General features: G+C 54.1%; 3 protein-coding genes across 6 annotated transcripts; 2 read left to right on the forward strand and 1 right to left on the reverse strand.

Annotated features, from left to right (window-relative positions):
• Positions 1-1851: 1851 nt before the first annotated feature.
• Positions 1852-33000, forward strand: EPHA10 (EPH receptor A10). Its single transcript, XM_037032473.1, has 17 exons — positions 1852-2171; positions 4520-4584; positions 5350-6028; positions 9608-9763; positions 10290-10640; positions 17715-17848; positions 19380-19551; positions 22049-22157; positions 26027-26088; positions 26237-26362; positions 27474-27659; positions 28110-28171; positions 28408-28611; positions 28886-29035; positions 29498-29691; positions 30309-30464; positions 30560-33000. Exons 1-17 carry the CDS (start codon positions 2066-2068, stop codon positions 30672-30674), a joined length of 3027 nt encoding a protein of 1008 aa, XP_036888368.1. The 5' UTR covers positions 1852-2065; the 3' UTR covers positions 30675-33000.
• Positions 33001-34340: 1340 nt separating this feature from the next.
• Positions 34341-50634, reverse strand: CDCA8 (cell division cycle associated 8). Of its 3 annotated transcripts, XR_005064566.1 has the most exons (13): positions 50436-50634; positions 50157-50269; positions 49893-50021; positions 47492-47532; positions 46605-46677; positions 44868-44947; positions 43456-43520; positions 42899-42994; positions 41634-41760; positions 40788-40874; positions 39282-39716; positions 35495-35500; positions 34341-34349 (listed from the first exon to the last, which is right to left on the reverse strand). XR_005064566.1 is itself a non-coding variant. In XM_037032474.1 (11 exons), the coding sequence occupies exons 2-11, from the start codon at positions 50251-50253 to the stop codon at positions 39672-39674; spliced, it is 840 nt and encodes a 279-aa protein (XP_036888369.1). In that variant the 5' UTR covers positions 50254-50269; positions 50436-50634; the 3' UTR covers positions 38446-39671. The 3 variants fall into 3 exon arrangements, 2 of the variants coding, with proteins under 2 accessions (XP_036888369.1, XP_036888372.1); XM_037032474.1 differs by lacking the exons at positions 34341-34349; positions 35495-35500 and having other exon boundaries at positions 38446-39716; XM_037032477.1 differs by lacking the exons at positions 34341-34349; positions 35495-35500; positions 50436-50634 and having other exon boundaries at positions 38446-39716; positions 50157-50425.
• A 42-nt stretch (positions 50635-50676) lies between these two features.
• On the forward strand, positions 50677-58854 carry AIRIM (AFG2 interacting ribosome maturation factor). Of its 2 annotated transcripts, none has more exons than XM_037032479.1 (5): positions 50677-51017; positions 51208-51482; positions 53711-53890; positions 56364-56486; positions 56661-58854. In XM_037032479.1, the coding sequence occupies exons 2-4, from the start codon at positions 51208-51210 to the stop codon at positions 56464-56466; spliced, it is 558 nt and encodes a 185-aa protein (XP_036888374.1). In that variant the 5' UTR covers positions 50677-51017; the 3' UTR covers positions 56467-56486; positions 56661-58854. The 2 variants fall into 2 exon arrangements, with proteins under 2 accessions (XP_036888374.1, XP_036888373.1); XM_037032478.1 differs by having other exon boundaries at positions 50678-51017; positions 56368-56486.
• Positions 58855-68177: the final 9323 nt, after the last annotated feature.

Here is a 68177-nt window from a genome sequence, read left to right on the forward strand (position 1 = left end):
GGGACGGTCCTTGTGAAGCTTGTAGAGTCCGTACTTTGTTTTAGCACCAAGGGCCAGAGCCTCTGCCCTGAAGTCCCTGCAGCACAGGTGACGTGCTGTAGCTGGTGTCTTAGAGATTGCCAAAGGGATGGGACCTTTTGAAGACAGGGGTGAGGGGTGACAGAGTGAAGACTCCTCTTGAAATGAAAGGAGTCCTGGGTCTATGAGCAGCTTCTAAAAATACCATCTCCCAACGCTGGAGGTGTGGGGGAGAAAAGTGAGCGTGAGCAGAATGAAGACGGGAAGGAGGTGGGGGTGGAAGAGTCCTTCAGGTAGATCTGATTTCAGGGGCCCTGTCAGCACCCAGGCGCTGGCCGGACGCCACACGTCCTTCGGTGTCCTCGGCGGGCTTCAGTGTCCGGTGGAGTCGGAGCCCCAGCCCTTCTGACGATCTCTGCCGACCGGCAAAGGAATCCAGTTCCTCCCAACCGCTTTTATTGCTACTGCCTAGCAAGTATGTCTGTGAGCAAGCAAGTGTGCTTGTAAACGTACCTCGTACACACACACACACACACACACACACACACACACACAGAAATGACACATGAAAGTAGCTTGCAAACGGCTGGCGCTCTGCATTGCCAGAAAATTTCATCACACTCCGGGCTCAGCAAAGTGCCTGTGGCAGAGACAAGGCCCTCGACCCGAGCGTCCTTGGCGCAGGGCGTGGGCCCCACCGGTTCTTGCCTGGAGGTGTGAGGGATACACACATACAAACTGCACAGACGCTCGGGTCACACAGGTCACGTAGACCCAGGACTCGCGCTCATTCTCCAGAACTGCGCCAGCTACAGAAGGGAGAGACAGGGGTTGGGTTCCCCCAGGAAAGAGGAGCCACAGGGTGGGTGGAGCCGTCTCCTTTCAAGTGCAGCCCGGATGGTGGCGCTCAACAGCCGCCTTCCTCGTCCTGGAGGCCCCAACCCTTCCCACACCCACGCCTTAAACCCTCAGCTTGCACAGAAATGACCTTCACTAGATAGAGGTCGTGTTCCACGTCTCCTTGAGGCTTCTTCGGCGCTGGTTGAACTCGGCGAGGATTGCTCCACCTCCCTCACAGACGCCTAGTAGTCCGGGCCGCAGCACCCCTCCCTGGGGTGGACAGAGAGGGGTTAGCAAAAGGGGAACTCTAGGCTCTGAGCAGACTGCGGGGCCGGAGGGGTAGGGGGCACAGTTGGTTGTGGGCAGTGCTACCTGAGTCCTGGCAGCAAGAGCAAGAACCTATGAAATCGATCATTTATGCAAAATCTACCACTGCCCCATCCCGGCATCTGCACGGTGTCTCAGCTTCGGAAGCATTCCTGGTAGGGCGGGACTCTTTCCCCGCTTTGCTGTCCTTTCTCAAGCAGCTCCCGGGGTGGGTTTGGACCCTGCCTCCAGCCGGTGTGTGTGTGTGTGTGTGTGTGTGTACGTGTGTGCGTGTGCGCGCGTGTGAGCAGAGAGCAGGGAGAGAAGGGGGCGGATCCAGCCCTGAGATAGCGGGAGCCGCAGACGCTGAAGAAGCCAAGGGCTGGGAGATAGAGGAGCTCCTGGATTTTGGGGGACAGGACATCAGAACCCCTGCAAGTCCTGGGAACAAGAGACCTTCCAGGCTAGTGCAGAGGCTGCAAGTGTCGCTGACTCCCTGAGTTTCGCCCCCTTCTTAAGCCACGCCCACGTTCTCTACTTCTCAGCAAAGAGGGGCTGAGGTTGAGCGCTCAGGGCCACGGACACCAGCTCACCCCCTCCCAGGAGTCCGGCCAGCGCTCAGCACTGCCCCACCCCCCAGGGTTTGGCGGCCGGAGGACCCCTTCTTTTCCCCCTCCAATTCGCTGTTCCGCCCCTGGCCTATGAAACTCCACCCCTCCACCCTCTGCCGGCGGGCATTGGGGGAGCTCCAGCGGCCGTGCCTCATGATTGGTCCCCATGGCTGACGGTCACCGGTGAGATCCCTCCCCGCGCTGGTGCTGGGGTCTGGGGGCGCTGCTCAGCGGGGCCGGGGCTGGCGCGGCTTGAGCCGCCGCCGCACTGACACCTCGGTCTGCGGACCATGGAGACCGGCGCTGGCCCACATCCGCTGCGCCTGCTCGTTTGCCTGATGCCACTTTCTCTTGCGTTGCTTTTGGGACCAGGGAGGCCCGGGACTGCCGAGGAAGGTGAGGAGACTGGCAGCTGTTCTTGGAGCCTGGGATGCCAAGAGATAGGGGGCTGAAGAGCCGGATCGCTGGTGGAGTCGTATGGAGAAACTGGAGTCTGTATTAGGGTGTGAAGCATGCGAGCAGCCAGAGCAAAAGAACTGGAGAGACAGAAAAAGGCGGCTAAGCAATGAAGAGGAGAGGGGCGTTGGGGAGCTCGGGGGCTGGAGTCCGGGGAGGCTGGGAAAGAAAGAGACAAGCAACCGCGGGAGCCAGAGGCGGCGGTCCAGGGGCCGGTGAGACGGAAGGCTGAGCCATTGGAAGTGGGAAGTGTGGGGGCGGGGAGCAGAGGAGCAGGGAGATGCGGAGGTGAGATCGGAGTGGGGCGGGGTGGGGGGGGGAACGGGATGGAGCCCGAACCCCGGGGGCTAGGGGACCGTTGTGTGGCCAGCTGGAGGCGGAAAGCTGGTGGTGGGCGGGGGAGCTGGATCCGGGAGCTGCCCGACGTGCTGATCCAGGAGCTGTCCACACCGCAGTGCTGAATTCAGAGGGTGGACTACTCAGAGCGGTCCAAGTTGTCGGGTTTGCGGCTGCCCGCGGAATCAGAGCCCGGGTCTTGCCTCTGATTCTGAATTTGGGGGAGCTGTACATTCAGTGGAATCCAGAGGCGTCATATCCAGGTGCAGAATTCTGAGGAGTCGGAATTTGAGGCTTCAGCTCTGAGGTTTGTAGGGGCGCTGGATTTCTGATGCTTTCCAATATGCAATTTCCTATGTAATGTCAGTTACGCTGAAATCCGGATGCTGCTGGCGGCCCTGTCCACCGTCGCTGATGATTTTGGGGGTCAACCCTCTTAAAGGCCCTCACTTTGGAGCCCTATCCACTTGCTTAAGCTCCAGAGGAGTAATCTGCCAAGATGTGGCGATGGCTGGGCCTCCTGCCTCTGAGCTGCTGTTGCGCTGCCCAGACCCATGCCTCTCCAGGACTAACACTGAGAGCAGAATTCAGACTGCTGGACCACCGCCTTCTGTGGGGAAAATGACTCCAAGCCTCACCGGTGCAGCAGAAGTCATGGTTCTTATATATGAAAGGACTGCTGACATTCTTCCAAAGGCAGTGGAGGCGACAGCCCCTGGGAAAGGGGCTGGATGAGGAAATGAGAGGTTTTTCTTTCCCCTGCTGCTAAGAGGATATCTTCACTTTTCCACAGAGGCACTAGAAATTGAGTAAAAAGGTTCAAGACTCCTCTCTCCTTGACGACCCCAGGCCCCAGAAGAGGCCCTGAGTCTGCATGGATTCTGGGCTGTACACAGGAATTCTCTGAAACACTCACTTTCTCCCTCATCTTTTTTTAAAATATTTTATTTATCTTTAGAAGGGAAGGGAAGGAGAGAGGAAGGAAACATCAATGTATGGTTGCTTCTCATGCATCCCCTGCAGGGAACTGGCTCCTGCCGGAAACTGGCCTGCAACCCAAGCATGTGCCCTGACTGGGAATCGAACCGCGATCTTCTGGTTCGCAGGCCCACGCTCAATCCACTGAGCTACACCAGCCAGGGCTCATTTTCTCCCTCATCTTGATGCTCAGGTATAATTTAAGAAACCTGGGAGTGCTGGAGGGTCACAGACAATGCCCCCCCCCAATTTTACAACCACCTTTACAGTACTTGCCATAGACAGTGGCAGGCTGAATAACGATGCCTCCCAGGTGCACATCCTAACCCCCACACCCATGAATGCCATCCTAAAAGGCAAAAGACTTTCCAGGTGTGATTACAGATCTTGGGATGGAGAGATTGCCCTGGATTGTTTGGATGGGCCTGGTGTCACTGCAAAGGTCTTTGCAAATGGGATGCAGGAGGAGTCAGAGCCAGAGGAGACAGCGGTGTGCTGGTAGAAGCAGAGACTGGATGTGCTTTGAAAACGGAGGAGGGGCCAGAGGACAAAGATCGCAGGGGACCACGAGAAGCTGAGGAAGTCGAGGAAATGGAGCCTCCCCTCGGAATATCCATAAGAAACCCATCCTGCTGACATCCTGACTTTAGACCCATGAAACTGACTTCCAAGTTCTGACTTCTAGAACTACAAGAGAATACATTTCTGCTGTTTTAAGGCACCAAATTGTGGTAATTTGTTACAACAGCCACAGAAAACTAATGCAGGCTGTTTCCCCAATCGTGTAGCTACCTGTCCCTGGACTTGAGCTGCTCACATGCCCTCCTGGGGAATGTATGGAGTGAGAAAAACTTGTCTGTGTCCTTTGTCACATTCACCATCCCTTCTGATAGCAAATTTTCAGTGAGCTCACCTGAGGGCCCACCATCCTGACCTTCTGGGTTTCTGACATCTCTGTTCTCCCCTCTCCCTAGTCATCCTCCTGGATTCCACAGCCTCCCAGGCTGAGCTGGGCTGGACTGCTTCGCCGAGCAATGGGGTAAGTGTAACCCTCCCCTTCCCTGCCCTGAGGATCCTGTGGTGGTCCCGGACTCGGGCCCTTTAGCTCCCCCTGGTTCCATCAGCCGAAAATGCTCCTGGGAACATACGATCTGCGGCAGCCCTGGCTTCGAGCCAGACTTGCCTATTAGGAAATGTTGAGTGTTGAGTCAGACAGTCCAAATAAGTAAGTAAATACAAAAGTGTAAGTGAGGAGAGAACTGGCCGTGTCTAGGACCAGGCTGTGGCCCCTGGTTGGAGCCAATGCTGGGCGGCGCCTTGCACGCTGGAGATCCTCTAGCAGTTTTGCCGACTGACGGACTGATGGACCAAGCAGGGCTCGGGATCCTAAAAAGGATTGGAAACAAGGTTGGAGTGGGGCCATGTGGCCCTGTGACAGTAGCTTGGCATCATGGAAAGGGCACTGGGTGGAGAGCAAGAGACTCCAGGCCCCACTTCCACCTCTGTCGCCAACTCCATGTGTATATCTAGTCAAGTCCCTCTCGTTCTGGAGCCTCAGTTTCCCCATCTATAAAATGAAAAAATGGACTCGAGTGTCTCTAACGTTTCTCTTGGCTTTGCATCTCATAATTTCAGGCGTCTAGCGAGTGGAGGGGGCCACTGGGGCCACTGGGGCCACTGGGGTTGGGCGGGAGAGTTGAATGCGGAATGATGGGGCCGGGGCTTTCAGTTTGCGTCACCACCAGGACCCTACCTACCGGGGGCGCCTTGGTCCTGAGCTGCCCGCATCTTTGCTCCTCCTCAGTGGGAGGAGATCAGCGGCGTGGACGAGCGCGACCGCCCCATCCGCACGTACCAGGTGTGCAACGTGCTGGAGCCCAACCAGGACAACTGGCTGCAGACCGGCTGGATCGGCCGCGGCCGCGGGCAGCGCATCTTCGTGGAGCTGCAGTTCACACTGCGCGACTGCAGCAGCATTCCTGGCGCCACGGGCACCTGCAAGGAGACGTTCAACGTCTACTACCTGGAAACCGAGGCGGACCTGGGCCGCGGGCATGCCCGCCCAGGCAGCAGCCGGCCCCGCAAGATCGACACGATCGCAGCGGACGAAAGCTTCACTCAGGGCGACCTGGGCGAGCGCAAGATGAAGCTGAACACGGAGGTGCGCGAGATCGGCCCGCTCAGCCGGCGGGGCTTCCACCTGGCCTTCCAGGACGTGGGCGCATGCGTGGCGCTGGTCTCCGTGCGCGTCTACTACAAGCAGTGCCGCGCCACGGTGCGGGGCCTGGCGGCCTTCCCAGCCACCGCGGCCGAGAGCGCCTTCTCCACGCTGGTGGAAGTGACCGGTACGTGCGTGGCGCACTCCGAGGGGGAGCCCGGCAACCCTCCGCGCATGCACTGCGGCGCGGACGGCGAGTGGCTGGTGCCCGTGGGCCGCTGCAGCTGCAGTGCGGGATTCCAGGAACGCGGCGACGTCTGTGAAGGTATCGGCGAACTAGGGGGCGTGTCTTGGGAGTGGAGCGCGCAGGTGGCAGCTGGGAGAGGGAGAGAGCCCGGGACGGGAGAGGCAGGACGGGGGAGCGGAGGAGCCGTGGGCTGTGGAGCTTCAGTGGGTCCAGCTGGGTCCAGCTGGGACCAGTGAGTGAAGTTACTAGGAGGTGAACGGACTCCATGTAAGGGGGGGTTAGGGGCCCATATATCAGGCACTGGATAAGTACCTCACACAGGCCTTCTCATTTGTTCAGGACAATAAAATACGTCATTATTATTTCCATTTCGCAACTGAGGAAACAGAGGCTCAGAGAGGTTAATACCTTGCTTGCAACGTTAGGAAATGGGAAACCAGGATTTGAATCCACATTCTCTCAACTCTTAAGCTCTTTCTATTGCACTGTGGCGCCTCCCCTGTGCGTATGGAGGACGCTGCAGCAGCCCCACCCTACCAGCTGTTGGCCAGTGCGAGGATTTTCAACCTGTGTTGAAAGAATTGCTGCAGGAGACACCCTGGTGCGCCACAGGGATGTTTTAAAACATGAAACACCTGACTATTTAGTCAGGAGCACTGACCTCTTTTCTCCTAGATTATCAAATTAAAAAAAAAATGAAAACAGCCAACACAATAATAGCCGTCTCGTGTGAATAAATCAAAATTATACCTATTTTTCTTAGATCAGCAATAAATATATTTTTGGTGTGCCGCAGAGTTTTAGTGATCGGTCTGTGTGTGCCATGAGAGGGCAAAGGTTGAAAATCACTGGGCCAATGGGATTGGTCACTTCGTAGGGAATGGGCTGCCCAGCCCCGACAGTGTGCACAGCAGAGGTAGGCAGGTGGATGGGAGAGGCAGGGAGAGGAGAAGAGGGAGAGGGAGAGGGAGACTGGCTTAGAAACTGCCCTGGATGGCTACTGGTATCCCACCACCTCTCTGAACTAGAGAGTTGCCGTACTCCCTGGGGGAGACCCTGTGTCCGGGGTTCTGTGGTGGCACCAGGAACAGACTCCTCTTTCTCTTCCATATTTGTGGAACACTCAGGGTGAGGAGGGGTTGTGGATGTGTGCACTGAATGGAGAAAGATAAAGTGGTATTTTTGGTTTCGTTTTTTAAAAAAAGCTGGACCACTTTCTGGATGCCAGGACACCCATGTAGCATGGTAGGGGTGAGACAAGTCAGTGTGGCTGGGGCAGAGGACATCTGGGGGCTGGAGGGGGATAGGGGCAGGTCACGAGGGGTCTTGAATGTTGGGACAAAGAGCTTAGACTTCACACTTTAGACCACTGGGGAGTGTTTGAAGCAGGGATCTAACATGTTTGGATTTGTATATTCAAACGCTCACTCAAGCAGCAACCAAGAAGAAAAGACTAGAGAAAGAAGAATTAGAGGCCAGAAGATGAGGAAGGGAAATAATACCATAGTCCAGGAGGAAGAGCACAAGGCCGGAACTAAGGTAGCAGCAGAGGTCACTGGGAGTGACCCTCCCCCAGCCACTAGAGGAATTATTGAAAGACGTGGGGAGAAAGCTTGGGTGCATGACCTGTGTCTTCAAATCCTACAAAACGTCCTCGGAGCAGAGGAACACTAGCAGATGTCCCGTAAGGCTCCTCGGGGCACACTGAGACCTGTGATGGGGTGGCACCAGGGGTGATCACAGACGGGGAGGCTGACTGGGGCGCAACATAAGGCAGCACCTTCTAACCACCAGCGTCATTCAGCAGAGGCAGCCTCAGAAGGGGGTGGCTACGGCAAGGGGACTTGTGGAGGACTCTGCCAGTCGAACCAACGGCCTCTGAAATTCTGACTCTGACCTTGAGGAAGAGAGGGAGGGGCTGGCAGTCAGGAGCCCCTTCCTGAGTCCGCCCCTCAACACAAACCTCTTCTAAACACAGCCTCTCCAAGTGGAGATAACCAATGCTGTCTGCGAGGGGACCACCGCCTCTGGGACACGTGTCCACATACATACGAAGAAGGGGGGCCTCCAGCGTTCTTTCCCTACAGCCGTGAGACCTGCAAACAGATCACCTCTCTTATTTTACCACGGAGGTGGGCAGGCTTTGGTTGCTATTTTTATTTGACCGAGGGTTTCTTGAGGCCAGGAAGGCAAAGGAAGTAGCAGAACTAACACTGGAACCCACGACCTCTGAATCCCAGCTGGGGTCACTGCTGCTCACTGGACCACAGACTGCAAAGTTCGTGGGTCCCATACTTTGCTCTGAAGTGGAGACTTCCAAAGACTCCTGGGCTGCCAAAGCCCTGCCCCAGCGCTGGGTTGCCGGAGATTCCAGGCAAGAGGGGCCCTCCCAAGACCAAGCCTTCCAGGTGCCGGAGACCTTCAGCTCTTCCCCTCCTCTCCCAGGCATGCCGGGAGTTCTCCCCAAGGACCAGTCTGTGTCCCTGCCTTCTTGGGGCTGGAGAGCAGCCAGCCTTCCACAACCAGCTAAATTACAGGAGGGGCAGAGAAGTGCTGGTGGAGCAAAGGGACAATGTAAGAACCACCCAGGCCCTGAGAGGAGGGGCCAGGAGCCACTGCTTCCCTCCCTGGCCCAGCTGGTGAGAATTTTCTTACAGTTTCCACTTGGGGGTGCAGCAGTTTCCACTTCGGGCTTGTGATGGAGGAACAGTAATTAGTAGCATTATTGTGTATGCACTCAGCTGAGCAGTTTACTTGCTTTGTCTCAGTTAATCCTCCAACAACCTTTGGGAGGTACTCCACACAAGGCTCAGAGAGGTCCATCGACCTGTCGAAGGCCACACAGCATGTAAGTGGTAAGCCAGTTAGCAGCAAACCCAGGTTGCTTAGTCATAAAAGCCTGCGCTCTAACAACCAGTGCTCTGGTGGAGGTGAGTGGAGAAGCAAAGCAACTTCCAAAGTGTCAAGACCAGAAGTAGGGAAACGTCACTGTCCCTCCCTCTCTTCCACTCCCCTCCCCTCCACCTGGCTGGCTCCACTTTCAAACTGGAACCAAGTGTGTGGTTCGAGGATGTACGTGGCATTGATCCTGAAGAGTGGTGGGAAGATGGGCTTTGACAATGTGTGTGTCAGAGGGTCTGTCTCTGTGTTTCTGGGAGCGCGTGGGTGTCTGTCTGTCTCTTGGCAACTGCAGACACACCTCTCTTATGTCTTCACGCCCAAACTGGAAAGTTGGGCCCATTTTCCTCCCTTGGGCACTGGGGCTTCGGAACCACCAGCCTGCCGGGGGTGGAATCCCGGGTTTACGAGGCGTGGGACATTGAATGCGTTACTTAACCACTCTGAGTCCTAGTGCCCTCATTTTCAAAATGGGGATAAAGCACGTACCTCACGGGTCGTTGTGAGGACTAAAAGAATTGCCAGAAGTAAAACAGTCCAGTGTGCTAACCACGTTGAGCTCTTACTAAGGAAAGGTCAAGTAGTGTGGGGTCGTTTAGTCGGGGACTGCCACCCCACGGGGCAGTCCTGGAGTAGCTCAGCCCCCCTTCCACCGCACTCAGAGGCGGTAAGCCGCACCCTAAGGAGGGCAGGCAGGACAGTGGCGGAGAAAGGGGCAGTGGAGGAGCTCCCTCCTTCTCACGTGGCCCCTCCCGGCAGCCTGTCCCCCAGGGTTTTACAAGGTGTCCTCGCGGCGGCCCCTCTGCTCGCCGTGTCCGGAGCACAGCCGGGCGCTGGAAAACGCCTCCACGTCCTGCGCCTGCCTGGATAGCTACGCGCGCTCGCCCACTGACCCGCCCTGGGCCTCCTGCACGCGTGAGTCCCCCTCCGGAACGCTGTGGGGAGGCGGGGGAGCGGGGGGCAGGGGGAGGCGGGTAATAAAGTCGGACCAAGTGTTGGTGGGGGCAGGGGGCTCCGCACTGGGGAGGGTAAAGAAAGGCTTGTCGGCCGCGGACAGGAATGGAGGGAGGAGAGCCTGGGTGGGGATGGGGACCGCAGTTTGGGTTGGAGGAATGAGAAAAGCGGAGAATTCCGACAGCGGGAGGAGGTTGGGCTTCTAGACAGGTCACTGGGTGGACGGCCCCCATCCGCAGACTTCCCCTCGCCTCTCTCTCCAGCTGGGGTGGGGGGGGCGGACTCACACCCCTCGTGCTTCGCTCTGGGTCCCCATCCTCCCACGGTCTGCCCAATAACCTCCGCCCGCCCCCTCGCCGGCCGCCCCCCCCCAACTCCCACACCCTTCCTCTCCCTGGCCGATGTCTCCCCACCCCTACTTGGCCGCTGCCCCCTGCCACTAGCCCCGAGCTGCCCCTGACACCGCCCCCCTCCCCGTGCCCCGCAGGGCCGCCGTCCGCACCGCGGGACCTGCAGTATAGCCTGAGCCGCTCGCCGCTGGCGCTGAGGCTGCGCTGGTTGCCGCCGGCGGACTCGGGCGGCCGCTCGGATGTCACGTACTCGCTGCTGTGCCTGCGCTGTGGCCGCGAGGGCCCGGCGGGCGCGTGCGAGCCGTGCGAGCCTCGCGTGGCCTTCGTGCCGCGCCAGGCCGGGCTCCGCGAGCGCGCCGCCACGCTGCTGCACCTGCGGCCCGGGGCTCGCTACACCGTGCGCGTGGCGGCGCTCAACGGCGTCTCGGGCCCGGCGGCCGCCGTGGGAGCCACCTATGCGCAGGTCACGGTCTCCACTGGGCCAGGGGGTAAGGCCGCCCCACAGGGCAGGGACCTCTTTGCGCCCCCGCCCCTTCCACACCCCAGGCCTCCCCTGGCCGCTCTGTCTCTCCCGGATCATCCTCACAGCCCGCAGCCACCGAGAAGAAACCACAATCGATGCCACCGCCAACAAACGCCAGTGTCTCTCCAGGAGACGAAATGACCCCCCAAATCCCCGACCTCGGTTATTCCACTGAGGGTCGGACCCCTTCAGGAAGGCCAGTGGGAGGGAGTGAGGATGTGAGGATGATGTGGGCGTTTAAGTCGGTGGAGGCCTGGCCCGGTGGCTCAGTGGGTCAGAGCGCGGTCTGGGTATACCACGGCAGCCAGTGGGTCCTGGCAGTCAGGGCGCCTGACACGAGCAACCAATGGATGCATACATAAGTGGACAACACATCGAGGTTTTCTCTCCCTCTCAAATCAACATATAAAATAAAATTTTAAAAGTGGGTGGGAGTCAGTGGGAGCTTCCCTGACTCCTCACTACACAGATGGTCTTCACCCTACACCCAGCTCTGCAGTTGTCTCGCCTCTACCTTCCCAGGTGAAAAAGAGGCGATCCTCAGTCTTTTGTTTAATCACCAACAGTAGGAAGCAGACTCGTCGTCCTCTCCTGTCCTGGAGGGGTCCTCCCTCTGCCAGCCTCCCCAAGGCTTTTGTGTACGACTCAGCGTCTTTCCTGGCCCTGGGAAAAAGCGAGGAAGCACGTGGTTCAGACTGTAGGGAGGTAGAATCCACTGGTCAGAACGGAACAGTCACGTTTGCGTCCCCTGCTGGGAACTGGCCTGCAACCCAGGCACATGCCCTGACTGGGAATCAAACCACAATCCTATGGTTCACAGGCCCCACGCTCAATCCACTGAGCTCCATTAGCCAGGGCTCATAATAAAACTTTTGATCTGCACACTTTTTTTTTCATTCCTGGAAAAAAAATACTTTAGTTACTGCTTTGACAAGAACTTCTGGTAGCTCCAGTATCATTCTTAAGAATCTCTCTAAGCCTTAGGTTGTACATCCATTTTCTGATTCTTAAATCTTGTCGCTTCCTTTATCATTTTTAGCCCTTAATCCCTTTCCTCTGCCTTTTGCAAGAGATTGCCCAATTTGTCTGGTTTGCTGGAACATCGATTCTGGTTTTTTACAATCTCCGTTGTGATTCCACATTTGCTATTGCATGTACATTAAAGAATTCAGTATGGGAAAGAAGCACCCCTAATTCCATTACCGGAGATAAACAACTGCTACTGTCTTGGCGTCTATCCATCCACATCGTTGTTGCCTCTATCTCTATGCTGAGAACCATCTGCTAAAAAGTCCCTTTTGTATAATTCTGTATGCAGTACAATGTTTTATCTGGCATTTCCTATTAACCGCCCGGTTGTTTTCAGTAGAGACAAATTTAGAAACAAGGAAGTACTCTTTATTTTTACTTGTTGATAAAAATACTAAGCTTCCACGGGTTGAGTGCTGCTCTGTGTTTGGCATCGTGCACTGACTCACTGAAAAGGGATGATAATCCTTTTTCAAACAGGGAAACTGAGGTCTGAGAGGCCAAGTGAGGTGTTCACGTCAGTCAGCTAGTAAGTAGAAGCCTGTCTTTGAATTCTGGTCTGTCTACCGCCAAAGCCCCTTGGCCATATAATGCTTCCACTTTTAAGTGAATTTTTTAAAACATCAGGAATGGATGTTAATTTTATAAAATGCCTCTTAAGCGTCTTTTAAGATGACCACATGTTTTCATCTCCTTTGACCCATTGGTGTGATGAATTCTATTAATGGAGTTTTCAATGTGAACGCTCTTTACATTTTTAGATGATACCCTACTGGATATGATTGCATTATTCTTTTAATATTTTGCGGAATTGGTTTGCATTTTAATCTTTTTCTCCATCTACATACTTAAGAGAGATTTTTATAGTGTTTTTTATTGTGTTCTTTGTCACGTTCTAGTAATACGGTAACTCTGGCTTTGGAAAGGCTATCAGGAGTAATCTCTTCTTTTTTCTCCTCTGGAACAATTTAAAAGCACAATTATACATTCTTTGAAGGCATGCAAAACTACCTGAATAACTCTCTGGGAACTGCACCGTTTTGGGCGGTGGTGGCGGGGAGTTTGATGTAATTCTCAGTCTTTAAAGTACCCCAGTATGTAACGTACTCACCCAGCACCATACATAGTTACTACAGTATGATTGCCTGTGTTCCCTGTGCTGTACGTTGCATCCCTGTTACTATTTTGGTACTACCAGTCTGTACTTCTGAAGCCCTTCTCCTTCTCCGCCAGCCCCTGACCCCTCTTCCCTCTGGCAACTGCCAATTTGTTCGCTGTGTCTGTGAGTCTGTTTCTGGTTCTGTGGTTCTTCAGATTCCACAGGAGTGAAATCATGTGGTCTTTTTCTTTCTGTTTGACTTATTTCACTTAGTATAATACCATTTAGGTCCCTCCATGCTGTTGCAAATGGTAAGATTTCATTCTTTTTATGGCTTAGTAATATTCCGCTGTATGTATGTACCACGCCATTTTTATCCACTTGTCTGTTGATGGGCACTGGGTTGCTTCCATATCTTGGCTATTGTAAATAATACTGCAGTGAACATAGGGGTGCGTACATCTTTCCAAATTAGTGTTTTGGATTTCTTTGTATATATTCCCAGAAGTGGAATTGCTAGGTTGTAAGGCAGTTCTGTTTTTCGCTTTTTGAGGAGCCTCCATACTGTTTTCCATAGTGGCTGCACCAGTCTGCATTCCCACTAACAGCGCACTCCAACATTTGTTGTTTGTTGATTTATTGATGACAACCATTCTCACAGGTGTGAGGTGATATGTCATTGTGGTTTAAATTTGCATTGCTCTGATGATTAGTGATGTTTAGCTTCTTTGCATATGTCTCTAAGCCCTCTGGGTGTTGTCTTCGGAGAAATATCTGTTCAGGTTCTCTGCCCATTTTTTAATTAGATTGTTTTTTTGATGTCGAGGAGTGTGACTTCTTTATAAATTTTGCTGTGGCTATTAAGGGTCTTTGTGGTGCCATATAAATTTTTACCTTCTTCTAGTTTTGTGAAAAATACCATTTTCGATATTTTGATAGGGACTGCGTTGAATCTGTAGGTTGCTTTTGGTAGTATGGACATTTTAATGCCAATTCTTTCTATTCATGAGCATGGCATATACGTCCATTCATTCCTATCTTCTTGAATTTATTTCTTTGATGTTTTATAATTTTTTGAGTGTAGGTCTTTTACCCCCCTTGGTGAAATTTACTCCTAGATATTTTATTTTTGTGATGCAATTATAAATGGGGTTGTTCTCTTTATTTCTCTTTCTGATCATTCATTATCGGTGCATAAAAATGCAACTGATTCCTGAATGTTTATTTTGTACCCTGCTAGTTTGCTGAGCTCATTGAACAGTTCTGGCAGTTTTTTGGTGAAAAAAAAAGTGTAGTATTTTTGTTATGTCGTGTCCCCCTCTCCTCTTCCCTTCCTTTTTTCTTTTTAAAAAAATTTATTGGGGCGACAGTGGTTAATCAAATTCTATAGGTTTCAGAATTTTATAGGTGATAGGTAGGCACATCCTTACCATCCAGAGCACAAAATGAATTGTTTCTTCCTTGTAGGCATCTTCTTCAGAGCAAGAAAGCTTTTCCAGAATCCTCCTCCTCTTAGCTGATTTCTCCTTTCGTCAGTCAGAGCTGGATTGCAAGTCCATCCCTAATGCAATCGTTGGCAAAGGGAATGGGTGCACACCGATGTCTTAGCACAATCGGAGTTAACCTGAGTCATCGGGGAGAGACACTAGACCCTGAATCAAAAACTGCACTCAGCCATCAGGGGGGCGTGGCCGTCCCACAGGTGTCCAGTGGCGCCTGCTGCACTCCTGGCCCCACGTGGGTGCTGGTGACTCTCATCACACATCTGCAGTGGGACAGCAGGTGCTCCGGCTGTTCTCAGCGCCACCCGCAGGATTTAGGAGGCTTCCATTTAATCTCTGAGGGGCTGACTTGGAACCTCTCTTACCTCTGTCTCCCAGCCATCTGATGCTTTCAATAAGTGTGGTTTGGAAAAATGACACTCCTAGCCTCTTATCTGTGCCGTCCATCTGTATCTGTAAGGGATTGTGCCCCCTCCTAGGATACTTCATCACCTTGCCCCGCGTTGTGCCGGATCTTTTCTGGGAGCTGCCGCGGTGCAGCGGATATAGGCTGAGAGGCCCTCCACGGGGATAAGAAAGAGCACTTTTCCTCAAAAGCAGCCACGCAGCCGAGTGACGGCTGTGCATTGTCCAGTTGACAAAGCCCTCGCTATTTTTTAAGGGTCAGACCGCGGGAGGAAGGATCCAGGACCTTTCAAATTATTTTTAGGCTGGGAGGCAATGTCACTCTGTGGGCAGCTTAGCCTGGGGTTGACCACAGTTGCACTTTTTGATCGAGTCCCACTGGCTTTATCGCGGGGAGAAACACGCCTCTCCACTCCTCCTCTGCCCTCCTCCGCTCCGGCAATCAGCTGTCAAGACTACTTTATGGTGAAGTTCTGGGTGTTCGGCTCTTTCTGTATCTCCGTTTTAACTGAAATTCAAGAAAAGCCGGAGGTGGAGCTGCTAGATGGATACCATTCAAAACTGGAAGCCATGTGAACACACTTCTCAAAGCGCGAGCTACATGTACCCCGTCCCCACTCCCTGCGCCCCTCACCACCTGGCATCAACTCCCCTTTAATCCCCTGAAGTCACTAGGAAGCTCGTATTGTTAAAGCCAGAGGGCACTTTGAATCAGCATCCTACCCCCCCACCGCCCCCACCGTCTCTTCTCAGCATGAGACACCGCTGAACGCTGGCCCCCTTGTTGGCAGCCCGTATCCAGTGCTCGTCCTGTGTCCGCGTTGTGCTTGCGCTCTTATACTCATTACTTTGTAAAATCCTCACAGCAAGCCTGTGAGGGGTCACCATTGTTTCCATTCTGCGGAAGAGGAAACTGAGGCTCTCGCTCATGGACCCAGAGCTAATAACTGAAAGAGGTGGGAGAGAAGCTTCTTTTTCTTTTTTAATTTATTTATCTTTCGAGGGGAAGGGAAGGAGAGAGGGAGAGAAATATCAGTATGTGGTTGCCTCTCATGCGTCCCCCGCTGGGAACTGGCCTGCAACCCAGACATGTGCCCTGACCGGGAATCGAACTGTGGTTGTTTGGTTTGCAAGCCCCGCGCTCAATCCACTGAGCTACACCAGCCAGGGTGAGAAGCTTCTTAAATGTTCTCCTCTGGGGCTTCTGTGACCTTGGTGGCTCTTGGTTTTCCTCCAACCTCTCTGGCTTCTTCTTTTCAATGCCCTCTTCATTTGCCTGCCTCTTTCTTTTTTTTTTAAACTTTCAATATTTTATTTTTTAACATGTTTTTGTTGTTGTTGTTCAAGAACAGTTTTCTGCCTTTTCTCCCCACCCCTCCCCACCACCCCAGCCCTCCCCATGCTTGCCTCTTAAGTATTGTTGTTTCTTGGGCTTATTTCCTAAAAAGTTTTCCTCCTCTTTGGGCAGTTCCATCCAGTCACTTTCTGGTGGCTCTTAGGTCTGTACCTTCCCCCCAGACACCTTTTGTGAGTTCTGGAATCACCCAGATGCCTCTCCAGCCTCCTCTCTCGGAACCCCTGGGCTCAGCACACTGAAGTAAAGTCCCATCTTTCCGCAGTAACCTGATGTGGTCCCTGTCTTCTTAGTTCAGGCATGAGTACCTGTTTGTTTGCTTTTTTTAATGTTCTCCATTGACATTAAGTTTATTCCTGAGTATTTTATTCTTTTTAATGTTATTGTAAGTAAAGTTTTTTTCTTACTTTCCTTTTCAGACTGTTTGTGGTTAGTATATAGACATGCAGTAGATTTTTGTGTGTTGGTTTTGTGTCCTGCACTTTTGCTGTATTTGTTTATTAGTTCTAACATGGTTGGGGTTTTTGTTTTTGATTTTTTTTGTGTGGAGTCTTTAGAGTTTTCTCTATATAAGATCATGTCACCTATAGACAGAAGTCATTTTACTTCTTCCTTTCCAATCTGGATTTCTTTTATTTCTTTTTCTTGCCTAATTGCTCTTGCCATGATTGCCAATACTATGTTGAAACAAAGTGTCAGGAGTAGACATCCTTGTCTTTTTTTTTTTTTTTTATCTTTAGAGGGGAAGAGAAGGAGAGAAATATCAATGTATGGTTGCCTCTTGTGAGTCCCCTGCTGGGAACTGGCCTGCAACCCAGGCATGTGCCCTGACTGGGAATCGAATTGCGATCATGTGGTTCGCAGGCCCACGCTCATAGACATCCTTGTCTTGTTCCTGATCTTAGAGGGAAAGCTTTCAGCCTTTCACTATTGAGTAAGATAAGATGTCTGCTGTGGTCTTTTCAGATGTGGCTTTTATTGTGTTAAGGTAGTTTCCTTTTTTTCTCCCTTAGATTTAGAGAGAAAGGGAAGGAGAGAGGGAGAGAAATATCAATGTATGGTTGCCTCTTGTGCATTCCCTGCTGGGAACTGGCCTGCAACCCAGGCATGTGCCCTGACTGGGAATCGAACTGTGATCCTTTGGTTCTCAGGCCTGCACTCAATCCACTGAGCTACACCAGCCAGGGCAGATAGTTTCCTTTTATTGCTAGTGTGTTGAGTATATTACCTCTTGACCAGATCATTAGAATAGTTAAGTAGCTGGTCTTCCTGCCTCTTATACTCTCTAATGTCTCTAAACCACAGAAAATGTAGAAAGAGCTGGGCAGGGATTAGAACTAGCCACCTTGAGGGGAGCTAGAGTGTAGGGGATGGGCAAGCAGCAAGAGCCCTGGTGCTTTCCCCCCAGGAGCCACTGAAGTGGAGAGCGGTTTTGGGGGTGAAGGGGGTCTTCTCTGCTCTCACAGACTCTACCCCTCAGGCCCCGCCCCTTAGGAGCCTATTGCCCCACCCACAGTTGGTTAGGCCCTGCCACTCAGCCATCTCTAGCCCCGTCCCCAATCCCCACTTGCTGACCCTTCCGCCCTGCACCCCCCCAGCTGGCCTCGCCCTATAGGCCTGGTCAAAAATCCAACATTACTTCCTTTCAAGGGCCCTGGGAGGAGGATGAAATTCGCAGGGACCGGGTGGAACCCCAGAGTGTGTCCCTGTCCTGGCGGGAGCCCATCCTTGCTGGAGCCCCTGGGGCCAATGGCACAGAGTACGAGATCCGCTACTACGAGAAGGTGAGTCAGAGTCTGGGAGGAACCCGGCGCTGCGTACCCCACCCCCCCCCCCCCNCCCCGCCCCCCCCCCCCGCCCGGCGCTGCGTGCCCCGTTGCTGTCCCCCTTTCCCGCCTGCTTCCTCTTCTCCTCTTCTCCACCGTCTCCTCCCAGCAAGAGCCCTTCTCACTTTCTTTCTAAGCATGCCCACTGGCCTCCCAAGTGGCCTCTTAGCTCCTTCGTGTCCCTGCACTTCCTCTTGCCCTCAAGGGGTCTGCTCATCACCAGCCAGGATCTTCACTTTCACCACTTTTGCCCAGTGTTTACAGCTGACAAAGAGCTTTCTCCAGGGGCCAATCCAGATTTTGTAGACATACAATTGGCAACTCTTTTAAGAAAAAAAATGGAGAAATATTACCTGATCTCAAATTTTACAGAAATGTGTGACTTTCAGAGCACATTGCGCAGTCAGGCACACACTGGGGCTCGGCGGTGTGTGGGTAAGTGTTTGACAGCCGGCCCTCTGGAACCGTGAATGTGCGAGTTGTTGTTACAGTTTCACTGATACAGAGGATATGTAACATCATTTAAAAACAATAGTAAACACGTACAGTGCTCCTGCTGGTCCACGCAGGTCTGCTTAAGTAAATACCAGCTCCACTCCCTCCGTGATCAGCAGTCCGGGCTCTGAACGCCATCAGGATTAGTTACCAGCCAGTCCGCAGCCCCAGGACGTCATCCTCTGAGAGCCTGCTGCACTGTGAGCAGGAGGAGCCTGTGTGAGAGGAGGCCTCCACCCTCACACTGTCCTTGTGGAACTTGGTGTCCCCTGCAACCAGTGTCCTGCTGCTACCTGAATGAGGCTGTAGTGCACAGAGGCCTGTTTTTCTTCTGTGAGGGTCAAGGGTGGGAGAGGAAGAGGAGGCTGACTGACGGGCCAGATGGGAATTTCTCCCACCTCTTCCTGAGGAGGCTCCCACAGGCGGGGAGCTTCCTGCTGCAGCAGTGGGGAGCAAAACCGGAGTTCAGTTTGGGGCGGGCCAGCCCTCCCCCACACTCGGTGTGGGCATTCTTCTGTCCCAATTTCGTAACATTTCAAGTGAAATTTTAATGCATTTTTCAATGATAAATATATATTCACTGTAGGGGCTTAGAAAATACAGAAAATTAAAATAGCCTTATGGAACGTATGATCCATATGATACGAAGGCACCGGTGAAGGTAAAGGAGGCCCCAGTGAGGTTTTCCAGTGAAGCCATGCTAAGGAGGTCGCCATTGGACCGCGCCAGGGCTGGGACTGGTGTGCAGCTGTGTGGTCCTTCATCTACAGTTGACATCCAAACCAGAACCTTTTCTGTAAGTTGTCTGGCTCCAAAACCCAAAGAAAGGGTTGGGGGATCCTTTGGAAGAAGCCTGTGGAACCCCCAGGGTGAGTGGAGTCAGCCTCTTCCAGCTAGGGGCACCCTCCTGCCTCCCTATTTCTTTTCCCCCACCACTGTCCCAGGAGCCTGGGGCTGGCCCTGGGTGGGGGCCTCATTTCTCCGTCCTCCCCAGGGTCAGAGCGAGCAGACTTACTCCACAGTGAAGACAGCCACACCTGCCGTCACCGTCACCAACTTGAAGCCAGCGACTCGCTACGTCTTTCAGATCCGGGCAGCTTCCCCAGGGCCCCCCTGGGAGACCCAGAGCTTCAGCCCCAGCATCGAAGTGCAGACCCCTGGGGAGGGTAAGTGACCTTTGCCGGTGGACCTGGGTAGGAAGAAGCCGGGGCGGGGAATGGGGCGAGGAGACAAATGGGAGGGGTGACTGTCTGTGTGATGAAGGGCGCCTGCCAGAGTATGAAACAGATGTCACTGAAGGCTGGGGGCTGTGACGGGGTCCACTTTCAATGGGGAACTGGATGGTGTGTGAATAATCTCTCAGTAAGGCTGTTACCAAAACAAAATGAGAGCTGAGCATCAGATACCCTGATCCTAAACCGCTCTGGCGTCTCCACTGCTCCACCCCCCCCTTTGCTCCCCTCCCCTGGCTCCTCCACCCCCCGCAACTGCCTTTCTGGATGCGCGGAGAGCATTTCGCTTCCTCTTTTGTCATTTCTCCTGCTGCTAACCCAGCCCTCGGGGTCTCACCTCTATCTATCCCAAGCAGCTCATGAAAGTATTTTCCTGGACAAAGGCAGTTCCCCCTAAGAGGCATTCTGGCACCAGCTGTCAAGATAATAATTCTCTCCAACCTGCTACATGAGTCTAATCCAAGATAGGAAGAGCTCTGAGCCCAAGGGAGGCGGAGATAAAATGTTGGGGGAGTTTGAGTTCTGGGAAGGGAGACGGCACTTCTTGCTCGACCGCCCGTGTGTGCCGGACCTCAGCCAGGTGCTGGCAAAAGGAGATTAGAGCCCCGTCTTCGAGGCTGGGGAGCGTGTGGACGTGTGGAGCTGGGCGGGGAAGGCAGATTGGATAGAGGAAGCCACCTGAACAAAGGCTCCTGGGTTTGGCTGGAGTGAGTGAGTGTGTTGGTGGGGGAGGGGGGTGCAGGAGCCAAGGACTTCCATTCATTTGGTGCTTTTTTGGTTAGCAGCTACTGCTCAGCGCCCCAGCCTCCTTTGCTGTGGCCCCGGCCGGGACAGGGAAGGGTGGGGTAGGAGGCCGCCCCTCCTAATCTGTACAGCATTTTTCCCCAGTGAGCTGTGACCCCAGATCAGGGTTGTGGGGAATGCAAGACCAGGTTTCGACACTCTCTTGTTCCATAACAAATCGCCCCAAAACTTAGCCCCTGAAAATGAACGTTTGTTATTGTGGGTTGTTTTTGTGGGTCAGGGGTAGAGGTGCAGCTTAATGGGGGGGCCACTTGACTCAGGGTCTCTCACGAGGCTGCCATCAAGGCGTCCCCTGGGGCCGCAGTCATCTCAGGGCTTAACTGGGGGAGACTCTGTCTCCTGCTCAGGTTCTTGATGGCTCTTTGATGGAGGCAGGCCTCGTGGGCCCCTCCGTGGGTCTACTCATCACACAGCGAGTCAGTTCTTTTAGACACTGTGTGTGAGCAAGAGGGCACGCAAGACAGAAGCCAGTCTCTTGTGACCTAGTCTTGGAAGTGGCATCCCATCACTTTTGCTGTATTCTGCGAAGGCTTTAGGAAGAAATGACCGTCCCTCGGCTCAGCTCTGCTTGTTTCTCTGGTTCTGTTTTGGTTCTACAGTGAAGTTTTTGTTTCTGTCTTTCCCAGTGGTGGGCACAGTCCTCTGGGGCAGGGATTCTGACTCATTCATTTCTTTCTCCTTAGTGGCAGAGGTACTGTTGGATGGATGGATGGATGGATGGATGGATGGGGCCGAGAGCTTGGGGTCCTCTTGACCTCTCCTTCAGTGAAACAATCCAGAGCAGTGGCTTTGGGGATCCAATTCAGATTTTAGGTTCATTATTTGTTAGCTGGGTGACCTTGAGCAAACGACACAACTTCTCTTCGTGTCAGTTTCCTCACCTGAAATGTAGAGACAGTGACACCTCGCTGGCCTGTTGTGGTGATGACATAGGGTCATTCAGTTCAGGCACATGGCACAGTGTCTTCAGTGGAGTAAGGACGCATTAAATGTTTACTTTTGCTGTAATTGCTGGGGAATAGTCTCGCTTGGTGCCTGGGGAGCTCAGACCAGGGGCTGTTGCCCCTGCAGAGCCACCTTAAGCCTCTCATTGTCCAGCTGAAAGGCAAAAAGGCAGTCCCAGGCCTGTCCGTCTGGACCCCTTCCCCTTTCTCTCAGAGCTGGGCTGCAGGGGGAGGCACCCTGGCCCCAGGCGGAGAGGAAGCTCCAGGTGCCACTGGGTTTGGCGGGACTGCCGCAACCGCTCCGCCCCTGGGAGGCAGAGGTGCTGCGGGAGTCCTGCTGCTGGCGGCTGAGGACACTTACCCAGGAGCCCCATCCTCTGCCGGCCTCAACCTCCTGCTTTTCCTCCCAGCTGCCTCANTTGTCCAGCTGAAAGGCAAAAAGGCAGTCCCAGGCCTGTCCGTCTGGACCCCTTCCCCTTTCTCTCAGAGCTGGGCTGCAGGGGGAGGCACCCTGGCCCCAGGCGGAGAGGAAGCTCCAGGTGCCACTGGGTTTGGCGGGACTGCCGCAACCGCTCCGCCGCTGGGAGGCAGAGGTGCTGTGGGAGTCCTGCTGCTGGGGGCTGAGGACACTTACCCAGCAGCCCCGTCCTCTGCCGGCCTCAACCTCCTGCTTTTCCTCCCAGCTGCCTCAGGCTCCAGGGACCAGAGCCCCGCAGTGGTCGTCACTGTGGTGACCATCTCAGCCATCCTTGTCCTGGGCTCTGTGATGAGCGTGCTGGCCATTTGGAGGAGGTAGGTGGCTGGTCCCAGCTTGGCTGACCTCTGGTGAGGCATGTCCCTGTGCTCACAGACACCTATATCTATGCCAGCATTTGTGCGCATGCAGGTTTGCACACGCAAGCACACTGCTGTGTAGATACAGGCATGGCCAGCATATCCCAGCCCCTCCCCCCTTACTGCTGCTGCGGCAGCCAGCACTGCAGCTAGCTCAGCCGCTCTGGGATGAAGGGGATTTAGCTCCTTAACTCATTAAATGTCAGAAGGCATCACTGAGGATGGAATCAAGCTTCGGCTGCTCCAGTGTGATTAGGGTTCTCCTGAGGCACTCGGAGGCCCCCAGCCTCTGCCCACAAGGGGTCCTGAGGCCCTTGAACATGGGCAAAGGGAAGAAAGGCATTAATTGTGTTGTGTGTGCGTGCAAGGGAGAAAGATGTGGGTGTGGGGCTCATAAACCAGAAACCACAACCCCCAGCAGAAGCAAGCTTGCAGGAGAGTAGGCAGAGAAAGGGGAAAGACGTGACTCTCGAGTCTGGCTCAGAGGAGATCCCAGTCCTTCTGCACACAGCGGAAGCCTCCTGGCACAGGCTCCCCAGGCAGGTACCAGGGTGGGGCTGAGCTCAGAAGGTCTGAGGCCTTGGAAATTCTGCATGCAGAGGGCTNTGCTGCGGCAGCCAGCACTGCAGCTAGCTCAGCCGCTCTGGGATGAAGGGGATTTAGCTCCTTAACTCATTAAATGTCAGAAGGCATCACTGAGGATGGAATCAAGCTTCGGCTGCTCCAGTGTGATTAGGGTTCTCCTGAGGCACTCGGAGGCCCCCAGCCTCTGCCCACAAGGGGTCCTGAGGCCCTTGAACATGGGCAAAGGGAAGAAAGGCATTAATTGTGTTGTGTGTGCGTGCAAGGGAGGAAGATGTGGGTGTGGGGCTCATAAACCAGAAACCACAACCCCCAGCAGAAGCAAGCTTGCAGGAGAGTGGGCAGAGAAAGGGGAAAGACGTGACTCTCGAGTCTGGCTCAGAGGAGATCCCAGTCCTTCTGCACACAGTGGAAGCCTCCTGGCACAGGCTCCCCAGGCAGGTACCAGGGTGGGGTTGAGCTCAGAAGATCTGAGGCCTTGGAAATTCTGCATGCAGAGGGCTGGAGTTCGGGGACAGGGGAGAGAAATAGGCCTGAGAGCCACAAGTCAGTCAGCACTGGAACTGCCTCTGGGCTGGGGGGACAGTGAGCGTTCATTTGGCACTGACTGCCCTTGGATGAGGCACAGAAAGTGACAGGTGGAGGGGACTTAGCTCCACCTGGGCCATGGGGAGGGGGGTGGGGCGGGGACAGGGCAGGGACAGGGGCAGGAGGGCAGAACAGGAGTGGCTCCTTCCTCACAGAGCTGCGGGCTCCTATGTCAGACCTGTTGGAAAAGCAGCCACAGACAGGAGCCTAGAGCACTGTGTCCTGGCCACGAGTTTGGGGGCTCAGCAAGGCTGAAGGAGGAAAGGGGGGACTCTGCAGCCAGCGGGAGCAGCTGCCACCTGCCCGGGGAGTGCCCGGAGACATAGGCAGAGGGAGCCAGGGGGTGGCGGTGTATTTCAAAACCTGCTCAAGGTCAGACGGCAGTGAGAGGGGAGCACCAGCCAGTCTGTGCTGACCAAGGGGCCTGGGGGCAGACTCCTCCAGCAGGCAGCTGCAGTGTAGCAGACCTCAGCATCTCTACCATGCACCCACTCCTCTCTGGGGCTCTGCGGTACTCGCTCTGTGCCACGGTCCCCTCCCCTCCACGTCCCTCCTCACCTGGAGTGAGTCCATCCTGGCTCAGCCCACTGGAGGGCGGCTTCAGGGGGAAGCTTCTCGTTTTCTCTGCCATGCCTCCATCCACTTAGCCTGTCTCCCTTCTCTTCATCTCCACCCCCCTCTCCTGGATGTCCCCTGCCTCTGTGGACGTCCTGCCACCATGCTAAGCGACTAGTGTAGCTTGGATGACCAGCATCAGTCCCTGGCTTCTGGGTTCCTTGACTTCTTTATTCCCAAGGACCTTCGCTTCTGTTCCCCACCACCCCACATATCCTTACAACGGCATGGTCGCCGCCCCAAATATCAAGCCACTTCTACTTTTGCCCCACGGGCTCCCCACGGGCTCCCTCTCCTTGCAGCTGTTCCCTCAGCCACCCCCGCTGCCTGCCCCCTGCTCTTCAATGGCACCCCTAGCCCCTCGCCCTCTGCACACCAGGTCTACACATCTGCCTGCCTCCGCAGCTACCCTCTTCCTCCTTTTACTCCAGAGGGGGTGCCTTCCTCCTACCTAGGACCTGAGCCCACTCCCTGTCACAACCCAGGAACTTGTACTGTTTATAATGTCCCTCCCCCACACACCATCTAACACTTACTGAGGGCTTAGCGTGGGGACCTGGCCCACAACCCAGGCATGTGCCGTATCTGGGAATCCAACCAGCGACCCTTTGGTTCGCAGGCTGGTGCTGAGTCCACTGAGCCACACCAGCCAGGGCTGTCCTGACTTTATTAAAGAGAAAACTGAGCCACTCAGTCCCACAGCTGCTGAGTGGAGGAGCCAGGAAACAGGTGGGTGCTGTCAGGTTCCAGAGCAGACCCTGTTAGAGCCCAGCCTGCACGACCACGCCCCCTGCGTGACGGACAGCCCTTCTCGCCTCTCCTGCTGGTATCCGACCTGGACCACCTCCCTCCAACCTCCTTTAGTGCCCGACTCCTGCCTTCCCCGGACCCCTGCTTCACCTCTTCTGTCCTTGGTCCCTGTGATATCACCACCCCGATTTCCCTTTATTTCTTTTTGACTTCTCTGGCGGTTCTTCTGCAATCTCCTTGGCCTCCCTCTCTCCTCCCCAGTCTCTAAATGTTGGGGTCCTCAGACTTGTTCCTGGTCCCACTTCCCACAGCTCCGGAATTTGTATGTCCAGAGCAGACACACACACATCCAGCTCCCTCCTCTCTGGCCCTCCCTGCTTACCCCGTAGTCCCTGCAAACTCAAGTGTCTACACATGTGCTTTTCATCCCCCTCCTCCCAGCCTTGGTAAAAGGTAGCACCATCAACTCTGCTGGGCAAGCCTTCCTGCACTCCCTTTCTGCCTTCTAGCAGTCTCCAAGCCCGGTGGCCCTGTCACCTAAATGTCTGAGTCCTCTCACTTTCCTCTCCACGGACACCCCACGGCCTGAGCCAGCGCCACCCCTGGCAGGGAGACAGCAGCAGCTGGGACGATCTTTCTGAAGTGCCAATGGCGTCATGGCAGGCCCCTGCTCCGAAGTCCCTCGGGGCGCTCCTCCACTAGGAATGAAAGCCCAGCCTTTATCTGGGCCAGCAGGGCCCTGCCTCAGGGGGCCCAGATGCTGGCCTGTGGCTTTGTCCATTGCCCTGCAGTCCTTTGGTCCCACAGCTGCCTCTGCCTCAGGACGCCACCCCGGTGGCCCCGGAAGGGGGTCAGGGCCCTTTGTGGTGTTCCACAGTGCACAGCCCTTCTCCTCTGGCCCTGTGAGTGGGCCGTGGTTGTCTCTCAGTACTGGTGCTTCTGGCCAGACCTGCATGTGAGGCCTGCCTGCGTTGTTCGCCTGTAGGGGGGTGGGGTGAGGGGCAGCTGGAGCTTCAAGTCAGGGGTGTAGATTTGGGCACCTCCAGAGTAGCAAGGAGGTACACTGTGTCTCAAAGTGAGAACACCTAGGCGTGCTGCTGGGGGTGAGGGGTTAGGTGAGGTGTTAGGATTACCTGTGTGTTTGCTGGGTTCAAACCAGCAAAACAAGAAGATCCCTCCCCTGGGGCACAGAACCCGTCCTTTTGAAGAGGTGCCACGCTGGGTGCTGGTGAAATGGGAAGGGCTGGGGCAGCCTGGCTCAAGGAATGACTCTGCCCCCCCCACCCCCCCAGGCCCTGCAGCTATGGCAAAGGAGGTCGGGACGCCCACGATGAGGAGGAGCTGTATTTCCACTGTGAGCTGTCTGGGCCTGGCTTGGGGTGGGGTGGGCGTCCCCCCACCTCACTCCTCATCCCCTTTTCTTGCTGCCATTGCACACCCCCCCCTCCAGCCATGGAAGCCCCCTTCCTCAGGATGATCTCTCTCTTTCCCTGTGTTCCCAGTCAAAGTCCCTACACGCCGCACGTTCCTGGACCCCCAGAGCTGTGGGGACCCACTGCAGGCTGTTCACCTGTTTGCCAAGGAGCTGGATGCGAAAAGTGTCACGGTGGAGAAGAGCCTTGGAGCAGGCAAGCTGGGCGTCCAGGAAGTCTTGTCCCTGCTGGGGCGGCAAGGCAGGCGGGGAGGGGCACAGGGGGGGCCCTGCCTGTGCCCCAGTCCCACCCATGCTAGAAGTCCCACCCCCACTCTGCCCCACTCTGCAAGCCTGCCTCCACCCCAAGTCCCGCCCCCGCCCCTGCCCCCATTCTAGACGCCCTGCCTTCACCCCTGTCCCCACTCTGCCCAGGAAGCCCCACCTCCACATCAAGCTGCACCTTCACCACCCAGGCTCCAAGGTGAGAAATGGCAGAGGGCTCCGTGACCCTGCTTGCCTACCTTCTCCCAGTCCCCAGGGTCACTGGGATTGCTCTGTACAGGCCCTTTCAGAGCTGGCCTCTGCAGCTTGCCGCTGGCAGAACGTTCGTCCAGGCCTTCCTGGGGCAGTAGGGAGGGGCCTCTGCAAGCCCGGGGGCCAGATGTCCCTGAGTCCTAGCTCTGGCTCGGTCACTAACGAGCTGCATGATCAGGGGCACTTCCCTCTCCTGCTCTGAGCCTCAGTTTCTCATCTATGAAATGGGCCTGATATCTGCCTCAGATGAGCTGATATGAGGGCTTCCCAAGCTCGGCACTCGGCCTGGCTCACAGTGGGTGCTCTGCCCCTCCCGGTCAGCTCCCAGCTTGCTTCTTCCTGTCTTCACACCCTCGGCCCCTGTGCTCAGAGAAGGCAGCCCCTGTCACCAGGTATCAGACTCTAAGCCTGGCACTGGGCAGGAGCCTGGGAGGGGCAGTGTGGCAGAACAGATGCCATCGTCACCCTTCCTGGGTCACACAGGGCTGCAGTAGCCCCTGACATGCTGGCACACGCAGGGTCGTCTCTCTGAGGCTCTGGATCCTCCCACTAAGGTAGGCGGGAGGAATCCTATTTCACACAGCAGGAATTAGAGGCTGCAGAAGGCAGGAAAGAGGAAAACCAGGTCCCTCTGCTGGTGCTCAGTTTATCACGACCTGAACCCCGGAGCTCTGAGCCCCAGGCCAGAAACAGCTCATGACCCAGGAGCTGCTCTCTCAGCTCACCCAGCTGGCTGGGTTGGCCAAGGCAGTGGCCTCCAGGGTGGTGTCTGAGGCGCTGTTTCCCCACAGGGCGGTTTGGGGAGCTCTGCTGCGGCCGCCTGCAGCTCCCTGGCCGCCAGGGGCTCCCCGTGGCCGTGCACACGCTGAGGGAAGGCTGCTCCGATGCCCAGAGACTCAGCTTCCTGGCCGAGGCCCTCACCCTGGGTCAGTTCGACCACAGCCACGTCGTGCGGCTGGAGGGTGTTGTCACCCGAGGTAGGCCCAGTGCTCCACAAGTATGGGGTGAGGATGACGAGGCGGGAGGTGGGGTGCCCCTGTACCCCGAGGCCCTTTCCTTAGCCATGAGAGGGAGCCCCTAAATGCTCAGCATGGAGGGAAGGTCTCAGCTGTTTTTCACTGACTCAGGGTGAAAAACCCTGACCCTGAGCCACTTTCGGTTCTAACTCGTGACACTCTGTGGGAAGGATGGCTTGGGCCCTGGGTGATCTGTGTTAGCAAACTTATTGCAGCTCCTGACCTTGGCCTTTGTCTGCCTCCTCTTTTGTCTGTCAGCATGGGGGTCCTGGCCCTCAATGGAGGGTTGCATGATTAGAGGGGTGTGGTTGTGGTTCAGGCCATTTAGGCCCAGGTCAGGACCAGGTGGAGGCACAAGCCGGTGGGGGAGCAGACGGCTCAGCCTGTGCGCATCTCCGTCCCTGCACACAGGAAGCACCTTGATGATCGTGACCGAGTACATGAGCCTTGGGGCCCTGGACGGCTTCCTTAGGGTGAGTGGTGTGGGCCCTGGGGGCAGGAATGATCTTGTTGTTTTTGGCCCCTTACTCTTCTCTTTGTCGAGACTTGGAGTTAGCATGATTCCCTGAGAAGGCTCCCACTGGCCAGGCCAGGATGGTGGGTCACAGGGCAGGCTGAAGCCTAGCGAGGGCGATGTGACTTCCCTGGGGCCGTGAAGCAGCGGGGGGCGGGCGTGCAGCCCTGGCCCCCATCTCTCCCTCTCCCTCAGCGGCACGAGGGCCAGATGGCGGCTGGGCAGCTGCTGGGGCTGCTGCCTGGGCTGGCATCGGCCATGAAGTACCTGTCGGAGATGGGCTACGTTCACCGGGGCCTGGCTGCCCGGCGGGTGCTGGTCAGCAGTGGCCTTCTCTGCAAGATTTCCGGCTTCGGGCGGGGCCCTCGGGACCGGGCAGAGGCCGTCTACACCACCATGGTGAGGAGTCCTTCGCCCCAGGCAAGCCTGCTCCTCCTTCCCACCAGACTGCCCCCGAGTCCCTGCCACCCCACTTTCAGCCCCTTCCCTGCCCCTCCACCCAGTTGGTCCCGAATAAATGCCAGTGTGGACACTACAGTGTGGTCAGCCTGTGTCCCTTCTCCCGATGTGCAGCCGGGAGGGTGGCGGGTGGGGTTCCATCGGGGACCCCGTGGGGAGGGAAACCTGGGGCTCGTCCCTCCCTGAGCCTGACCTGCCTGTCTCCCACCCACAGAGTGGCCGCAGCCCGGCCCTGTGGGCTGCCCCCGAGACACTTCAGTTTGGCCACTTCAGCTCCGCCAGTGACGTGTGGAGCTTCGGCGTTGTCATGTGGGAGGTGATGGCCTTCGGGGAGCGGCCCTACTGGGACATGTCTGGCCAAGACGTGAGTGACTGGTGGCTCCAGCTGCTTGCCCTCTGACCTCGGCCCCCAGTTCCCTGCCCCTTGACTTTCCAGCCCCAGGTTCCTCTTCACTGTTGGTTTGTTTCTAGGCCCTGCCTGGCTACCACTTGCACCCGTCTTCCCGGGCGGGGTGGGGGTGGGTGCACATGCGTGTGTGTTGGGAGGATGTAAGGCCCCGCCTGCTCTCCTCACCCNCCTACTGGGACATGTCTGGCCAAGACGTGAGTGACTGGTGGCTCCAGCTGCTTGCCCTCTGACCTCGGCCCCCAGTTCCCTGCCCCTTGACTTTCCAGCCCCAGGTTCCTCTTCACTGTTGGTTTGTTTCTAGGCCCTGCCTGGCTACCACTTGCGCCCGTCTTCCCGGGCGGGGTGGGGGTGGGTGCACGTGCGTGTGTGTTGGGAGGATGTAAGGCCCCGCCTGCTCTCCTCACCCCCACGGCCCAGGTGATCAAGGCTGTGGAGGATGGCTTCCGGCTGCCGCCCCCCAGGAACTGCCCCTCCCCCCTGCACCGACTGATGCTTGACTGCTGGCAGAAGGACCCGGGTGAGCGGCCCAGGTTCTCCCAGATCCACAGCGTCCTGAGCAAGATGGTGCAGGATCCAGAACCCCCGAAGTGTGCTACAGCCGCCTGTCCGAGGTATATTCCCACCTTTCCCCAGCCATGGCAGGTACGCTGACCTCTCACCTGTCCATGGGGCCTCCCCCATGCCCCAGCACAAAGGCCCTGTTCCTCCTACCCCACCTGTCCTGGTATGGCTGTTCAACAGCTGCCCCAGGTAGATCTAATACTCCCACCTGAACCTTCCATCCACCTTAACCACTTCTGCTTCTCCTGGATTTTGCTCACACAAGCTAGGTACAGTGACAGTTGGATACGTATCTGTGGTAGTAGTCCTAACTAATTTGTAGTTCCAGTAAATTCAACAAGTGAAATTAGTATGACTTGTCCCACATTACGGGTTGCCTCCCAAACTGTCCTGGGCATGTCCTGCCCCCAGACTGTTCCAGACACGCCTGGTACGTTTGGCTGGCTCAGGAGCAGTTCGCTCCCCACCTGCCTGAGTGTGCCGAGCTGCTGAGCCGCCAAGCACGCACCCACTCCAAGAAGACTCAGCACCCTAGTGAGCCAGGCCTGCCCGGGGCCCAGCTGCCTCCCAGCCTCCTGTCCTCCCGCCGCTGGCCTGTCCTCAGAAGAGGGACCGGGTCTGGGCAGCAGATCCCTGCTGTTGACTGGCCACTGCTGCTCTGCCCCAGGCCTCCCACCCCGCTGGCGGACCGTGCCTTCTCCACCTTCCCCTCCTTCGGCTCTGTGGGCGCGTGGCTGGAGGCCCTGGACCTGGGCCGCTACAAGGACAGCTTCGCCACGGCTGGCTACGGGAGCCTGGAGGCCGTGGCCGCCATGACCGCACAGTGAGTCTGGGAACCCAGGGGCTCTGTCCAGGCCAAGGGAGGGAGAGCAAAAGGTGGGGTTGAGCTGGCTGGGTCTGACCAGTCCATCCACACAGGGACCTGGCGAGCCTGGGCATCTCGCCGGCGGAGCATCGGGAGGCCCTCCTCAGCGGGATCAGCGCCCTGCGGGCACGAGTGCGCCAGCTGCAGGGCCAGGGCGTGCAGTTGTGAGCAGCCCTCTCTCTTCCAGGCCAGGACCCCAGGGGGCTCCAGACACAGCCTGGACAAGCCCCCCGGGCAAGCTGCACTCCACTCGAGGGGAAGTTTCCCCCATTTCACTGCCTACTCCTCCCACTTTCCCCATGCTGAACACCGTGGCTGACTCATTCCCTCTGGAGACGACCCTGGACAGAACAGCGTGAGGAGATGCAGGGTCTGAGACACTGAGGGGGGCTGGGTGGGGAGGAAAGACGTAGCTTTAAATCACTGGGCCCCTGCCCTTCCGTCTTCCACATCCACTGGGGCTCTGGGGCCTGCCCCACAATCCCGCAGACCCATGGGCCAGCAGGCAGCTCGCGTCCCTGCTAGGCTGTCAGTGGGCCTGGCAGCGACCACAGCTGCCTGGCCGCCCATCCTGGAGGGGCCTGCAGGGGCAGGGTCCTCAGCTCCTGGTGCTGGGGCTCAGCCCTGTCTGGGCATTGGTCCCGAGGCCCAGGCAGCAGAGGTGGTATTGAGCTCAGGGGCCAGTTTCTGCCTCCCTTGCCATTGGGCTGACAGCTCAGGATGAGGGTCCTGGCGGCGGGGCCACGCAAGGCCCTGGTGCTCCCTGAGGCCCCACTGGCCTCCCCTTTGCATTCCTTTTGTAAACTCGCTGGCTGGATTCCTGGGAGGGACATGAGGGGAGATTTCTTCTCCCCCGAGGGACCCCAGAGTTTGTTGTCCAGCCTGGGGGGATGGTGACAGAGAGACTCTCAGAGATGGACCCTGTTTCTCTGGCTGGCCCAATACTCACTGTACGGGTGTAGAAGACCAAGCAAGGCCCAGTGAGGAGCCAGGGCCAGGCCTGGGTCAGAACCAGGTGGCCCAACGCCCTGCCCAGGGGTGAGGTTGGCTCTGGAGGGAGGCCTTGGTCCCACCCTGGGACACCACCACTCTTTCCTGGGGCAGCCAGGGCCACTCTGAGGGGAGCCCTGGGGACCACTCCATCTCTGGCCACCACCCAGCTTCTGAGAAGCACCTCCCCACTCTGGCTTCTGTGGGCCTCGGATGGAAGTGGGCCCACTGAACTGGCCCCAGAGTTCCTTGTCCAGAAGGGCTCCCCCAAGGAATGGTGATGGTGAGACCATGCTTCCGCGGGACAGGAGGAAGGCAGCTGGATCTGGACAGGGCCATGGGGCTGTCTTTCCAGGTTACTCCCGGCATGGCTCTCTGGGTTTGGCTGTGGCGGGGTGGGATGGGCTGGAAGGAGGAGCTAAAGGGCTGGAAGAAGGGGGTGAATGAGACACAGAGCCAGCCCTTGGTGGGGCAGTGACCTCAGGCACCAGGAAGCACCCAAGGCTACCTCCAACATGGGGCTCCAGGGCCCCCTGGGAGACCGTGGGTGTGTGGCCTGGTGTGCTAGGGTGGCCGCTGGACCCCCTCCTGATCTGTGTATGTGGAGGGTGTCTGGAGAGCCTTCCTGGCTGAGAAGCCAACCTGGAAGTTGAGCAGGGCCTTAAAGGCGGGGGAGGGCTCTTTCTTTAGGGTGGATGAAGTTGTCAGCAGGCCAAGGCGGAGGGCCTAGGCCAAAAGGAGTCCAAGCAGAGCGGCTAACCCAAGATGGAGCCCAGAGGCTGGAAGATGCAGTGCATCTTTGGGGAGCACGCCTTGGTGGGGGATGGTGCCTCACAGCAGTGCCTTTGGCCTGGCCCTGGCAGCTCTTCTCTCCTTAGGGTCCCCCCCACTTCCTGTTTTCTGGGCACCTGCCCTGGCTCAGTGACTCTGGAGGTACAGGGGGAGACCCAGATACTGCTTCCACCTTTGATGGGGCTAGAGGGTCCCGTGCCAGGTGTCCTGTAGGCTCCGCACCCCGGACCTTTGCTCCTGGGAAGCCTGGAGAGGACATGGCGTGAGGACCAGCGTCCTGTCTTGTGTGAGGAGCCTCAGCTCCAGCAGCCACACCCTGAAGGTCAAAGTCCCCTGCCCCACCAGCTGTTCTGCAGAGGGGCCCCCATCGTCAGGACTTCGGTGTCCAGGGTAGACCTCCCTCCGACTGGAGCGAGGTCCCAGAGTCCTGAGGGGCCCAGCCTCAGCCCCGCACGGGTGCTAGTGTGATGCGAGCTGATGGCTCTCCGGGTGCCCTCTACAGATCTATTTTTGTACGGAACTTATTCACTGGACAGCGGGAGGGGCCTGCAACCCCCCCACTATGCTGTCTGAGCCCACCCAGGGAGGGGAGGGGCGAGTAGGGGAGGTGGTTCCTTTGATCCGTGCTGGAGATGTTTTTATAATTTGGGGTTCTATATGCAAGACACAGTAATAAAAACTTGTCTGTGATGTGGTGCCTCCTTCACTGACAGTTGTTTCACCATTAAGTAGTTTGTGTGGGAGGGTCCCTACCCCTGCCCCACGTGGTGGGCCTCCAGAGTCCGTGTTTAAAATCTCGCTGCCTAGAGACTAATTAGACTGCCCTTGCCACAGAAGGTCCCCAGTCTAGTGGGGGGCATGTTTAGGAAACATCACAGGACAGTGTGATCAGGGTCACCACGGGGGCAAGCATGAAGTAGCCAGGGGGTGTAGAGAAGGATGTCACTCAGTTCGGGAGCAGTAAACCAAAGAAGGCTTCCCAGAGGAGGTAACTCTCCAGCGGTGGTGCCATCCCCGAGGTGGACAGTGTGTGGGGAGGGAGTAGCAGGCTGGGCAGGGATGCAAGGGGAGGTCAGGAAATGACTAGCTTGGTTTTGGATGTGATCTGAGATCTGGTGGGACACACGGGCAGAGATGCGTAGGAGGTGGGCGCATGCTCGGTCTGGCACTTGGCACAGGTGTGAGCCGGAGGCAGCGCTTTGAGGGTCATCAGCTCGCAGGTGGGGGTGGAAGCCACGGGGAGAATGAGCTTGCCCTGGGCCGGCCGGTGGAGGAAGAGGAGCTCTGGGGGCGCTCTGATGCCAGGGGGCAGCTGGGGGAAGAAGAGCAGAGACAGAAGGTGAGGGAGCAGGGAGAGGAGCCGGGATGGAGTCGTGCCAGAGCCAGAGGAAGAGCGAGTGTTGGTGTTAAATGCATAGAGGCCAGGTGAGAAGAGGGGAAGGGGCCTGTCCGTGTGGGTGTGTGGTGACCGGGTGCGTTCCCCGGGCCACCGTCACAGAGTACCCCTGCTGGTTAAACAACAGGAATTTGTTACCCCGCGGTCCTAGAGGCCAGAAGTCCAAGACCAAGGTGTTGGCAGAGTCTGTTTCTTTTGAGGACTCAGGGAGGGGCCTGCTCCAGGCCTCTCTCCTCGGCTTGTGGGTGGCTCTCTCCCCGGTGTCCACTACGTCTCCCCTCTGTCAGGGTCTCGGTGTCAGGTTTCCCCTCTCTCCTAGTCAGAGTCACATCAGACCAGTCCACGTGAGCCTGCCCTGATGGCCTCATTTTAGCTTGGTGACATCTGTGAACATCCTGTCTCCAAATCCAGTCAAGTTCTGGAGGTATCGGGAGTTAGGGCTTCATATGAGTTTTGGGGAGGCCAGAATTCAGCCCATTGCAGTGACCTTAACTGAGCTGGCCAGGTGAGAGGATTGAGTCTGAGGGGCTACCAAGGACGGAAGAGGGGGTGAGGTGGTTACCAGGGTGGGGTGGAGGTGTGGGCTGAGGAGTGCTGGCCCCTCGCCTGAGCCCTCACGAGTTCACACCCATGTCTTGCGCACACACACATCACACGCACACACACTTGTACTGCATGAACCTTTGTAGTCCTTAGCTGGCTCTCTAGTGCTTCCATTCAGCCTGGCTGGGCCACTCATGTTCATAGTATGGAGAAGGTGTCTTATTTATCTGCTTAGTCCTGGCCACAGAGAGTGCTTAGTGATGGGATTGGGTGGCAGGGGTGGCGATCAATAACACCCTTTCCTCCACCCCTGTGCTCAGAGCCAACTGCGCATCAGTTCCCCGGGGCAGATGGAGACCCCGCCCTTTGGTAAGGCAGACTGGAGAGTGCTGCTTACCGGCTTCCTTTGAGCCTAAGATGCCATGGAGGGTAAGACGCACCATGCAGAAATGTCCCAGCCAGTTAAACCACATCATGCCATCTGCTTCAAAGATGCATCCCAACCTCAGAGGTACTAAAAATGTGTAAAATGCACGTCTTTGGTAACTGAGATGTGGTATACCATGGACAGAGTGCATTTCCCATCATTCCCCTGAATTAGACCCACCCAGTCCCCAGGCTGAGCCAGAGGTCCATGAGTCGGCCCCCCACCCCCCAGCTTCCTGCACGATGGGGGGCAGACCAGGGTGCACCCTTCTTACAGGCAGGCAAACCTGTGGGAAGCCGGAGGTTATCCCTCTGTCTCCCAATTCTATCAGCTAAGTCACTTCTCCCCCACCCCCGAGGGGAGGAATGAATGAGTTGGAGACGTCAGGAGTGTTGCTCTGCGGAGGTCTGTTGCCTTAGAGGCACGCAGCCAGAGTGAAGGACCCCTCCCCCACTAACACTAAACACAGTGCCTGGCACACAGTAGGTCCTCACTAAATGGTATCAGCAAGTTGTGAAGCACCAGGTAGATGTACAGTATACAGCTAGGAATTGAAATGAACTTCTCCAGGCAGGGAGGCCACTGACTGATCTGACGAGGCATTTATCTGCTCATTCAGTGAGTGCGTGCCCAGCAGAAGCACCTACCTGCCAGGCGGTAGGCACCTGGAATGTAAGGAAGCCTAATGGGGAGTCAGTTAAGTAAAACGCACAAGAGCCGTGGGGGTAAATCCTGGGCGTTGTGGAGTCCAGTGCAGGGCTTTGCCTGACCTAGTCCTTGGGGAGGTGTGAGAAGGCCCCCAGGAGAAAACCAGGTAGTGAGTCCACCATCCGTATTAACCAGCGACTGAGTTCTAGATTCAGTTCCTTCTAGACGTGGTCTCCATCACACTGCTCAGGACGTGAGGAAAACTCCTTACCACGCAGCACTCTCTCTGAATCTTTTTGTACCCTTTGCCATGAAACTTGCGTGTCTGCCAGTCTCTCAGGATGCTCCCCGCCCTCGTTAGCAGTGGGCCCCCCGGGCTCTTGGGGCAAGGGAGAGGAGTCAGAAACTCCTTCGGGTCATGGACAATCTTTTGGTGCCTACTAGCATCCTGCAAACAGATCCTGGGTATCTCAAGTCTCGTGTAAGTGAAAAGTTAAAGCAAAACCAAATTTGTTTGGGGCAAACATCTCCCACCCCCTCCCGGTTAAGCTCCATCTTGCCTGCTCTCCTTTTACCCCCATACTCGTCCTTGGCAGTCGGCTGGGGCACCGCTGGGAGAGCAGAGACCAGTGGGTTTGCCGGCATGACCTTTGCATCGGATTTGAAGGGCTGTCTCCTTGGAGATGGTCATCTGTATCCATCCTGATGCCTGTTGGCACATTGGGACACACAGCATGAGCTTGCAGGCACCGCCAGTGTGCCGATGTGGACCTGGGCTCTTCCTAGTATATTGGTGCCAACGGTGTGTTTCAACTTCCGCCATATCCCTTGTCCGAGGGTCTGAAAACACCGACCAGAATGGATGCTGGTATCACCTATGAGAAAGGTGATCGTGAAGTGTGGAAGGCAAGCAGTGCAGGTTACAGTGCGGGGAGGCGCGTGGCAGGCAGATGGGGCTCGTTCTCTAGGCAAGACGATGCAGGCGGGGGGATGATAAGGGGCTAGGAAAATGCCTGATGCTGTGAAGGGCCAGGAGAAGACACCTCAGCCAGAGCAAACTGGGTCCCAGACTCCCGTTAAGTGGGAGTTTGATGTGCGTCCCAGCTTTGATTGACCCGTGTCTCTCACTCCTTCCATTTCTGAAGCCACGTGAGTTACCTACTATTAAACCTTCAGCACACAGGTGTCACGCTCAATTTTAGCTATGCACCCACAGCCACCGCTGTGTGAAATTAGAGAAGCAAAGTATTTTTCGGGGCTTGTGCACACTCAGACTGAGACACACTTTGTTTTTCAAGGGTGTCAGACATGGTGAGCTTTGTGTTGGTCGTGGGGACTCATTGTCATGGCACAGATGAGGACAGTAGTTCCTTTGAGCTAAAAGATATGTCTCATGCTGCAAATAAATGATCCTTAGGTGATACTATATCACACATCCCCCAAGAACTAGCTCTTCCTGTGAATTAACTTTTTAAAATATTTTATTTATTTATTTTTAGACAGAGGAGGAGGGAGGGAGAGAGGGAAACACCAATGTGTGGCTGCCTGTCACAACCCAGGCATGAGCCCTGACTGGGAATCAGATCAGAAACCCTTTGGTCCATAGGCCGGTGCTCAATCCACTGAGTGACACCAGCCAGGGCAAATTATTTAACCTAACTGTTCATAAGGCAATACATTGGGCCTTGTTTCAATAGAAAGCCCCAAATAGGACTTTTGGAAAAACCAGGGGGCTTGCATGGCAAAGAATGAACCCATTCATTGAAATTCTAGGGTTCTCTGAAACTGCCTGAGGTACCCTAGTAAAGGGAACCCCTAGCCCATCTTCCCTTCAATCCAGAGAAGCTCTGCTGAGGGTACACAGTAAACTGCCCACAGGCGCGAGGCCGGTGACGGTAACAAAGGGAAGTCACCAAACAGAAATGCTTTCACCGGGAGGGGGTCTCTAAGGGCCGGAGAGCTGCTGCTGGACTCCTTGGCTGTGACCCGTTGCCAGATCTTGTATTTTGGAGGCTAGCAATCATTTTTGTGAACCTTGGTGATTTTAAAATTCTTATCAACTAATTAAAAAATTGTTATCAACTAATTTTCTTTTTGAAAGGATTTAATTTGTTTTAGAGGGAGGGCAAGGGAGGGAGAGAGGGAAGCATCAATGTGTGGTTGCCTCTCACATTCCCCCAACCAGAAACCTGGCCTGCCACCCAGCCATGTGCCCCGACTGGGAATAGAACCGAAACCCTGTGGTTCACAGGCTGGCACTCAGTCCACTGAGCCACACCAGACAGGGCTCAACTATTTTAAAGAACAAACAGTTGAATGTGTGTCGATGGGCCATTTTTGGTCTGTGCCTGGTGGGAAGATTTCAGTTTCCTTTGCAACGTCCCAGCCCTGTGATGGTTCAGCCCAGGCTTTAAACCCTGGGGCAGGGAACTCACTACCCCGCGAGTCAGTCCGTTATATGGAGTGGACTGCTCTGTCTGCGCCTCGAGACTGGCTTTTACCAGGCACCTGCTGGGCCTGCACCCCCCAACAGTCGGGTCCGTCTGGGCAGTGGTGCGCAGGGAGTGGAATCGGGTGGCCTGGCTCTGGTGCCGCACGTTGGATCCAAAGTGTTTCCTTGATGTCAGGCTCTTCCTCACACTGTGCCAGGTAATAAGGGCAAACGTAGAAACCTCAGGTTTTGGGGCTTAATGACTGGAAATGAGTAACCTTTACTCCACATGCTGTCACTGACCCAAGGGTCCTTCCCCATGGACTGTCCGTGCCAGATGACCGAGCTAAGTAATGACCACAGACTGCTTAGAGGCTCCACGCTGACCCTTTCCAGCGCAGAAAGACTTCCAGGAAGGCAGACCTGCCAGACCCCCGAGCTCTGAGAAGTGAGAGCGTGATCACTGAGTGGCCTGTGCCTGGCCATGTCCTGGCCCGTGAGACCGGACTCCACAGGCAAACAAACTACAGGTACCCTAGCTTTCGTCCTCTCTGATGCAAATCTCTAGCTCACCAAAGAAATGTATTGGGGAAAAAAATTCTTGGGGTAGGTTCCGCATGTCCTGGATCTTGGGGTGAGGGCCCCTTCTTCAGATACCAGAGCGATTCTACCCGCTAGTCCAGGTAGCCCAGCTTGGATGCAACAGGCAGGCTGAACAAACTCACAATTTATTGAAAACGGGTACCTTTCAGTAGCTCTGATTCGAAAAACCACACTAGAGATACCATTACATTACTCAGGAAAACAATATGTACAAAAAGTCTCAGGGTAGGGACATTAAAACAACCTGAAAATACAACTTAAACAGGACTGGATTACTAGAATGGTCATGAAGCAAAATGATACAGAGTATAGCAAAGAGCCACACATGAGAAAACTGTGGGCCCTCAAGCCTGGGGTGGGAACGCACAGTTCCCGTGTTCTTGGACCACATCCCATGATTCTTTGGAGTGGAGGCACCGGCTGGCATGCAGGGATCTCGGTGCCCGCTCCAAGGAACTACACGTGAGGAGTGAGGCCGCAGACCAGTTGCACCTGCTCCCTCGGTGAAGCCAGGAAGAGAGAAGCGCACGCTGCGAAGTCCACAGGCCCGGCAGGGGCCTCTGGGCCGTGGAGAGCCAGCCACACAAAATCCCAGACTAATCTAAGCCCTACATTCCCTTACCAAATCCCCACTAACTAGAGAGGTAGAGGAGCAAGCCATGGAAATCGCCTCCACACCAATTTTTGGTCTTCGGTAAACAGAGAAACACAACACACTGTTCCACATATCAGCCTGGAAAGGACCACGGGGCGCAGCACGTGTGAGAGTCCACAGGGGGAGGGGATGGTCGTGGGGGGAGGTGTGTTCTGCTGTGGTCACTGCGGTGACAGGCCCTGACTCGCTGTCTCGACCCCATCAGTCCGGTTCCTCCCAGATTTCTGGAACTGCCCCCTCACAGCCCTGAACTCTCACTGCTCTGGGCCAAACCTCCCAGGCCCAAGCACACAGGCCAGACGCAGAGGGTTCTCCGACCAGGGTGAGTAGTCAGTCTTTCTGAGAACATGAGGTTCTCCATGCTGTCTGCACTGGAGTCAGGGCAGGGTGGGGAGGCGGAGTTACAGGAGGGGGGAAGGGGCAGCTCTGAGAGCCCGAAGGACCATTCGGCAGAGAGACTGCATACACGCAGCAGGAAGTGTCCGTCACCTGGGTTGGGAGGTGCAAATAGCGAAACTGACGGGGGAACAGTGCCTCCCCATGTCCCGGGTTCTCCAAGAGGAGCACCACTCCTGCTCTGAGCTTCCCACTCAGAGAGACCATAAGCTTGAAGGGGAGAAGCTCCCAGAAGTGCCCACTGAAAATCCGTCCTGTCAAGTTGGCTTCTTGGAATAGCAACTTCATTTGTGAGTCTGTATGCTGCTGCAAATCTGGGCAAGACGGCTCTAAAAAGAAAAGGAAACGGGTCGTTTAGTGATGATGGCACTGGGCATGCACCGGATGTGGGGCGAGGCAGGTCTGAGGGGACCTCAGCCCTCCATCCTGTTTGTTTCACAAACGAATCCACCTTTCCAAATCTCCATTTCTCATCTGAACAAAGGCGCAAAGCAACATCTCAAGTGAGAGAGCGAAGGTGTAGTTGGGGAGAGGGTAGGCCCAGCTGGGTGGTGGGAGTCGCCAGCTCTGGGTGGCTGGTGGTGCATGTGATCTCAGGGTTGGGCCTGCGTTCAGCAGGACACGTTTGGGAGGGCAGCCCGCCCCGCACCCTTCCTCGGATGTGCCCTTCACAGGTGCCCCACGGCACGGGCAGCCACGTGTGCATGAAGTGTTCCCACCCACCAGCCAAGACCATGCAGAGTGGACCAGGGAGACCCATCTGACCGAAGCTGAGCCAACTAAATCCTTCCTCTTGAGAACATAAACGAAGACAGGAGACTGGACAGCTAGCGCTGGGCAATGGAGCAATAGCTACAGGGCCGAAGTGTGGCTGCTCAAAGCCACCTACAGACCCACGTTCGGGGGGAGCAGAAGCAGGAGCCTCGCGGAGCAGTGCATCTGCTGCGGCAAGGAGTGAGGCCGTGCGCGGGGCCCGAAGGCGGAGGAGCCGGAGGAGCTGGCACCCTGGGGCCTGGCTGCTCAGCGCTGTGATTCAGTGGATTGCTTGTAACAAGCACCGCGCCCCCCCAATTCCTGAACGGCTGTGAGGGAGTTTCAGTTCCCAGAGTTCACCTGTGTCTACACATAGGCGCCAACTAACTGCCCGGAGGAGGCAGAGTTTCACTTCTGTTGCGAAACTTTGTGGCAGGCACTCTGGAATGACCGAAAGGCAGCATCAATTTAGGGACAGAATTGCTGCCAAGTAAGCAGGGTAAGAGTCAACATCCCTTGAGGGAAAGAAGGCAACACAATTGTGAAGACAAAGCATTACTGGCTCAGACCTGAAAGACAATCCTAGTACAGCTAACAGAGAAAGCGACTGCAGGCCCCCCAGGGGTGGAGGTGGGCGAGAGACTTACAGACAGCTGCTTTATGTTGCCCAGGGCCTCTGGGTCCAGCTGTGCGATATCGACCTTCTTCAAGTCACTGGCCAGCAATCGCATGCTCTGTGTGGAGGGAAGACGGGGTTAAACTGCATGTCCTTCGGGACAGGAACCTCCACCCAGCAGCCCGGTATGCCCTTGGGGTCCCCTTCCTGTCCTGCAGGACATGCGAGGATTGTCACCATATCCCTAAGGATACAGTGATACCGGTGCTTATCACTGTTCCTGGGCTGAATCACCCGGTACCAGGGCATGCCCGTTAGCTTAAAGCGCCCCCCAGACCACATCTGAGAGAGGCTGAATCTGAGATAAACCACCCTTCGCTGCCAGGAGGGGAGGTCAGCAACTTGCTCTACTCAGCCCAGAAAAGCTGGGCTCAACCTGCTTCAGAACCCCTCGAAGCTAGACCAAGAGGAAGAGACAGCACACACACCCTGATCGTGCACCCCCACCCCCACCCCTTCACTCTGTCTCCATGACTGCGCACACCACACGGTGGTGGTAGAGCTAACTGTGACCCCATATGGACTACCGAACTGCGTCTTGGCGGGGGGTGGGGGGGGGTGGCCCACACCTTGGGCCTGCCGCAAGACAGGCACACCGATGTAACTGATGAACGGACGGACTCAGAGCTGGGCGAGGATGTTCCCAGCCCGGGCCTCCAACCCGGGAGACGAAACCAGGTTCTGGGTCCTACACAAGCGTGCGGGTGGGGGTCCATGCAACCCCAAGAACCGGGGGAGAGCGGTGGGTGATATAGGCCAGGGAGGGCAATGCCGGCCACAAGGCACACCGGGCCCAGCCTCCCTCTGAAACACTTACCTCTCCACCTCCCACTGGCACAGTGAGGAAAACCTCTTTGCTGTCGGCTAGAGGGCTGCCGTTCACTGAGATATTGTAAACCCGCTCTCTGGCTGCTGGGGTGCGCAGGCCCGGGGTCTTGAAGACCCTACAGAGTGGGGAAATCTCCGTGAAGATGGTTGGGCAGGACACCAGGCCCTCTGAGCCCTTCTAAACCCCATCTGGCCTCAAGCTGCAGTTTTCAAGTCACACATTTTTAAGAAGGCGAGTTCTAAATTTAGGGGAAAAAATCTTTTTAAGCAGTAATGACTAAACACAGCTGGAGAAAGGAGACTGTAATTATCAAACATACATCTAGCAAAAGTAATTTCTTATTCATACAAGTTTTGGGTCCAGAGCTCCATATGAGTGCCAGTCATCCATCCATCCAGAAAGAAACTATGGTTAATGTATTTGCAAGTACAGTTAAGAGCTTCTATCAAGAGGTGTTTTCAGGGTCAAAGGAGGATTCAGAGATCACATCCTTATGTTAATTCCCAAACTGCCTTTCTCAAGACAGTTAAAATGCTGCTTGCTACCTGTCTTCCCTGAAATGTCCTTTGCAGTATACTCATGTGAAAAACACAGAGTGGGAATTAAAAGCAGAGGTAAGTCTTCCTCACCCCCCAACCCCAGCAATAACCACCCTTCTGCATCCTTCCAGAATGTTCCATGTATATAAATGCAAATGGGACCATTAGGGACATGCTGTGTTGCAACTGCTTGGAGATGCCTGGTACCCTGAAGCTGCCCCCTCCCCCCACCAGCACACACAGATCTGTTTTTTAACTGTCCACACAGTGTTTTCTGTTGAGTTGACCAGCCCCAGAGAAGGGATAAATGCCTGCTGCATGAACATCCTTGTTCATGCTGGTCTCCCAAAAGAGGGCATCAATTTTCCCTAAGGATATAGGAGAATGCCTACCTGTTTAACAAACAAAACTTTGATCAGAATCAGAAGAGACCAAAAGTTAATAGAGGCTGCGTAGCCATCCGAGACAATGTTCTCTGTCTCTCATCAGAGAATCATTGCCTTGCTGACAACAGCTAACCCCCTCCCCACCACCGGCCTCCCTCCCCACCCCCCGCACTCAAGAGCGAGGCAACCGCATCAGCAAGCTCAGAAGTCACCCTCCTGAGAAAGCTTCCCAGGCCAAGGAGTCAGGAGTTACTGCCTTAAACACCTGCTTTTCTGATGTTAAATGTCAAACGCCCACCCAAACCCAAGCCCAGCCCTCAGTGCTCACCTTGAGTCAAACCTGGGTGTCAAGCCTGGAGTTGGCTTCACCAGCGACAGCCCCACCCGGCCCACAGCCGGGGTGACAGTGCTACAGCTGCTTGACCTGCAGGTGAGAAGTGGCGGTGAGGTGCGGCCACTCGGGTGCAACGGCGGCGGCAGGGGCCGGTCACACTGGAGAGCACTGACCTTGTCAGACACTGTCCTGAGCACCCACGTGGTAACATTTCAGGAAACTAACTATCGATAAGTGACAGCGACTTTGTGATAGGGGTAGCTCTGCACAGGGACTGTCAGGCGGTTACACAAAATAATATGCAAGGCCCACCATATGCTTCTCGGCCCTATTCTCCCTGTTTGTGTTGAAAAAAGTGGGGGAGGATGGAGAACGTGGACAGAAGAGCTGGAAGAGGTTCATTTCTAGAGGGCCCTCCGTTCAGACACTCAAGGATCTGTTGGCGTCAAGCTCTTCTGGAACACGAGGTGCAAAAGCCCTCACCCCCTAGTTCTGCACAATGAACATGGTTGTAAAACCCACACCACGGCTGAATTTGGAAGACCCGTTACCTTTTGCTTTTGCCTTTTCCTTGTATGGACTGGGTTCTCTTCCTGGATGGAGGACACCTTTTGATCTGAAGTCACAAGCAAATGAAAGGAGGTTACAAAAAGCCTTTCCTGCAAAGGGGAAAGGTAAGGGAAAGAACAGCTACTCTGGAAAAGAAAACTAATTAAGAAGGTCTATCTCGCAGGCTTAAATAACTCAGAACATAGTTAATCAGCTAAGGCTTGGTCTCCAAAATAGAGGATTTTGGCCAAAATCCCCTCATTAAGGGTAAAGGTTTTTTGAACTGATTGCAGCATGGCTGGTCAGCCCCCTCCCCACCTTTACACGGCAAAGGTCACTCTGGGTATCCTGGGTGCCCCGTACAAGGAACCGTTCTCAGTCCTCACCCCTCCCGAGTCCTCAAAGGCACCTGTCAGGAATTCTGACAATTCTTCCCCCGTCACCTTCCAAGACTGACCCACCCCCCTGCTCCTGTGCCGACCCTCTGCAGTCTGCCTCTCGAGCTCCCTCTCTCTTCCCTCGCCCCTCTCCGCACTCTCCTTGGACCTCATCGACCCTCCACATGGGACGACCACCCGAAGGCCTGGGAGTCAGCGTGGCTCTCGATCTCCTCCTCCCTGAGCTCCCGCTGAAAGTTCTGTCCAGGCTACATGTCCCAGAGAAGTACTGAACACTCAGCACGCCAGACAATTGACACACAAGCTGCTACTGTTCACCCGAACCCCACACCATTCTTCCTCCTGTGCCCCACTGGCCACCGTGTGGCAGCTGCCTAAGCCAGGAACCACGCCGTCAGTTCCGGTTCCTCTCCTTCCCTCCACCAATCCTGCCCACTCTCCCTTTTAAATCTTACCGCAACACCTTTTCTTTTCATGGGGTCAGAGCCTCAGTTCAAGACTTACAATAGCCTCCCCACTGGTTTCCTTCTCTACAGTGTGTCCCCTCCCGTTATCCTGAGCACTGGTCTGAAGTGCCGATTTGGTTGTCACTTCCTGTTATCCACCTGAAGAGACTGACCGTCCACGCCTGGTGTACAAGGCCAGCCATTACCCGGCCCCTGCCCCACGCACGCTGCTCTCAGAGCTTATGCCCCAGCAGGTCCACGCTGCTTCCTGTGCCTTAGTGGCACTGTCACACCTCCTCTGGGGATTCCCTTCCCTTTCTTTTCTCGCTAATGAAATCTCACTAACCTTAAAGGCCTGGTTGTGTCTTAAGGGAGTAGGCAAGACTTAATAGCTTCCTGTTCCACATTTATGCACTTTCTGCAAATCTCTACGATCGCTGTTGCTGTTAGCCAGTTAAGCGGGATCATCCCCGTTAAACCTCGAACTCTCGGAGGGCAACACCGTATTTTAAGAATTTTTGTATGTCCTCGTCTGCCAGCCCACGGCCCTAAATCTGAGGACCTACTTACTTTGGCAGTTTGAAGTTTCTTATTTTTTTTTTCTTCTTCTTCTTCCTCTATCATTTCATCCACTTGCAATGCCTTTCGTGCTACAAGACAACAGTTTCACAGAGTGATATTTGTCACGGGAATAAACTCTCATGCATCTGCATTTCTTATAGGAAAGAACACTTATGCAACCTTAGGCTGTAAGCAAGAACTAGACCCAATATAAAGATGATTTTAAAAAAAGAGGGCCTACATCAAGGAAACTAACCGAGTGGTTAAGAAACCCCTACGACGCCGTGTGGTCAGCCCAGCACTCCGGCCCTTCCACAAACTAGGCCCACGGCTTCAGGGTAGCGCCTCAAGTTTTATAAAGGGCAGGGGTTACTGCATACAGATGTTATGAGACCTGGAGTGTGTGCTCCCTAAGAACAGGGTCTCTGCTGTTTCTATTCCAATACCCCAAACCCTAGCGCTGTCCCGATGGATGTTTACATGTTTGTGGAATGAATGAATGAGAAGCCCTTTGGATAGGTCCGGAGGCACGTTATAATAAGTACCATTATTTGTTATATTATGTATGTAGATGCCACAGGAAAACTTAGGAAGTGTCTTATTGCTAAATATGTACAGCCAGGAGCTAGGTAACCAGAACAGGGATTCCATAAAGGAAATTCCGCACTTAATCACAGGGGGAGAGAGGAATCAGATTAAGTGACATTTCAGACAGTTTTTACTGTTGCTTGACCCTGGTTCTGGTGGGTTTGGTTCCAAGGAGTGAAATCAGAAGACATGCCTGCACCCAAGTTAGCAAAACTGATGGAACTCAAAAGAGAAACTGATATTATCTAAATGTAGGAATAACCCAGGGACCTAACAGATCGTAAATACGTGGCTGACAAACTCTAGGAACAGCCAAATCCACTTACATTATAACCTCTGGTGGGCAGAACTGGAATATAACACTCGGAAAGCGAAAATTTCACCACGCATTCTTCGCACTACAAAGCAATCCTGATGGAAGCCAAGTTGGCATGAGAACTGGACAGTGTTTCTGGCCCTGCCCAGTTGAGAAAGTGCCCACATGGGCAGCCCAGAAATCCAAGGTCAGACAGCCTCACTCACAGGAGTTGGCTGCACTGAACCACCAAAGCTTAACGACAGTGACCTCAAGAGCTCATCCTGGCCCGATGCCGTGCCCACTAATTACAACCTGGCTCCCCAAAAACCTTCCCTGAAAGACAGTGTTTCTCAGTGTGGGCGCCTGTGTGAGAGACTCATTTACATGGCAAGTTACTGAATGCAGCAACCTGGAGTTAACATGCTGAGAAAGGCCTTTTGCAGTCCTCTCTCTCCCCTTCTGATCAGGGAGTCGCAGCTGGTATGGCCTTGTCCAATGACAGCCCAGGAAATCTCGCCAACCCCTCCAACTCCAGGGAAGCGAGCAGACTACACGTTCGGTTTGCGGCGCAGCTTTAGTTTCTCTCCTTTCACTTTTGCTCGCCCGTCTGCCCGGGGAGTTTGGTTAGCACTGGCCTTGCATACAATTCATTGAATGCAGTACCCCAAATCAAATGTTTCAATTTATAAGCCTGAAGAGTATATATTCAGGGATCATTTCTGTAGTTTGTTATAAGTTATAAGCCCCAGGAGCAGACATCAAGGGAAGAGGCTCCCTCCCCGAGGCCCCCTGCAGCAGCCAGCCAATGCCCCTGGGCCTCAGCTCTCTGAATTCGACAAGGGACTCTGAGAAGCACTCACTTCTGGCAGATTTCAGGGGTGTCTGAATAGCTTCTGCTGTTAGTTTGTTGATTTCTCTGATATCCAGGTCAGCCTGTGGAAGACAGCCAGAAAACCACGCACATTCCATCAAATGAGGAACAACATATTAAGATGAAAAACAATTACTTTTAAAAACGTATTATTTGATACGTACAGACTGTTAATTATAACACAATATAATAACCTTCCATAAACCCACCATATAACCCAAGACCCAAAATACCGACAATAATATGCTCCTAGCTATGTATTTCCCTTGTCCCATTTCCCTGTGTCTCCCCTACAGGTGACCCAGTCCCCCGTCATTCTCCAGATAACCATTCTCATTCCATTCACTTGCAAGTGCAGGTGTGGATGTGTACACGCATATTTCTTCACAAATGTGTTATGTGCTTAAATACTATTTGGTTTGGTTTTGTCTCTCACCACTGTTTGTGGTGGTAGGTAATCTGTTTTCACTGCTATAAAATATCCCACTGTGTGACTGTATCGCACCAGATTTGTCCAACCTCCTGTTCAGTCTTTTGCCACCACAAACACTGCTACTCTGAACTGTCCCGTAGATACGTCCAAGTTTCCTCTTGGCTACACACTTGGCAACCAACACAGCCCTGGCTAGTGTGGCTCAGTGGACTGAGTGCCGGCCTGAGACTCAAAGGGTCACGGGTTCCATTCCCAGTCTAGGGCACATGCCTGGGATGCAGGCCAGGTCCCCAGGGAGGGGCACACAAGAGGCAACCACACACTGATGTTTCTCTTCCTCTCTTTCTCTTTCCCTTCCCCTCTCTAAAAAGAAATAAAATCTTAAAAACAAAACAAAACAAAACACTAACCAACATAGTTCCAAAATAGGACAAGTCACTTACCGTTGCTGCCTCTTCCAGGGCCTGCTTGCTTCCTCCAAGGGCTTTAAAAAGATCATTTTGTCCAGTTACTACAACATTGTAAGGCTAAATGACCTTCCCACAACCAGATTAAGCCCTTGGTCCAACACTGAAGGGCCTTCTAATCTAGTCTAACCTTTCTCTGAGCTGACTCACACCTCTCAGACCTAGTGTGCCTTCTACCACACCAAGAAGTTCCTGTTACTTCCCAAGTGTGCCACTGTCTTTTGTGACTCAGTACTCTTGTATTTACTATCTTTTCTGCCCCCAGTATTCCTCTGCATCCAACAAATTTCTTAATTCATCCTTCAAAACAGCTCAAACCCTAAACTCCGTCTTTTACAGCAGACTGCTTTAAAGCACTGAGTCAGCTGTCCCGCTCCCCAACAGCCATGCAAAGCAGTGCACTCGTCCACCCCATTCTGAACTGAATTCCTTGAGGACAGAGAGAATATCCATAGCTTCCAACAAAACGGCACACAGTAGGCATGCAACAAGTGCGTTCTGGGTGAAGTGGCCCGAGCAAGGTTAGATGTAGAATGGAGAGTTACGTTAGGTCTTCCTGCAGAAACTCTCGGTTTCCTGCACGAGAGCTGGGCACTCAGGCTTTGGAATCAGAAAACGCCTGTGTTCAGATAGACTCTGACACTAACTAGCTCATGAGAGCCTGAGCAAAGTAAGCAATCTTTCTGTGCTTTAATCTTGCCATCTATAAGACAGGGATAATATTAGTAATACCCTTGTTATGAGAATAAAATTAGTTAATATAGCATGTTCTCCAATAACGTAGTTTCATTCAACGTTGTGTCATTGTAAGGCTGATGAGAAAAATCACCAGTTCCCAGTGGGGTCACTCTCTGTGGGGTTTGCATGTTCTCCCCATGTCCGTGTGGGTTTTCCCCAGGAACTCCGGTTCCCCCCACCTTCCAAAGTTGTGCACGTGAGGTGAGCTGATGTGTGTGAACTGTCCCAGTCTGAGTGAGTGGGGGGTGCATGACAGGAGGGTGCCCTAGAAGAAGGGGCATCCCATTCATGGTTCGCTCCTGCCTTGTGCCTAAGAGGCTCTGATCCCCTGTGACCCTGAGCTGGAATAAATGGGTTGGAAACTATTAATTCTCTCATTTTTGTTAATCTTTCTTAAATGTATGTACAGCTCACACTTCAGTGTTTAAGAGTAGAAGTGTTTTGGGTCTTCATTTAGAAATTTGGTCATTTTTTGTGACCAGAAATAAATACACTGTAGGAATTTAGCACTTGTTTATATCAATTAACCTATGGAAAACTGGTTCGTTATATGTCTTTTCACTTAAAGTCTCGGTTTCCAGGAACCTATTGAGGACATTAAGAGGGGACTTGCTGTGCGCGTGCAACACTTGGTGCGCTGTCTGGCACAGGAAGCACCGCATAAATGTGCTTGCTGACCACTGCTCTCTCCCACCTCTTTTGCAGTACTTATAACTTTACTTCTACAACCACATGTGAATTTTTAAAGTGATCCCTCCCCACTAACTCGTTAAGTTCCTGATTGCAGGTACAATGTCTGTTTCATCCCCCAGTATGTCATCAGCACTAGCCCTGGGACTGATACATGCTCAATGAATATTAGTAGAAATGTACAAACAAATACATTAATAAATAAAAGAGCAAGCCAAAAGAATCATTAAATGCCTACTTTGAGGAGACCATGCATTTCCATCCCAGAAGGAGGCTACATACTGAGTAATTATTAGTAAAAAGTAAGGATAACCCAGCAGAAAGGGCAACCTCTTGCATTTTTCCTTGGACATTTAACAAGGGGGTGGGGTACAGGCTGGGATTTTTCTCTGGCCAAGAAAACTCCTGGGTCCTTGCATTTCACAATTTGATTTGCACTTTTTTAAATTGATAGGTTCCATAAGCAGCCTATCCTTTCATCCGAGCTCTGGTAACAAGCCAAGATATTCTCACTCATTCATTTTTAAATGGTTGGATAAAATATAAAAAAAAGACTATTTCCTGACACGTGAAATTTATGTCGAACTTATTATTTCAGTGTGTCCACACATTTTATTGGAATACAGCCATGCACACTCATTACAACTGGCTTGGAACTCGAACAGCAAGGGTGAATATTTGGGCAGATAACCTTCTGGTTCAAAACGCCTAAGATACTTCCTATGCGGTCTTTTAGAGAAAACATTTGATTACCCGCAGGAGTAGATGACTGAAGTTCTAAATGCTAAGAAGATTTTTTTAAAAGACAGGGAGGGACGTGAGACAGGCTGTGGCAGGAAGCATTAAGCCTGCTCTCTCTAATGGTGATCACGGGAGACCTAACTAAGGGGAAGGCTGTCACCGTGACCGCAGCGGGGGCTCCAGGGCGAAGCCCGGGGGCAGCACTTACCGAAGTAGTCGAGCCAGTTCAGCTCGCGCAGCGCCTTGGGGAGTCGCAGGATCTCGATGTTGTACATGTTGTCTAGCTCCTTGAGGAGGTTCAGCTTGTCCGACTGAATTTGCTTGGATCGTATTTGCACTGAGATAGGGCAAAGTCGACAGAACACGGGTCACCCGGTGAGTGGATGGAGCCTGGATCCGTGCTGTCCGCGCAATCCGCCAGCACCCCGAGATCGGCCCAGGTAGCCGCAACGACCCGGGCGCGGCCCCTTACCTTCACGATCGAAGTCCTTAAGAAAGGAGGCGAGCTTCCGGCTCCGTAAAGAGTTGGCCTTGGTCACCCCACTGCTGCCCTTTCTAGCCGGAGCCATGGCGCTTCGGTGGGGGCTGCGGGGAATGGGAGACCGAGCCGCAGGGGGTTAGAAGCGGAAACGCGGAAGGGAAAGTAGGGGGCCACGAAGAGGCGGGAGAGGGCGAAGGGGCGCTCCAAAGGGTTCGTGGAGTGCGGGCTGACCTTCAGGGCCTGGGCGTAAAGAGGTTGCGCGGAACGTACCTGCGGGTCCCAGACCTAGGGCTGAAAAAAACCTCGCTGCTCTAGCCCGCAGAGAGCGGATCAGCGGCTAACAGGACGTGCTACCGCCCGCACGAAATTCAAACTGCCACAAGCTGACGAATGGGAAGTCGCCATCTTACAAGGAAGGTCCACAACACCCAATCACAAGGAAGCTCCGCGTAAGGCCTCCAGCTCACACGTAGAACTACAATGCCCAGAAAGCATTGCGGGAACGACATATTTTCGCGACTTTACTAGGTAGGGGGCCAGGCTTAGACAACAACGGGTGCAGGCTGGCGGCTCTTGAGCGTTCTCGAGCTTGGATGGCCTTAAGCTGTAAGTTTTCCCGCTGATTTAAGGGAAGCGGCCGCCAGTCTCGAGGAGCGGAATACAAGATTCCGGCTTCTGAAACGTAGGTCTGGTGCAGGAGAGACCGGGCTTGGACCCGGGAATCCGCAGCTTGCTGCAGGAGACTGCCCGAGGCCCAGAAGGCCCTCCCCCTGGGGATAGTCGGATTCTGGACTCGGAAACCCTTCCCGAGTTGCGAGACGCGAGCCCCTACTTCCGAGAGCCCCTATAAAGGTAAGACAGCTCCTCGAGCCGGGCGCTCCTATGGGAGGAGTTAGACAGCCCTACCTTGGAAACCCTGGTTTAGCTGAAACTCATCTGAGAACGAGATTAACGCCCACCCTCGACCCGGTACCTCCCTACCGATTTAGGATGCGAATGCTGTTTATTTTCTTTCTGTTTCTCTCTCCCTCCCCGTCAACAGATGACTCGGGACCCGCCTTTGCTTGCGGTGCAGGAGGCCCTGAAGAAGTGCTTCCCGGTGGTGGAGGAGCAGCAGGGCCTGTGGCGGGGCGCTCTGAGGGACTGCCAGCCCCTCCTGGCCTCCCTCAGCAATCTGGCGGAGCAGCTGCAGGCGGCGCAGGGTGTGCGGTTTGAAGAGGTGCCGTCGCTTCGGGTCTTCCCAGATTTAAAGGAGCGGCTGAGGCGAAAGCAGCTGGAGGCTGGTGACACCGTCCTGGACAAGCTAGGGGAGAAGCTGTAAGAGGCCCCGTGGCTTCCTTTCTCGGCAAAAAAGATTTTAAAACCCGGTGTCCTCTAAGTAGCTAGGATCAGTCAGGACAGGGTTTTTACTTGAGAGCATGGGATTTGGAGGTGTCTCAACCTTTCCTCCTTTGCATCTGTTGGCAGTGAGAGCCCTGTCAAAAAACCATTTTCTGGCGTTTCCATTGTCAGAGGCTGGGCATGGCGGTGGTGGGCTTATTAGAAGTTTAAAAAGTAAGACAGAGAAGCAGTGGAGAGTGCCTATTACTTCTTCTGTATAGTTTTCTTTGGTAAAATGCAGTGAGAAATTACAGTTGACTATTGAACGACTCAGGGGTCAGCAATGACCTTCAGTGCAATGAAAATCTGCATATAACCGCAGTTGGCCCTCCCAGTACAGCTATTCCCAATCATGAGTTAACCCTTGAACAATGCAAAATCCATGTATAAGTGGACCTGTGCGATTAAAGCCCATGTTTAAGGGCCCATTGTATACTGTAAACTTGGTGGAAGTCAGAGCTAAATATTTTATGTACATTATTGCATAGAATCTTTTTATTTATTTATTTATCCTTAGAGGGGAAGGAGAGAGGGAGAGAAACATCAATGTATGGTTGCCTTTCATGTGTCCCCTGCTGGGAGTTGGCCTGCAGGGAACTGGCCTGCAACCCAGGCATGTGCCCTGACTGGGAATCGAACCGTGATCCTCTGGTTCGCAGGCCTGTGCTCAATCCACTGAGCTACACCAGTCAGGGCTGCATAGAATCTTTTCAACACCTCTGTGGTTTAATCTCACATAATACCATTGTTCAGGTGAGGAAACTAAGGCTCAAGCTGATTGCCTAGCTGGACTCACAGTTAGTAAATAGCAAAGCTGAGATCCTAGCCCAAGTGTGCCTGACACCAAGACCAGAGCTCTCATACACCACTTTGTTCTGCTGCACGTGGTATCTCTGGGCCCGGGGCGGGGGGATGGGGGGGAGCAAGCACGTCTGTCGGCCCTTATTAAGCCTAAGGTCAGACTCCCCATCTCAGAGTTACAGGTTAGGAGGGTAGAGAAAAGACAGGACACATGTGACCTTTCCTTGACCAGAACAAAAGAAGGTTCTAGCGTATAGAGTTATGTGCCATAGACTAATACAAAACTGTCAAAAACGGGGACCTTCTTTGTGTTCAGTTGTACAAAATACATTTGTTAAGTACCAATGGGATGCCCAGCACAGGGTGGGCTGGGGAACCCTGTTCCCCAGGGTGCTGGGAACACACAGTGAACCGAAGTTAGATCCTTAGTTGAGCAGAAGACATAGTCAATTAAATTGTGTGGATAGTGGGCTGTTATTTTAAGTCTGTTTTTAAATTGTGGGTCAGGGTCAAACATTTTTTCTGATGCCACAATTCTAAGCCAAGGAATGCCTCGCCCCTTGGGAAATTGTAACCTTTGTCTTGGTGGCTGGGCCCCTCGGAATCACCAGTGGAATAATAACAATATTTACCATGAGCTGGGAACTTCTCTAAGCACTTTCTGTGCATTGTTATATTTAATCTTCAGTCACTGTTTGTATTCATTCACCAAGTGTTTGTTGTTCTCTGGGCCAGTCTCAGTGTTCTAGGTACTTGGCTGCGCAGCGAGCACAACAGACTGGTTTTGTGTGCAGTGGAGAATAAGTAACTTTCCTCAGTTCACAGGAGCCTGTGTGTACCAAGAACCCGAACTTGACTCTTCAGAAATGTCCTGGGGTGGGGCTAGGTAGCATGAGGATGGTACCGACTCGATGCTCAGTTTCCTCTTACTCCCTTCTCACGTATGTGGCGTGGGACTCTTTGAGCAGTTGCTTTTCTTACACAGCTTTATGGCAGTCCCAGACAGGCCCCTTGGTCTTTACTTGCTTTGGCAGTTGGGCTAATGATACAGCTTGAACTCTTGAGCCACCCCTACCTCCAAGGCACCGTCACCAATCTCCTTAGATGAGTGGGTGTCCTTTGGAGGCAGTTTTTCCCATTGGGACATTTGGCAATGTCCGGAGACATTATCGATCGTCACACTTGGAGAGAATGGGGCATGGTTTGGCCCTGTCATCTGGTGGGAAGGGGCCAGGGATGCTACTACGTGCAGGGCAGCCTCCACCACAGAGTGTCACCTGGTCGGAAATGTCAGAGTGCCAGGGCGAGGAACCTGCCTTAGGCCTTTCTCATGATAGTGCTTAATGTCAGACTCTTTCCCCCAGAGCTGCCCTCCTCAAGGTGCGAGACACAGTCAGCAGCCACGTGGAACAAGTGCTTCAGATCTACGGAAAGCACGCAGACGCCATCGGCATCGAGGCCGTCCTGCAGGCTTCGGCCGTGAGCCCCTCTGTGGCCGAGATGCTGGAGTGGTTGGGAGACGTCGAGAGACATTATCGAAGTTCGTACCCTTTGCACAAGTGCCAGACAGTGTCTGGAGCTGTTCCGGGAAGTCTTTCAGTCCAGTCTTCCCAGGATTACCAAATCGTGTAGTGTGGTCAGCTCTCTTTGGCTTCTGAACTTGGGCTCTTCCCACAGTTATTCCTCAACTCATTTGTTGAGTGGCTACTACCTGCCAGACGTTGTAGTGGCTGAGAGATAGGCCATAAAAAAGGGAAGCGTGCAGAACGCCAGGTGGCGGTGAGTGCTGTGGGGAAGAATAAAGCAGAGGGGGTGGGGGTCGGGTTGTGATCTTAAATAGGCCTCACTAAGAAAGTGCCATTTGAGAAAAGCCGTCAAGTGCAAAGGCCCTGAGGTGAGTGCCTGCCTGATAGGTTCTGGGAATAACGAGGAGGCCAGTGTGGCCAGAGCAGAGTGAAGAGGGGAAGCCTAAAAGGAGGTGGGGTCAGAGAGACGAGACTAAACTTTGTAGGGCCTTAAGGTCCTTGAAAGGATTTTGGCTTTACTCTGAGTGAGATGGAAAGCTATTAGAAGTTTATAACGTAATCAAAACAATGTGTTTAATAGAACCACCCTGGCTTTATCTTTTTCTTTTTTCTTTTTTGTTCTCACCCAAGGACGTGCATATTGACTTTAGAAAGGGGAAGGGAGCGAGAGAGAGGGAGAGAAACATCAATGTGCGGGACACGTTGATGAGTACCGGTTGCTTCAGCTGCTTCTCGTACGTGCCCCGACTGCAACCAAACCCACAACCTTGATATGAGCCTAAAGCAGGGAATCGATAACCCACGATTGTCCAGTTCATGGGAGGGTACTCTAACCAGCCACCCTGGCCAGGGCCACCCTGGCTTCGTTCTGAAGAAAGAAAGACTGGGTGATGTGGCGCGAGGGTAGAAGAGGACAGATCATCTCGTTGTTCTGGCCTTTCTCTCTCTTGTTCTGGCCTTTCTCTCTCGGTTCTTGCCTAATACCCACGTCTACCCACTGGCTTGTTTCTGCCTTCACTTGAGGAACTCCCAAATGCAGCCTTTATTCTCGTCTCGATTCTCAGTTTCCTGCACACGCCTCCAACTGGATTGCTCATGCCGCTGCAGGCTCAGATTTAGGTAGGCTTGACCGCCTCTGCCTAACCCTCACACTCAGCCGCCTTTCCCTTTAGTTGTGGAGTCAACCCCGTGTAATCACCCGGTCTGGAGATGTAAGCAGTATCTTCCCCCTTGTCTCTGTTCTTTCTGAACCACAACAGCAGCGGTGGTGGCAGCCCCGTGGGCAGTAGGAGCTGTAGCTGCAGCTGACATTACTGAGTGCTTATTCCATACCGGGTACTTTCTGAGCATGCTCACACAGTCACCTGGCAAGTCCTTTCATTCTGTTTCCCTACTGTGTTTTGTAATTTCCTTCCCTATCCCCACTGCTTTTTCCAGAGTTTCTTCCCACTCACCTGTTGTCTTATTTTTTTAAAGATTTTACTTATTTACGGGCCCGCGAACCAAAAGATCTCGGTTCGATTCTCTGTCAGGGCACATGCCTGGGTTGCAGGCCACTTCCCAGCAGGGGCCACTTCCCAGCAGGGGATGCACCAGTAGCAACCATACATTGAAAAATAGAAAAAAAATTTTACTTAATTTATTTTTCAAAAGAAGAGAGGGAAACATCAGTGTATGGTTGCTTCTTGTGCGTCCCCTACTGGGGACCTGGCCCACAACCCAGGCATGTGCCCTGACTGGGAATCGAAAGGCAACCCTTTGGTTCACAGGCCGACACTCAGTTCACTGAGCCACATCAGCCAGGGCTCACTTGTACTTTTAATCAGTTTTCTTTGTCTCTAGCTTCTGTCCCTGTAAGCCATGCCCAGTGAGTGACCTCACCCCATATTTCTTCTGGAGGTTGAGTTCTCATCCTGTTGCTTGTATAGGAGTTTTCAGTAGCTTCTTTTGGGAGGAGGGCAAAATGCAGGATCCCATGCTGGGCTGCAGGGCTCTGTGTCATGGCTCAGCCTGCCGCCTCAGCCACCTTTCCTCCTTCCCCCCACGTTGTGCCATGCCAGCCAAACTGGAAGGTGTCCTTGTCCCTGAACCCATTCCAGGCTTCCCCACTTCTGTGCCTTTGCTTCTGCTTTTCCGACCAGCTGACATCTTCCCGCTCCCTTCTAAACTGGCTGAATCCATCCTCAAACTTCCACTGAGCTTCACTTGTACACCACTTAGGTACTTTCTTTTCAGTTTCTGGTTTTCCTCACCGTGGTAAGGCTCTGCACGGCAGGTGTGTCGTTCTGTCCCTGTGCCCCTGTGGTCCAGGGCCACACGAGTGAAGAGGTGCGGGAGGAAGATTGGCGGGCCTTTCACCCTGGAAAACTTCATGGCGGCTGCACCTTCACTTCCGTGCTCCGCATGGCTCTCCAGGGTTTGTTTCTTTGTTTTCTTTCCTTCAACATATATATATATATATTATTTTTTTTGAGCATTCCTTAACTTCCAGGAAGGTACCTGAGGAGGAAGTACCTCCTGTCCTCAATCCACTGGGGAGACTTGGCAAACATCCAAGCTTTGCCCAAGGCCTGGGACCGAATTTCAGAAGATGAACACCAAGACCTGGTACAAGGTACTGGTCTCACTGACCCCTTCACGCCTTCCTGTCCTCCTTCCCTCGGGTCTCACGTCTTCGGAAGCGTTACGGGGAGGCCGTCGCAGTGCCGCTGTGCCTTTCAGATGGTTTGTCTGACGGTTTGTGTTCTCCGGAGGCCGTTAAGTCGCAGCTTCTCTCTTCCCACCCCAGATGTCCTACTGAACGTGTCCTTCTTCCTGGAAGAGTAAGGGAGCTGCGTGTTTTTCCGGAGACCAGGGGCGCACAGTTGAAGACCGGCAGAGCTGAACCCCGGTATTTCTGAAGACGTGTGAACGTCGCCCCTGGACATACCCGGAAAATGGTCTAGAGCCCAAGGACTGGCTCCGGGGAGAATTGTGCCGGGTGTTTCTGACATTGGGGCTGCTCCCTACCAGCTCACAGCTGAGGGGACTTGGGCCGTCCTTCGCTCTTTCCTGAGGCCCAGGGCGGCGGGTGGAGGCCGAGCATGCAGGGAAGTGCCAAACGCCAGGGGGAGGAGCCGTGTGAAGTGGTGGGTGGGGAAGGAGAGGACAGGTTGGAGAGGGGCGCCACCCTCGGCCTCGCCCAAAGCTCTGAGCCTGGCTGACACCAAGGCCTGGTTTTGTGTGTTCATGTCAGTAACCAATTCCTTGAAGAACAAGAAAGTGACCGATGAGTTAAAGAAATAAGGGTGATGTTGATAGAAAACAGCAATTGTTTTCTGACTGCAGTAGCTCCTTATCGTCAAGCCCATTTCAGTTCCCAGAGCCCACCGCCAGGGGGAGGCGGTGCGGCATGGACGGTTCCGAAGGCTTGGCTTTTAGGGTATTCCCCTATTGCTCTTCCTGTCAGAGGGTAAGTAACGGGGGCCAGTGGGACCCCGAAATGGCAGGGGTTTTATGACCACTGCTGGCTCGTACATTCCTCTGGTCTGGGAGGAGCTGCATGGGTGGGAGCCCCCCAGCCCAGAGTCAGGTGGCTGTGTGTTGTGCTCTAGGGACTGAGATGAAGGAGCCCTAGAGAGGATTATACTTCGACCAGGGGAAAGATTCAAACCAGCACTTCTCGAGCTTTGATGCACAGGATAATTCCCTGGTGTCCTGTTAAAATTCAGGTTCTGATTCTGTAGTTCTGGGGTGGGGTTTCAGCTTCTGTCTTTCTGACGAGGTTCCAGGTAATGTTGACACCCACGATCCAGGGGCCAGACTGACGGAAGAGGTTTCAGTTCTCTCACAGCAACGGAAGGTAAACACAGGTGCCGTGGGAGAAGAGAGGTGGGGACCGAGCGCTGGTGACTGCTTCGCAGTGACGTGCCAGGCGGGCCCGAGGCTGATCTTCCTCGGCGCTAGGACAGGGGTGCGGGGCGTTCCACTGGAGGGGCCGGTCTCGGCCAAGTTTGCTGTGTGCCAGGTGTTGTGCTTGTTGCTTTACACAAAATTCAAGGGGTGTAAGAGCGTATTCACTGAAAAGTGCCCCCCTGGTTACTCAGTTCCCTTTCCCGGAGACAACCAATTCTTAATGTTTCTGGCGTTTCCTTCCCAAAATATTCTTTGCCTGTATAAGTGCAGTGCTGGGTAACCTCTGAGGTCGCCCTCGTGGTCCCTAACCATCTCACACCCCAGTGCGTCTCTCCCCCTTCAGTGCGGGCTGCACTCACGGACGTGCTCAAGGGACAGAACACTGCACAGGTGGTGGGGGGTCACTGCCGAAACTGGCCTGGGAAAAACTGCAGCTTCCACCTTGGGTGTCGCCACTCACTTGCTCACTCGCCCTGGAGGAAGTCAGCCACGATGCTGGGGGTGGCCCTGTGGGGAGCGCGTGATAGACCCGTGCCTGCCGGCAACCACCTGCATGAGCTTGGAAGCAGAGCCTCTCTCCCCCGGTTGAGGCTTCGGGTGAGACCACAGCCCCAGCCAACAGCTGGACTGCAGCCTCATGAGGACCTATGCCAGAGGCAGCCGGCTATGCTGTACCCGGGGCCCTGACACATGTGATAAATATTTCAAGGCCTAACGGTTTGGGGAAAGTTTGATCCACAGCAATTGATATGTTTCTGTGTATTCCCCATTGTTTTATGTAACTAGTTGGATACTATATCCCTGGTTTTTTACCTGGCTTTTCCTACTTACTGTATCTTGGAGATTGTTCCGTGTGAATACATAAGAACTTCCTTAATTTTTTCTAAACCAGTTGCAGAGTTTTCTGTGGTGTGGGCATACTGTGCTTCATTTAATTAGCCCCTTACCGAAGGACGTGCAGGCCATTCCCAACGTCTCGGCGTCTGTTGGTATCGGGAGCCCCCCCTCTCCTCCCACCCCTGCTCCCCTGTGACGCTGTTTTTCAGTGAGCTAATCGCATCCCACCCACTCAGACCAAATTAAAAAAAGAAAAGCAACTAATGTGGGTATTTTTATTGGAATTGTTTTAAACTTAGAAACCAATTTAGGGAGAATTGTCATAACTGGAGTCCTTCTAGCAGCACTCTTCCAACTGTGCTGGGGGCTTTGGTTCAGGTAGCAAATGTGAGTTCCTTTCCCTGTTTCCCTCAGTTGGGAAAACAGACTCTGTTCCCTGTCAGTGAGACCATCTGTTGGGATGAATGAACTCGGGTTCATTCTCTCCTGGCGCTGCCCCATCCATGTTTAGAAATCAACCTCAGGATTGTTCTTGAGGGCGGAGTAGGGGTTTTTCAAAGCCAGTGGCATGCTAGGCCCGAAAGAGAAGGACCTCTCCCCACCCGAGCGGAGCCCAGGCCTTGTGATTGTATTGTGTCTGACTTTAACCAGCACGATGGGGGCCAGGTCCCACCTGCACCTTGTGCGAGCACCGGGCCGTTGATCATTCCTTCTTGTGAGAAGGTGAGGACAGTGCACATTTGGGGAGGAGGGGAAGGAGCCGGTGCCTTGACAAGCAGCTCAGGGCAGGCTTTCTGAATTGCAGGTGACCCAGGTCTGGGTTTGAGTCTCAGTGCAAGGGATCCTGGGTACGTCATTGCCCCTCTAAGTTTCCCTTTCTTCATCTGTACAATGGAGATGATGACATACAGGGTCCGGCAGGAGTAATGTCTGCCCGAGTGCGGTTGGTAGGGTACGTGCATGTCTTACACAAGGTGCACAGCAATTTGAACATGTCACCTAAGGTGTCATATGATGTGCTTGAGTGCGATATTGTTACAGAATCACATGCTTATGATTTTGTAATAAAAACAAGAGGCATTATTTGTGCCAGGCACCGTATTGTCCTCACAGGGTTGAGTTTTAAGTGAGAGAAGGTACGTGAAGGCTTTTCTCAAATTTATGAATATTTAAGGGGTTGAAATTATTAGTCACCTACTAAGTGCATGGCTCTGTGCTGGGGAACAAGTGTGCTTTGAAGGCCGTGGTGTTTCTGAGCCCCCATGGCCCGTCAGTGACATTGCCAGAGTCCACTCAGTTTGGTGAAAGGGGCTCCCCTCACACCACCATTTCCTGTCTGCCACAGAGGCAGAGGCGTCCCCGACCCTACTCGGTTGTGATACGAGTTGGGTGTCAGCCCTGCACCTGACCGGATCCCTCCAAATGGCTGAGACAAGCACAGCGCTGCCCCCGTCTGGCGTGGGAGGCCTCCTTGGCAGCTTCAGCCGAGCCAGTCACTCTTGCTTCTGACCCCACAGCCAGAGTGAGTCCTGGGGCTGTCTACCTGAGTCTCACACTTCTGCCCTTTATGCAGGGGCTGGAGGAGAAACCACTCCTTAAGGAACGATGGTGGGGGTCTGCCCTTCCAGGCACTCTTCCCTCCCCCCCGTCATTCCTGCAAGGCTCCCTCTTGGTGTCTACAGTGCGAAGTCAGGACATTTTTTTCTGAACCCAGTATAGTGTCTTAGGGCCCCAGCCCCAGGACTTCTGGCCCAGTATGTGTGGGGAGGGTCTGGGTATGAGCCTTATCAGGTACCTCATTGTCTCTAAGAAATAACCTTAATCCTGAGAAAAAGAAGCAGCTCAGAGAGAGAGCTGGGTGGAGGAGCCACAAAGACTGCCCTGCCCTAGGGAAGAAAGTAACTCTCAGTAAGTTCCTCACTGCACTGCTTCTCCTGTTGCTTCCCAGTGCCCACCTCTTCCTCCATTCCAGCGGGCTCTGTTCCCCCCACCCCTCCATGCCATTAGGAGTGGGGTGGTAATAACGTGTATGTGGTGCCTTGCAGCTTGCCACACGTGTGTTTACTCATTCAGAGGCGTCCCTGTGTGTCCAGCGCAGAAACGATTACCAGTTGTACAAAGATAAGTCAGGAAGCGCACAGCTGAGTAGGCCAGGCAGGTACGGAAGCCTGTTGTGAGAAGCGCTTTCGTAAAGGGTGTGCAGGGCATGCAGTGGACGGAGGAGAGCAGCCGATTCTCTGGGTTTTTGTAGGGGGGATGTAAGAGAAGATCTCCAGCAGCTTCATTTCAGCAAGAATCTTCCCTCTGGTCTCCAGTGGCGTAAGTGACCGGGGAGGGAGCTGGCACACCCGCCGGATGGAAGGCCTGGATGGCCGTTGTGTGAGCCGGAGCAACCCTCTGCACACAGGCTCTGCTCCTCCAGATTCAGGCGCGTGCAGTAGTACTTAATTTGCACCAAGAGCCCAGACTAATAAATCCTCTACTCAGTTGCAACCCCCACGGCGTGTTTATAGGCAGCAGCTGACTTTTATCAGCTAGTTTGTTCTTTCATAGGAGAGTTTTATGTGGGTCTCCTGAGCCGGCCCATAGCGTGATGGAACGTCTGCAAAGTGCACCCGTAATCCTTGGCACCTGCTGAGCGAGGATGCTGTTTCCCAGGCACATTTTGTCCAGCTGGTGGCTCTGTTCCTTTGCCCAGCTTGTATTTTTGCACTTGTCTCTTTAAACTTGGATTGGTTTTTCAGCTCTCTGTGGCCTCTTTAAAGCCAACTGAGAGATGAGGGGTAGGAAAAAGGAACTAGAAAGTTACATCTGGGCTAAAAATTACCCCTGGCTTATGTTGCTCTGAAAGCTGGGTTTGATCCTTCTGCTGAAAGGGAGACATCAGGCTTCCTGGCCACACGCACCCCAGGGCAGGGGACTGAGGGCAGGGCCAGCCAAGCCTCCTGTTAACAATTGGACTCTTTTCTTGGTACTTGCCAAAGGCCGGTACCCTAGGTTGTCCGTTCTATAAATCAAAGAAACAGCTCCAGAGGCTCTTTTCCCAGATGGTCTCCAAGCATGACATCTTCTCCCAGCATTTTGAGCCCCCCCAAGCCAGAGGTGAAATTTAAATGCCCTTCCTCCTCTGAATAAGGCAAGACCTGGACACTCTGAGGCTGCTGCTTGGCCGAGGTGGACTGGTTACTTGGGAAAGCAGCAAGCGCTTCAGTGGAGGGTGCTGTCCACTTAAGAAGTGTTGGGTGATTCACCTTGCGTTTACAGGTTCTCTGTGTTTGCTCAGGAGACCTCGAGGCCAGAAGACCCCTGTGACTGCACTTTATGTGGCCCCACCCTTTGCTCCCTTTGGCTGGGCCCCGCTTCAGGGCAACTTCCTGGGCATGTGATCCGCCCTTACAAGGGTCCCCAGCTTGGTTTAGTGCTCTGCTGTCACCCTCTTAAAACTCTTCAACAGTTTCTGAGCAACAGGCTGGGTTTTCATTTTACACTGGGCACTGGAAATTATGTTGCTCGTCTTGTTCCACTTCCTCTGGTCCTACTGCAAGGTTCCCCAGAGCAGTGGACAGACTCTCTCCTCCCAAGTCCAAGTTCAAGCCTGCACAGAGCAGGTTACGTGTCTGTTAATGAGGAATCTGGCCTTGCCCCACTCCCAAAGGCTCCTGTTACCCAGTCTCCCGGTCACAGCCAGGCTACCAACCTCTAGTACCTGACAGTGTGTCTAACTTCCCTGCAGAGGTGCCTCCTAATACCAACTCATTAGGTGTTGTCACCTGCTGCTGCAGGGAGGCTGGGGTCTAGGAGCTGGATCAGGTGATGGAATTGAAGAGGACAGGAGTGGACCCCACCCCAATGACAGAGTCACAGGCCAGATGAGGCACAGCATGCCCTCCCTTCCCCAACCCCTCCTGGCTTGGGTTCCCAGATCCACCCGGCATTGCCACACCAGCGGAATTGGGGGTGGCTGTCCCAGCCAAGCCCTAAGACTGGCAACAGACAGCCCCACTGGGCCCAGCCACCACATCAAGGGCCAGCTCCACCCCTATTTGTGCCCCTCCCACCTCAGGCTCTCCCGCTCTCCGCCAGAGAGCCCAGCTTGTAACGTTGGCCTGGGGCTGGGTCAGCCCAGGGCCTCTGTGTGGAGAAGGCTCTGAACGGGGAGTTGGGACATCTTCCACTCAGGCCCGTGGGGTCCGAGCAGGTGACTTGACCTCCCTGGGCCCCAGTGTCCTCGTCAAAGAAGCAAACACAAAGTGGGTGATGGGCGAAAGTTTCAACTTCACAGGGCCACTGCCAGTTGAGTGGGCGAATACGTGAGAAGACTGTAAATCACGTGCGAATTTAAGTAATTTTGCTCGGAAGCAGCAGGGCGGAGTGGAAGGAAGGGCTTGGGAGCCACGGAGAGTAATACTATCATTACCACTTACTGAGCAGCTTCTCTTCTTCATGCTTCTGTCTAATGCTTTCATTGGGTTGGACAAAAATCCTTTTGTTTTTTTTTTCATAAAATAAAAGACATTTTTTATTTTCACCAGTAATTATTGATTTGTGAGTGTTTTGAGACTATGTGGTAGAACGTTTATTCTCAATGTCTTGATTTGATCTCTGCCAACCGCACCTGGTCTGCCCACCGTGGAGCATCGTCCAGGGAGAAACCTCCAGCACGAAACTTCACAGACCACTTTGGACACGTTCGATCAGTCCCAGCACCTTCTCTGTATACTGCACAAATTGTTTTTTGCATCTCAGCTGTGTTTTCACCTTTCTTGAAATAGTAAAGCGTAAGATGCCAAAAAATGTGCATTTTCTTTCATCTTGAACATTAAAATAGCTGCACAAAAATTCACCAGTTTTGATACTTTTTAAAAATATATACATTGATGTGACAGCTGTCACAACACAATCTAACAACATTGTTTCAATGTTTCAAATGAAGTTAAAGACGACTAAGTGCCACTGGTCATCCTATGGGGAAAAAAACAAACAAATGTTTTGGCCAGCCCAATATATCCATCTCAACAACCCTTTGAAGCAGGTACTATTTCCTGGATTTTACAGATGAGACGAAGGTCAAGTGACTTCACCAAGGTCACATAGCTGGGTTGAAATCTTTTTTCAAATTGTTTTCAAAGATTATATTTTAGAAAGGGGAAGGGAGGGCAAAAGAGAGGGAGAGAAATATCAAAGTACAGTTGCCTCTCATGTGCCCTTTGCTGGGGACCTTGTTGGGGACCTGGCCCACAACCCAGGCATGTGCCCTGACTAGGAATTGAACCAATGACCCTTTAGTTCACAGGCCGATGCTCAATCCACTGAGCCGCATGAGCCAGGGCTGGTCTGAGATTTCAATTGTTGATGAACTCTAGTGTTCCAATCTACCACATAGTTGTCAGACAGAGCTGGCTAGGTGTCCTTAATCATATCATCTGAACCCCTCTGTGCCTCAGTTTTTTCCCTGTGCAGTGAAGACCCTCATCTCCCTGTGACAACCCCTGGGAGGAAAGAGCTTGTGTGTGGAAAGCCCTGGGCACAGTGCTGGGCACCTTTTTTCCCCCACCAGCAGTCCTGGCCTCAAGGTCCTTTGGGTTGGATGGGGACTGTGCAGTCTGCAGGGGGTGGGGGAGGGGCAGTGGTTCTCAACACAGACCTGTGATTCCGTGAAACAGGCAGAGGTTCTGGTGACTGCCCAATGAGGGCAGCATGGTTCAGGTAGGAGCAGAAGGTATGTTGTTTCCTTGCGACACTTGGCTACACTTCAGAGGCAAGGCCAGCGGACGTGAACCTCCTTCTTGCCCAGGGTAATCCTGGGACCTGTCTCATTTCCATCTTTATCTATTGAGATCATCGTGATCCTCCACAAGTCACCAAAGCCCCAGAATTCGAGGGAGGAAGCACAGCCACACAGCAGGCCATGCAGGTGTGTGTGAGAACCCCCAGCATCAGCTGTGCAGGTTGCAGATCCCATCGCTTCGAGGCGAGGCCCAGGGCGAGAGGAAGGTACGTCTCTCCCACAAAGCACTTCATCCTGGTGGCTTGCTCCACCAGTCATCCCTGGGCCTGGCAGCTGGGCCCACCACGAGACAGCCAAGGGGACGTGGGGCCTCCCCCATTCACGCCCTGCAAAACTCCCACCCAGTGAGGAATGAACAGGCTCTTGATCGGCGAGGATTTAAGAATTTACACCAATGGTTCTTATTCTTGGCTGCCGTTGGAGTCTTTTAGGGAGCTGTACCAAGCACGGATGCCTGGGTCCACCCCAAGATTCCGATTTAATTGGCTGGGATGCAGGAATTTTGAAAGCACATTCCCTCCCCGGTGACTTTACTATGCCACGAAGGCTGAGAAAAACTGCTTTTACACAACTCGTTTGTTTAAGAAGCTTTCTTTGGGTGTCTACTGTGTGCCAGGCTGGGCTCTGAGGTGAGCAAAAGAGCCTGGGCCCTGGCACCCAGGGGGGTGCACCCTCGTGGGAGACACAAAGCAGGAAGAAAATGGAAGTGGGTACGTTCAGATGGCAGTAAGTGCTGTAAAGAACACGTAACAGCATCGAATGACTTGGAGAGCAGATGAGAAGAGCAGACCAGGCTTTCTGAGGAGGGGACATGTGCGCTGAGACCTAAAGGATGTGAGAGAGAGAGGGGCGTGTCCTCTGGCTTAGCAGTTCTCAAACGCGTGGTCTGGGGACGCTGAGACTTTTTCATGGGGTCCGCAAGGTGAAGACATACCAAGGCGCTGTACATCTTCTCTACGCTCATTCTTGCGTGCGTGCGTGCGTGCGTGCGTGCGTGCGTGCAGGGAGTGCTGAGATGCCTGGGAGGTGTGATGACATCAGAACTCGGACAGCCCATGGGGCATGTGGCTGCGGATTCTAGCGTTTGAAAACATTCTCAAAAAATAAAACAAAACAAAACATTCTTAGATTTAGTTTCTATTTTGGCAAATGTGGAGAGAGACAACCCACATGAACACAAACAGAAGTTCACTGGGGCCCTCAACTGTGAAGAGTAAAATGGAGTCATGGGACTGCAGAGTTTGAAACTGCTGATCTGGTGGAAGAGCGTTCCAGAGGGTTCCGAGGTGCGACCCAGTTTGGGGTAGTGAGACTAGAAGAGAGCAGGAAGGCCAGGGGACTAGGGTGGAGGGGGGAGGGGTCCGCCGCAGGTGGAGTCCCAGACAGCATGAGAAGTGTCAGGGCTGGGGGCATCCGGCTGGCTTCTGGAATAGAGGGGTCGGGGGCACTGGAGGAGCCAGGGCTACAGGATAGTCAAAGCTCTGGGGGAATATGCGCATCTGGGGAAAAGGCATCTGGGGAACTTTGCTGGGGAATCCCAACCTGCACGCCGTGGCCGGAGTGTTGTCCGCAAGGGTCAGAGGGACCAGGGTGGGGGTGGGGGCGCAGTGAGGGGCAGGAGCCAAGGGAGAAGACGGGTTCGAGAAGGAAGGGAGTGTGGGGCCGATAAGTGTGCAGAGGGTTGTGTGGAATGAGGGTGGGACCACACAGGCGGTGGGGGAGTTTCTTGGGGGGAAACACTAGTTTGTACTGGGGTGAGGGCAAGAGAAGAGGATGTGGAGGTGGTGAGTGCAGACAGACGTTGAAGGGGGAAGGAAGAGAGTAGCTTGAGGGAGATGCAGATGGCGTTTTCTAGGATGGAGGAGACGGGCACCTTTTGTGCAGTCTGAGGGGACGGTTGATGACACCAAGTCCCAGAGCACAGGTGAGAAGCCGGCTTTGGCCTGGAGAGGGAAGGAGAGAAATAGTTACAGTGAATTTGAGGGGAGGGTTAGAAGAGGAGGGTGTCTTCTGGATGGCAGGTGGGAAGAAGGTGGCTTGCTCAGGGGGGTCCGGCAGGAGGAGGTTTAAAGAGAGAGGGAGAGGTTTTGATAGCTGCTAAGGATGCTGGGTGAGGAAGCTCTGGGCTCAGCAGCCAGCCTGGGCTTGGAACTTCTCTGCCCCTGCACTCAGAGTGGACCTGGGGGCTCAGAAAACACCAAACACGCTGGCTTTAGACTGGGATTCCCTTCAAAAGGCCACTCCTACCTTCTCCGAATGTTTCCCGAATATCCTCTCTGTATTGGGAGGCTATGGATGGAAGAGGGGTGGGAATTAACATTCTGACTGACATGGGGAAATAGAGGAGGAGGTCTCAGGAAACCCGCCAGACGGGCAAGCTCATGCTGCGGAAGTCGGGGTTCCTCGATCCTGCCCACCGCACAGCTGTCTGGAGGACCCTCCTCCTCTCCCCATGGCGCCCTTCCTCTCCCCAGCCTTGACCCCTCCCTCCTTTCTGCCTCCACCCCCACTCCAGTGTGTCAGTCCCCAATACGGTGGACACCGTCCATACCTCTCGTGAACCTGTCCTTTCCTCCTCCCTCGCTGTTGGGACTGTTGCTGGCCTCTGCCCCCAGTCTCTCTCCCTCCGTCCAGTCCATTCTGTACCAAGAGGACTAATCACAAATATAAGTAACCCTGTTATCCTCTCACTTCCAAAGTCTTTCAAAGATTCCCCAGTGTCTCAGTAGAAACCCAAACTCTTCACCTTCTCCCCTTACCCTTTTATGGCTCAGCTGAAAGATCGCCTCCTCTGTGAAGTTGGCCTTGACCACCCAAGCTGAGCTGAGCCTCCTCCCTCGTCTGAGTCCCCCTAGTACCCTCTACTCCAGCAGGACAGCCCATCCCACTTTGTGGTAACTGGCTATTAATACGTTTATCTCCTTTCCCTGGACGGTGAGTTCCTCCAGGCCGGAAGCCAGGACTGATCTTGTTATGACCCAGCAAGGAGCAGCGTTGGGAGCCTTGTGGGTGCTGAAATGAATGGATGAATCAGTCGATGTTCCCATGCGTCTTGTGTCATCAGTGAAGATGTGTGTCCAGTTTTATACAACCCCAAAATGCATAGTGGCTCAAAGACCCACGGAGGCGGCTTTGCAGTGCACGTGGAAGAGGACTCCAGCCCTCGAGAGTGTGCCCGAGGACTGCTGGCCCCTTGCATCCAGCTGTCCCTGCAGAAACCCTCCATGAGGTCATTAGCCAGGACCCCTGGGGAGCCCCGCCTTGCTGGCAGGGCCTCTAGACAACCCAGGCTCAAGGGGCACAGATGGCCGGGAGGCCCAAGAGAGGTAGCAGTCCCTCCTCGGGCTGGCACAGTTTGCCCTGCCCTGAGGCAGGGGCTGCGTAAAATGAATCCTGCTCCGAGAGGCCCTGGCTCCCCCCGCCTGCATGACAGCCTGGACAAGCACAGTCACATCTGCAGGTAATTTCTGCATCCATCTGGGTTGGGATGGATCTCATTCAATTAATTAGAACAACACCCTCTGTCCCAGCACCATCTCAGGCGGGAGGGGCCCGGGGCCCCTGGAGAGCACGTTGCTCAGGCTGTGTGATGGAACCCACTGTCTCCTCGTGGGCTCTAATTGCATTAGGAGTAACCATGAGGTCATCCGGCATGCTCGTTCCGGGAGGCCGGGCCTCCTGCTGCCTGGGTGCGTGCGCAAGGAGCTCCCAGGCCGTGCTGCCTGACATTTGCAATCGCTTAATGGGAATAAGTTCCATCTTTGAGCTCTGCTCAGCCTTTCATAC

This window comes from Sturnira hondurensis, unplaced genomic scaffold, assembly GCF_014824575.4.
Source record: "Sturnira hondurensis isolate 20B ecotype Veracruz unplaced genomic scaffold, ASM1482457v3 Scaffold0021490, whole genome shotgun sequence".
NCBI classification, from domain to species: domain Eukaryota; kingdom Metazoa; phylum Chordata; class Mammalia; order Chiroptera; family Phyllostomidae; genus Sturnira; species Sturnira hondurensis.

What these genes read in the sequence shown, in the direction of transcription:
- EPHA10 (XM_037032473.1), top strand. Translation starts at nt 2,066, where the DNA reads ATGGAGACCGGCGCTGGCCCACATCCGCTGCGCCTGCTCGTTTGCCTG. An exon ending in CTGCTTCGCCGAGCAATGGG is followed by an intron (nt 4,585 to 5,349) that starts GTAAGTGTAACC and finishes GCTCCTCCTCAG; the next exon opens with TGGGAGGAGATCAGCGGCGT. An exon ending in CCCTGGACGGCTTCCTTAGG is followed by an intron (nt 28,172 to 28,407) that starts GTGAGTGGTGTG and finishes CCTCTCCCTCAG; the next exon opens with CGGCACGAGGGCCAGATGGC.
- CDCA8 (XM_037032474.1), bottom strand. Translation starts at nt 50,253, where the DNA reads ATGGCTCCGGCTAGAAAGGGCAGCAGTGGGGTGACCAAGGCCAACTCT. An exon ending in ACCCCTGAAATCTGCCAGAA is followed by an intron (nt 44,948 to 46,604) that starts GTGAGTGCTTCT and finishes GTTGTCTTGTAG; the next exon opens with CACGAAAGGCATTGCAAGTG. An exon ending in GGAAAAGGCAAAAGCAAAAG is followed by an intron (nt 42,995 to 43,455) that starts GTAACGGGTCTT and finishes TCTCACCTGCAG; the next exon opens with GTCAAGCAGCTGTAGCACTG.
- AIRIM (XM_037032478.1), top strand. Translation starts at nt 51,208, where the DNA reads ATGACTCGGGACCCGCCTTTGCTTGCGGTGCAGGAGGCCCTGAAGAAG. An exon ending in GACAAGCTAGGGGAGAAGCT is followed by an intron (nt 51,483 to 53,710) that starts GTAAGAGGCCCC and finishes TCTTTCCCCCAG; the next exon opens with AGCTGCCCTCCTCAAGGTGC. An exon ending in GAGAGACATTATCGAAGTTC is followed by an intron (nt 53,891 to 56,367) that starts GTACCCTTTGCA and finishes ACTTCCAGGAAG; the next exon opens with GTACCTGAGGAGGAAGTACC.